Consider the following 71,529-nt stretch of genomic DNA (forward strand, 5'->3'; position numbering starts at 1 on the left):
TATAGATCCTAAATAGATAGTATATAAAGAAGAAAGAATGAAGCCTTCTTCATTCTTGTCAACTCTTTTCTTGCTTCTAGTCTAGATTCAAGAGTCTCTAGTTTCTTTGTTTTTTGGCAATAGCCATTCTAATTTCTTTTTAATATACATATTTTTTTATTTTTTTATTACTTTTCTTTTGACACAGATTTCACATGTTTATGCATCTTCTTTTAATTCATATCCTTGACAAAAAATTGCTTCATCACATTTGAAATTACAATGAGATAAGTATACAAGCAGGTAATTTAATACCTCACTTTGTTTTACTTATCTTTCATAATTATTTTTATTTATTTTTGATCTCTTTGTATTTTATATAAAAATGGGATATTTAAGAAAAAGAGATAGAAGAATGGTCATTGCAAAATCTAGCACATGTCGCATACAATTTGTGATGCTCAAACAATAAGAGTAGTTGTTATATCTTCTTACAATAAATGCCTTTAATAAGGCCATATCTTTGTTTTATATTTTTTATAGAAAGTGATTTAGTACAAATTATATAAAAGAGTAAAAATTAAAAGCAATCATGTCTATGCAATGTTAAGCTTGAATGACCTAATATTTGTTTTTAGCCTAAATTATTCATTTTATGAAGCACATCTACCAAAAATATATTTCTATAAGAAAATACTACTTATTGTTACTTGATGGATATTATAGTCATATTATGTTGTTGTATAATAATACAATTATGTGGTGAAAAATAAAAATATTACAGTCAATGAATATTTTTAAGATTTTTAACAATTTATTGAAATAAAATATTTTGTATAAAAACTATACTTGATTTTCCACAATTTAAGTGTATTTTGGAGAAAATTCAATGGTTCAAAAAAGAAATATTGGCACTAGAAGTTCAACATTTAGATTGGAGTAGGAGGCTACCCAACACCTTAGTAGAATTTAAGATTGATCTTCTATTTAGTAAATTTGATCTTTATCAAATTTTGTGTGCTTGTTGTCAACTTAGCTATTGAAAGGTGTATAAAATCTTAAGCAAGATCAATGGTATAATTGATAGATATTGAGGTTCTAAACTATCTTAAGCTTAGGTTAATTTGATTATTATTGGTTTAGGATTTAAGAATTGGTTAAAATTTAGGATATTTTTAGGATTTAATTAGAATTTGACTTAGGATGTAAGTAAGAACTACTAAGATTTTAACTAGGATTAAATAAAGATTTGGTTGGATTTTATTTAAGATATATTTTGGACTTTATTTTAATATTTTCTTTCAATTTCCTTAGGATTTCTTCATACTTTTTTTATAATTTTTTTGAGGTTTCTTTGGATTTGATTAAAGCTTAGTTATCATTGTTAAGATTTAATTGGAGATATTTAGGATTCTATTAGAATTAAAATCTTATTGTTGCAAAAAACTTTTTATCTTCTACAGATAGGTGCTTAGTGCATTTTCAAGTAAGGCTTCACATATTACAACAATGCTCTAATTTATATAATTTATTTTTAATTTTGACTTCAATATTATGAGATTGCTATTCTACACCTTCTATCACTTATAGCCTATAGATGTATTGGTTTCAAAACTATCCAAGCAATTCTTTTGTCAATACCATAGACTCATCAATTGCTTTGGATAAGGAGTAGCTAGAATGAGACTTTGTACAATAGCCAAATACCACCAATATCATTTTTTCATATAAAATTTTCAACCAAAAGATCTAAAACTAGACGAAAGGAGAAATTAAGCATAGAATAAAAGAGATAGATCTAAAGAGGAGAATTAAGAGTCTATAATGTAATTCTTGAGATTATCTTATATTTCTTGGATTAATCAACAATAATATGATTTATTAGTGGATTTTACAAAATCTATCATACTCACTTCACGTAAATATGAAGTAACAAATTTAATAGGACTTTGATGTAAGGTCTTGCAAGTAGAGAAAGATCATTAAAGATAAGAGAAAAAAGTAAGGATAGCAAGAAGAAATAATTATATGACATGTGATAGAGCAAATAGAACAAATCTCAAAATGGGAGTTACAAGCCATAAAGAAGGCTGCTATAATAGGATATAGACAAAATAATTATTGTGATAGTTAAAACCATGGAATTTTTTAGAATTGAGGTTAGATTAGTAGATCAGGTAGGATCCATGATAGAACATTTTAAAAAGAATTTAGGGCAATTATCTAAATAGAGCTTACCATGGAACCTTCTAAAAAAAAAATTTAAGGTAGTTATTAGATAAGGTCTACCATCTAAGAACATTCTAAAAAATCAAAGGTGATAGGATAAGATAAAATAGGACTTGCTGAGGCCTTTTGAGGTATTTGATCAAATATGGCTTCGAATCCTTCTTCTTAATAAAATTTTGTTTTACATCTTTCTATTCATGAATGTTCTATTTTATTTTTGTTTGCTTAATTTGTCTTTTATGTCCTATTCTATTTAATTACGTTCAATTTTTTCTAGTTTATTTTGTCTTATTTTATAATAAAGCTTTATATTGCTATGGATTAGAAGGATCTTAGATTTTTGAGATAGTCTAGTCTTGTTTCATTGAATCAAAGTGAATGTTAGATTATTTACTTTTGATAGCATGTCAATAGTCATTATCTAGTCCAAAGTCAATTGTTGTGGTTATACTAAGTATTGTCTTGAGGCTACCATGAGATACTCTTAAAAAGTCAACCAAGAGGTAAAAAAGACATTACAATAATTGAATCCAATAGAGAAATGATAATCTAGGAGATATGGCAAAGTAATCACAGATAGGAGCTAAAATATAACACTTCTTGGACCAGATAGCTATATTGTAAGGGCAAATAGAAGCCTCAAGGAAAAGAGATTGACATCTGCTAGGTTGAAACTGAATAAGCCTAGTACATACTTTAGAACTTCAAGAAAAAAGGATATATGTCAAAAGTTCTTCAATATGCAAAAATACTTGTAACTATCTAGGGCAAATACTATTGAAGGAATTATATATATATAGCCAACTATTTGAGGGATACGGCAGCTATTTGGTGGCGACATCAAATTCAAAACTATAGAGTTCAAGGTGGATTTTGTGATTGGGAGGAATTTGAGATCAAGTTTAGGAATTAATTTTGGCCCATCAATACAAAAAAAATAGTATACAATGAATTGGCAAATCTTACACAAGCTAGATTGGTGCAAGATTATGTCTCCCAATTTAAATCCCTATGTGTTAAGGACATGAATTTTGAAGAAAAAAAAATCTTCAATACACTCTTATGTCACTTAAGAAAACTAGAAAGACACTCAAAAGGTGATGTAATATTAAAATAAAATAGCTATTACTAAAAATAAAAAAATAAAAAAATCTTGAAATAAGACTAAAGACTAGAAAAGCATTGACAAGAGTGAAGAAGGCTTCACTCTTTTCAAAATATATACTCTCTAATCAAGAGCTATATGGCAATATTCTATAGGACCTCCAATATGTGTTGACTTTGCTAGTCATATGTCTTAATTTACAAGGCAAGTTATCTATATATATACCACATAGTTAGCTTGTTCTATAAGCTATTACATGGAGTTAACTTATTCTACAAGCTATTACATGGAGTTAACTTGTTCCACAAGCTACCAATACATGATTAATTTTTTGGCCAAGTTTCTATCCTACAAATACATTTAAAGTCAAAATTACATCTATGAAGCTTGTAAAAAGCTTTTTTAAAAGACTTTATAAAATTAATCTATATTTACCTATTTCTACCTAATCAAATAAGTAACTATTGGAGTAAATATATATATATATATATATATATATATATAACCATGACATTACCTCCTCTTTTAGGGACGAGTTCCGTAAAGAGTCAGCTTCATATATTGAAGAAGTTCAAGATACAACAAATTATATTTGCCACATACTCCGATCTTTGTTGTCTTCAAAGATAGTTGATAGGCCCTATTAGCCATCCATAGTATTTCATACTATGGCAAGAAGACCACCCTATTATTTGGTCATTGTTGAGGTCTTTGAAACTTCCTTCAAATAAAATATTTGGAACATTATCAAGAGTTGCTCCTACCTCTATTAAAATCACCAAACATTGAGAGTCTCTCCTAAAGTCGTGATATCAAACATGTTGCATCTTGCCATCTATTCTAGAAAGGACATGTCATTCTTGAGGATCTTCATCTCAATTTTGTTATCTTAAAGGTTGTGACAATCGCAATGTCTCATTTGATAAGTCTGCAAATGAAAGCTCTTGAGTTGAATCTCCTAGTTGTTGGTTCTCCATCTCTTTAGTATTACAAATATGCAAAAGCTACAAAGAAAGATAGAAAGTCAAATGTTATCTTCTTCTGATCTTATTTCTTTTAAAGTAAAGATTTGCTATTCTTTATCTTGATTTTGATGGATGTCATTGATGAAAGGCTTTAACTTTCTTTTTTTTATTTGTAAGATTCTTTAATGGCTCCTATGTGCATTCACTAATATCAAATTTGTACCAATAAATAAAATATTTCAACCTATTTTGGCGTCACCTTGAGTCTAAGACTTCTTCTATCTCAAACTCTTGATTATTATCCACTTCTATAGAAGAGGTGGCATTTGACTTCTTTTTGGGATATTCACTATCTTTTATGGCTTAAAAAGGCATATGTGAAATATAGGGTGGATCTTCATAGACTTTGATAGATGTAATCAATAAGCAAAAAGATTGATTTATTCACAAATAGAAAAAGGTCCTCGTCTATGATAGTCCAACTTATCACAAGGACAAGTAGTCTTGATATTATGACAAAGTAACCATACCTTGTCACCTATGTTGAATTGTGGTTATTTTTGGTAATATACATCCACGTTCATTTTTTGTTATTCTTAAGCTTCTTTTAATTGTATCTTCATTTTTGCATGTAGCTTTGATAAATGATTTGCTAAATCTTTTGCCACATGATTATCAACATTTGAAAAGTCAAAAGTATCAAGACATGAATGATAACCATAATTAGTAAAATAAGGTGTTTGTTGAGTAGAAGAATGTACCAAATTATTATATGCAAAATTTATTAATGGCAAAAGAATTGCCCAATCATATAAATGATAGTTGATGGTATACCTCAAATATTGCTCGAAAACTTTATTCAATTGATTTATTTGTCCATAAATTTGAGAATAAAAAGCTAAAAAAAAATTTGTATGCACTTTTAAAATCTTAAATAAGATTTTTTAAAATCTTGATACAAATTGAATCTCTCTATCTAATATAATATCCTTTAAAAATCCATGATAGTAATAGATATTTTTAATAAAAAGCTTAGCTATTTTTTACTTAAAATAGATTTTGTACATAATATAAAATATATCATTTTGGTGAAGTGATCTATGATTATATATATAGAGTCATATGAACATGAGACTAGAAGATCTATGATTAAATCTATAGAAACAAAAGACCATAATTTTTTTAAAATTAGTAACACTTAAAAAGTCTATAAGATCAATGGCAAGGAGTTTTGGATCGTGAATAAGTATCACATGATTGTACAAAGTCCTTGATTGCCTTTCACATTTGAGGCCACCAAAAATCTCTTGATATTAGCTCCACAGTCTTATTGAATCCAAAATGTTCAATTATTGAAAAATCATAACAATCTTGAAGGACACATAATCATGCCTTGTTTTTTGGAATATATAAGCAATCTTCAAAATATCATAGATTATTCTTGTATTCAAACTTTGAAGTGTCATAGGACTTAGACGAAGTATTCTTGATATCATGAAAAAGAGGATCAAAGGACTTACTTGATTGAATTTGCTTAACATAGAATGAATCAACAATCAATGTTGATTTTATTGCTTCAAGATGAAAATGCTCAAGCTTCAAGACAATCATTCTTTATTGATCAAAAGATGCATGTCCTTCTTTTGATGCAAGATAAGAATTTCTAGAAAGGGCGTCTAATAGACCTTATTATTTTTGGCATTGATAAGTAATCTTGAAATTGTATTTGGATAAAAACATGCTTCAATGAGCTTTACGATGATTCAAACTACGTACTGATATAAAGTACTTGAGGTTCTTATGATCTATATATATGGTGACTAGACTTAAAGTACCTTCTAGATAATGATGCCATGCTTGAAATAAATCCACGATTGCAAGGAGCTCTTTGTCATGGATCTTATAATTAATCTCGGCTATTGATAATTTTTTAGAACACAAAGCTACTAAATGGAGTTTGTCATATGTTCCCATTTGTAATAACATGGCATCTATAACAAAGTCTAATGTGTCTATTTTCAAAAACAAATCTTAGAGAAGTCGATGCAATACAAGATTGATGCAGAAGTAAACTTCTTCTTTAAAGCATCAAATAATGCTTCTCTTTCTTTATTCCACTCAAGTTTATCTTTATAAGTCAAACTTATAAGTGGAGTTGCAACTTGAGAAAAGTTCTTCATGAAGATTCAATAGTAATTAACAAAGTCCAAAAAACATTGCACATATCATATTATTCTTAAAATCTTCTAATTTATGATAGTTTGGACCTTCTTGGGATCCATCATAAGCCCTTCTTTGGAAATGATGTACCCTAAAAATTCAACTTGAGTAGTATGGAATACATACTTTTTTAACTTAGTATATAATCTTACATTTCTAAGTTTGTGTAACATGTGATGAATATAAAATTCATGTTCTTCTATGTCCTTAGAGTAGATTAGAATATCATCTAAATAGAAAATAATAAAATCATCTATTACTCATAGCTAGTATTTCTAAAAGACAATGAGCAACCATTTATGACTTCTACATGTACAGATTTAGTTTTCTTGAATAAAGATATTTTTTGATTTTTGACAAAACATTTGTCTATAAAATAGGTTGAAGCTCTTGAATCTAATAAGGCAAAGATTTTGTGATTTTTAGGTATTAAACATATATCTATTATAAAATAAGATAAGGGATTTGAAGAGAAAATATGACCTTTACTAGATGTTGCACATGATTCTAGCCATACAATGTCATATAGCGTGATTTGCTATCTGGGAATATACTAGATATCTAGCTATAGAGAGTTTAGCTTAAAAAATTTTATATGAATCTTGTCTTAACTTCCAAATCTCTTTTAATTTACATAAAACTCAAAATATAACAAAATTCCTTCAAAACATATTTTTTCCGCAAAGCGTTTTCTCTTCTTGAACTTTAGAAATTTATAACTCTTGATCTAGCTATTTAATTTGTTTCAAATTTATAGGATAGGTATAATTCATCCTTAACTTTTACCACAAAAAAACCAACCACAAATTCATTTCCGATCTTCTGGAATCTAAGAAATCCTAGTAGATGATTTAAATCCTAATTTATAAGCACTCAAGCACTATTTTCTTAATATCTCAAGAATCCAATATTCAAATTTCATCAAACTTATGTACAAAGTTTACTAACATGAATTTACACATTTCCTAAAATTTTGAGCCAAAACCTTGTCAAATTGCTCAAAATATAGCTCAAGACACAACCACTAGTAAATCGGGTCACTTACTACCCTTAGATTGCAAGTGCTAACTTCAAAATCCAATATCTCCTTTATTATAACTTGGAATCAAGTAAGCAATATAAAAAAAGTATAGCTAAAAAAGTGCTCTCTTCAATCTCAGTCGCCGATCCTCAATTGCCCTCCGTACGCATGCGTTATGCCAAAAAGAGTGACAGTAGCTTCCAAATTAACACCTTAACTTTGAGCACCTATATCTCCTTCATATAAACTCCAAATCATATAAGATTTATACCAAAACCATAGCCAAAAACCTAAAATCTCTGACCCTAGCCTTCAAAGCTAAAATGGTCCCGAAAAACTAACCCTAATCTCTAATATGGCCTCGGGCAGCCTCCTCAAAGCCCATTGGTCATGATTTTTGATCAACAGGAATGGAGATTTTCATCATCCATCTCCATTCATCTATATGGATGCCTTAAATTCTCTTTTTACTACCAAAATCTCTCTCTAACTCTTTTCTTTACAAGATTTACTCAATATATGCCCTAAACACCAAATTAAAGAATCAAAATAAGACTTCAAGGATCACCAATGTCTAATAAAGGTGATTCTAAATATTTAAAATTACTACCAACAAAATCAATCTCAAAAGCTACTATCAAAAGAAAATAAAGTTATAAAAATTCTAATAGTAATCCTTTTAAATAATCTTCTTTTAAAGTAGTAATTTAACCACATTCTACAATCAACTAAAATCTAATAACATGGCTTTCATCATGTTGTTAAGTAAATTGTACATTAAATACATAATCACATTATTTTCACATGGTAGCCAAACCACAACACATCAACGGTCCTTATTATAGCTAGAAAAACTCATTTTTTGATATATTATTTTCTTTGGTAATTTTGTACCTCGATTTGTAATTGTATTGCTTCTTTGCATAATATTGAGTAGTGTGCTTGGTTTCTCCACAATATAAACACAAACCGTCTCGACGACGTTGAGACTTTTCTTGCTTTATGAGAGGTTTAAAACGTATCACATCAATTTATATTAGTTTTGGCCTTAATGAATATGTTTTAGAAAACTTAAGAGCTATTGTCATTACTTGACTTGTTCCTCTCTACTCAAATCTTTATTCTTAATGTCTTTCAAATAATCAATTATTGCATGCAATGGCTTGAGTAATAAATTATTTTAAAGATTTTACTTTCAACATTATTAATAATAAATCTTTGACATTATCTTTTAATCCATTTCAAAATTGATTGATAAGTATTATGTCATTCAAGTCCACATCACAAGCAAGGTTTTGGAATTCAGCAACGTATGTAGTAGTTCATTGTGATCCTTCTTATAAAGATAAGAGTTTGATCTCTACTACTTATTCTCGATCACTTTTTCCAAATATAGCCAAAAATACTTCTATAAATAAATTTAAATCAAAAAGAAGTCATGAATCATTTTCCATCAAAGATGCAAATAAAAAAAGAGCACTTTCAAATAGAAGTGTGCTTATGAAGTTGACTTAAGTAAATCCATCCGTGTATTGGAAAGAGTGTAACCTTAAGTAGAGCTTAATTTTTTGTATAAAACCCTCAAAATTTTGATCTTATTCCATCAAACTTCTCAAGCACACTAATTCTTACCTCTCTTGAGCTTGTAGAAGAAAAATCTCATGAATTTGGTTATGAGGCTGATCGACTTGTTTCTCTCAACTACACAATTTTTTGATATAGGTTCTGGATTTCTTCCATAGATATAGAAGTAGTGCTTCCATGATTGACATTGATGATACATAAAATTTCTGTCCTAAAAATATCGACAAGCTTGTAAAAATCCTCAATACTTGTAAATCTATTCTTACTTCTTCTAGGAGTAGCATCTTTAATCTTTCATTCCATAGACAACTCAAACAAATCCAAAAAGTTAAATTAAAAGAGGATAATCTGTAACCTCTAATAAAAAAATTTACAAAGAGAGGTAATCCACTTTTTTTAAGGAAAAGATCATTATTAAAAAAGAAGATTTTTTGTTTAAAGATGGATGGTCTATAACCTTCAAAATATAATAATAGGAGTAGAATAATCCACTCACTTCTAAAATAAGACAAAAAAACTATGTTAGTACTCTTATCTAAATATCAAAGTCATAAATCTCGAAGAAAGAAAATCTTCAATATACTCTTGTGTCACTTAAAAAAATTAGAAAGTCACTCAAAAGGTGATGTAATATTAAACTAGAATAGCTATTGCCAAAAATAAAAAAACCAAAAAGTCTTGAAATAAGACTAAAGACTAAAAAGGCATTGATAAGAGTGAAGAAGGCTTCACTCTTGCTTCCATATATACTCTCTAACTAAGAGTTATGTGGCAATATTCTATAGGACCTCCAACATGTGTTGACTTTGCTAACCACATGTCTTAACTTGCAAGGCAAGTTATCTATGTATACACTACATAGTTAAGTTGTTCTATAAGCTACTATATGGAATTAACTTGTTCCACAAGCTACCAATACGTGGTTAATTTATTGGCCAAGTTTCTATCCTACTAATACATCTAAAGTCAAAACCACATCTATGAAGCTTCTAAAAAGCTTCTCTAAAAGACTTTATAAAATTAACCTATACTTATCTACTTCTACCTAATCGTATAAGTAACTATTGGAATAAATGTATATGTCTATGATACTATGTCTCCAAAATGGCAATGTTTTGGATGCGGAGATGATGGATTTGTTCATACAAGGTTTGAAACCTAGGATCCAATGAGAGGTGGAGTTAAGGGATCTGTAAACATTCAAAGAGGTGATTTGGATTGTAAAAAAGATCGATGCTATAGATTTTTGAAATTATGGAGTATGACTTATAGTACAAAGTCTTGTATCACTATGTAATACTATGATATGACAATCAATGCCAATGGAGATTGATGCCCTACAAGAATCATTGATAGTATAAAAACGACAAATATTAGTGCAAAAAGGATTGTATTTTTATTGCTGGAAGCTAGGCTATTGGATTGGAGGTTGTCTAAAACATGAAAATTCAAGCACCAACAAGACTTCGCCGGTTTATAGTTTCAAAATTCATCAAGTCAATAATGAATTAGAGCAAAAAAATGGAGCTCCCTAATAAAGGTGTTGAGGGCCAACACTAAGAATAGCTACTATCTTTTAGAGACAAATAGTATGGTCTTGAATAACTATAAAAAGAGTTGACTAGTATATCTAATCAAACTACTAAGAAGACAACCATGTCTAGTGCTTATAGATTGTGGCTCTACAAAAAATTGCATCTCAACTGAAATTGTTGATTGACTTAGAATTAAAACTAAAGAAATCAAAGAAAGAAGTATATACCTTACAAATGACCCAAAGAATGTATTAAGTGAGATGTGTAAAGAAGAAACCTTAAGATTGATAAATGCCTATATCTTAAGAGAGAGATTCAAGGTGACAAAGCTAAAGTATGATATTATCTTTAGTATGCCATGGCTAAAAATAAAAAATAAATAAGTCGATTGGATAGTAAAGACAATTTCTTTTAAAGATAGTAAATATGAGGTAATTCTTTACACCTCTGCATCAAGTAAAGAAGAAAAACAATCTGCAACCAAAGACTTAGTTATAAGAATGACTCTTATAAAGAAAAAAATACAACATGAGCAACCAATATATATGGTGGTTCTAAATCTTACATCAATGGTGGAAAAAATAGAGAAAGAGGTAGAACGGTGTCATATTGTAATTATTTATAGTATACAAAAATCAATTAAAACCTATAACATGTTTATAAGTCTTGATGTATATTAGAGTAATTATTAGATTAATATAAAAAGAATTGATGTAAGAAAATTTATTTTGAGGTTTATTTATTTTTATTATAGTGTTTAAATTATATGGAATTTAGATATTTAGAATAAAATTATAAGAGAATATTGGAGCTTAAAGTTAAAGATTCAAACTATTAAGAAGCTTGTTTGGAAGGATGAAGATAAGATATGGATGAATGAAGGCAAAAGGTGAGGATTTTCATCCCTATTGGTCGAAAGCCATATAAAATAGGCTTTTAGGAAGTAGTCTATGATCATAAGATGTATTTTTGGTGACCTTAGATAAGCATTTGAGAATCAAAAGCTAAAGTTGTAAGGTTTAGAATTTGGGCTATAATTTGGATATAAAAATTAGTAAATTCGGAATTAGGATAAAAAAAGTTATAACTATTTGAAGTTAAGGTATTATTTTAAGATATGCTATTATTCTTTTGAACATACAAGGAGTTTTATGGCAAGTTTTGGAGATTAGAAGGTACAACTAGAACGAAAATTTTATGACTTATATCTCTTATAAAAGCATTTATAGTTGAAATTTGTTGTCATAGTTTTTAGAAGTATATCAATATTTCATGTATAATTTGAATATGTTTGAATGATCCGATTGGAAGATATGAATTGTTGAAATTTGAGAATAATACTTGATAAGGATATATAAGGATTTAGAGTTTTTTTTATCATATTTTGGATATTTTTGGAAACTTAAGATTTATATGTTTAATGTAATTGATCCTAAAAGTGACATATATATATATATATATATATATATATATATATATATATATATATATATGAACTTCGTCTTTCTTATCTCAAGACTTGATTGAGTAATTAGTGTCAACCAAGAGCTCAGTACTTTCTTAAAGCAAATTCTCTCTACCCTGACAACATGCAGAATAATTCATATTAGAATATCAAGATGTCTTTCCAATCAACTTATGTAGTGGTGTACCTTCTAATCAAGGCGCCTTTTTTCAAATAAAACTATTTTTTAGAGCCAAACCAGCAAATTGACTAATTTATTACCTTGCACCAAAAGAACTTAAAGAATTACAAAAGACATTGGACAAACTTTCAAAAAAAGGCCTCATTTGAAAAAGCACATTATTTTAGAGAGCATCTCTATTCTTTATATCCAAGAAAGATGGTGGACTTTGCCTTTGCATCAACTATCAAGCTTTCAATAAGCAAACTGTTAAAAATGCATATCTACTTTCATACATGGGTGATCTTCTTGACCAACTTCAAGGTGTGACTATCTTTAGTAAATTAGATCTTTGAAGCAACTATTGGCAAATACCTTTTTTAAGAGTTGATGTAGAAAAGACGACATTTTCTACATGCTATGGACATTTCAAATGGTTGATTTTATCCTTTGGCCTCACCAATGTTCCTATCTCTTTCATGGATCACATAAACAAATTGTTTCAAGTCATTTTTGACAAGTTTATAGTTGTCTTCATTGATGATATTCTCATATTAAATAAAACCCTTGAAGAGCATAAATAATACCTATAAAAAGTATTGTATCATCTATAAGATAGTCACTTCTATTGTAAGCAATCAAAATATAAACTTTATTAGTCGGAAGTCACCTTTTTAGGATATGTGGTGTCGTCCAAAAGCATACATATGGAGCAAGATAAAATGAAAGTAGTGGAAGATTGGCCAACTTCCAAAGATGCTTTTGAAGCTCGCTCATTTTTAGGCCTTAGTGGATACTATCACCATTTTGTTTGGTGATTTGCTTACATTGTTGCTTCATTGACACATCTATTGGAGAAAGGTGCTCCATTTGAATGGAAATTGGAGCAGCAAAATGTCTTTGATAAGTTGAAGGAGGCACTCATTACTGTTCCAATATTATAACTATATAATCTTAAACTTCTTTGTATGCTTAACATTCATGCTTTTGACTTTGTTATTAGAGTTGTCCTTCAATAAGGCTTTGGTAGGGACCTTCAACTTGCAATATATGAATCACACAAGCTTATAAGGGCAGAGCACAATTATTCTACTTATAATCGAGAGCAATTAGCAATTGTACATGCTACAAAGGTATGGCGATACTATCTATTGGAGAAGCTAGTGGTTGTTTGGACTAACCATCAACCTTTGCTATGTGATTTGCATCTAGAAAATATAAAATTGCAACATCATCATTGAGAAGAATAGTTGTAGCTTTTTAATATCCAGCTTGAGTACAAGCAAGGGTGACAACATGTTGTGCCAAACAACTTATTGAAAAGATCAGACTTGAAAGATGAATTGGAAGATTAGGCAAAAGATGCTATCAATAGTATTGTTATTTCAGATCTAATAAAAGTAGAAAAATAGAAAGAAGCTCATATTGGGATGTTTATTTCAAGATGGTTAGCAATTGGTTGAAGGTGGGCAATATATAATATCAGGATTACACTCTTAGTGATGGCTTGTTCTATTTCAAAAAGTAAATTTATGTATCTAATAATACTAAACTTTAGATGCATATACTTCAAGAAGGACATGACATTCCAATATGTGGATATTTGTGACAAGAAAAGATCCTAGAATAGATCTCAAGGACATAGATTTGGATAGGTTTGGATTGTGATATTCGAGCCTTTATATGCTCTTGCAAGTTATTTCAATGTAATAAAGCATAGATCGTTATGTCTCTTAGACTATTGCAGCCAATTTTGTTATCTATAATATGCTGGAAGCACGTGACTGAAGAGTTCATTACATGTTTGTTGTAGACGTCTCACAATCATACCGTAATTGTTGTCTTTGTAGATCCGCTCTCAAAGCAACTTCATTTTGTTGTGGTACACTTTGATATTGATGTCTCAATACTTGCATGAGTCTTCTTTGATACCATTTTTTTTCACTATAGATTATCTCGTGTGATCATTTTAAATCAGAATCCATGCTTTACAGGAAGTTTATAGCAAATCTTGTTCAAGCTACTAGGTACAAGACTTATTATGTCTATAACCTTCCATCCTCAAATAGATGGGCAAATAGAATATGCAAATTAGATTTTGGAAGATATGCTCCAGACATTTGTGGTGGTTCATCATAATGATTAGGATGAATACTTAAAGTTCTTAGAATTTACTTACAATGATAGTATTGAAATAAGTATCAATCATTCACCATTTTTCCTTAATATTGATCAACATCCAATTATGATAGCAATTGTCCATTGTTCCATCGATACCAATAACTCGATAATCCAACAATAAAGGAATTTATACAATGGCTTACAATGGCCTTAAAAGAGGTACAGCATTGCGTCTTTATTGCACAAAATTGACAAAAGTAGTATGTGGATAACCATTGATAACACAAGACCTTCTGAAATAATGATCAAGTGTTACTCTTCAATGCCAACTTCCTACTTGCTACATCAATCCAAATCCGTAAACTAGTACCTTAGTGGCTTGAACCTTTCTATGTTTTTGCAGTGATTTTTGATATTATATACCATCTTAAGTTTCTACCGCATATTCATGTCCAATTAATCTTCTATGTTTTACAACTAAAGGAATTTCATACCAAGCCAAAGTACTTTTCAAATCGACACCAACTACTACCACCACTAGTTATAGTTGATGACCAAGAAGAATATGAAATAGACAATATTTTGCAGCATAGCTATCTTCACCATGGCAGTGGACATTCACAACTTTAATACAAAGTTCTTTGGAAAGGTTATCTCATTCATGATGCAATGTGAGAACCTACACAAAACCTTACCCATTGCCATGAGACAATTTGGAGATACCATTGGAAGTAAAATGAGGATATTCCACATTAGTGGAAGGAGATTAATTGTAACAAAATATAAATAAGATAATTGTATAAATAGTAAAAATCATAGAAGTTTCTAGAATTGAAATTAGATTAGTGGACTAGATAGGACTCACTATAGAACATTTTAAAAAGAATTTAGGACGGTTATCTAAATGAGGCCTACCACCTAAGAACATTCTAAAAATTTTAAGGTGGTAGGATAAGATATTAATAGAATTGGCCAAGGCCTTTTGAGGCATTTGGTTAGGTATGGCTTCGGATCCTACTTCTTAGTAAAATTTGGTTTTATATCTTTCTGTTGAGTTCTATTCTATTTTTTTTCGACTTGCTCAATTTTATCTTTCACATCCTATTCTATTTAATTTCGTTCAGTTTTTTTTTAGTTTGTTTTGTCCTATTTTGTGATGAGGCTTTATATTGCTGTAGATTAGAAGGATCTTGGATATTTGAGATAGTCTAGTCTCATTTCAGCTACCTTCTAAGTATGCTATGTTGTTGAAAAAGAAACCACCTAGTACACAAAGGCTTTGCTTGCACAAAAAGCCAATATATCTCAAATTATAAAAATAGCAGAATGAGCTAAAGTTACACTAGAGAGATAAAAAAAAAACTGTATAAAGAAGGTGATAGAGAGTACACATAGATGCCAAACAATGCCATCAAGAGATACAATTTGTAACTAAGTACGTATTTGAAAACCAAGCTGCAACCAAGTCTAAGTTTTACTCCAAGACCACCATTTAGATCCTGCTTTTTGCCAAATATTTGCCAATTTGTCTTCCTTTTTTCATTCTAATCTCTTTGAATTCCCATCATTTGACATCCATTTGCATTCTATGATCCCATGTACAAAATTCATTATACCATTCATAAATATGCCAAAGATACTTTCTATAAGCAATATGAGCCAAAGTGGCATTTTAAGGAGCTTTGATTTAGAAAAAAATGACAAAGATAGAAAGGACTTGGATCTTTTTTATATAAAAGCTTCTCTATCTATGGAGTGATTTAAGGTTTAGGACATATATATTGACATGCAAAGTACCTTATTACTTTTAATCTTATTAATTTTAATTTAATCTTATCATGACTATTTTTGAATTTTTTTAGATGTATAATATTTAATTAAAATAATATTACAAATACTTGCAATAGAAGTCATGCTAAAAAATGTAAGATCATATTTGTATTAAGCATTGGAAATTTTTCAATGCTTATTTCGTACCATTGTAAGATATTTTTGTACCATTAAAATTGATAAAATTAAATATATATATATATATATATATAGTTTTAAAAATATATTATTTAAATAACCTCAAAAGAAATAAATAAAATAATATAATTGAAGTAATTATAAGATTTTATGTTTGTATATATACATAATATAAATCAAAGAAGTTTCTAGGTTGTATTTAATGGGATTTGTTTTCAATTAATATATATAAGATTACAAGATATTTTTTTAATAATATTACTTGTATATTTTTAAAATAAATTCAAAATAATATTTATTTATTTATTGTGTAATTTTAATATTTTACAAAATTCATATTTTTATGTTATTGAGTATCTATATCAATGATCTACATTGACATGCGGATCAGTGCTGGCCAAATGAAGAATGGTTTCCAAGTGGCAGAGGATCTAAGTTCTACAAGGGGCAGAGTGTGGCCAATGGCACACACAGTTTTGGAGCCCTAGCTCTTGCCATTCCAAGCAGGCAGAAAAGCGGAGTGTGGTCAATTGCACACACAGTTTTTGCCTCTCCTTTCCATGGTTTTTGGTCACACTTAAGCACTGGCTTTTGTCCAACGTGCATGTGGATCAGTCCTCTGATTGCGCACAAAATTCCATCCATGTGGTTGTAGAAATGGTGGCCTCATGAACCCAAGTTCAGGTTTTTGGCCACATGGTTTTGCTCAAGTCTACAACTTGGGTCAAAGATCAGATGCAAAAACTCCTTTGTTAATTTTATATCAATTAAACCACTGACAATTCAATTTTTTTCTTTTGGAGCACATCAAAACCTTATTTCTCCACTCAAAAACAAAATTATAATAAAAAATAAAAAAAATAAAAAAAAAATCCCCCCCCCCCCAGGAGAGCTGAAAAATGACTGTTTAAGGTATTCCGACGTGAGAGGCTATAGTACGAGTGAGCGTTGGCCGGGGGTTAAGCAAAAGGCGCCCGGTGTGGGCACAATAGAAATGAAGCAGCCCGTGTTTGAGCCACTTCCAACGGCCTGGGTCGAAAACCAAACAAAGCTAAGGGCCTACGAACAAATGAAAGACTTCAAGGGTCTGATCCTTGCCTTTAGTAAGCGTCACAAACCGGGTGCAACGCATCCAGCCTTGCCAGACCACAGGCTCTTGTGTTGGGGGCCGCTCAATGAGAAGATAGAAATGAGGACCAATCCACTGTGAAGGGCGCCCAGCAGGAAGGCAGAATGAAGTGAAGCCTTCCTTGAGAGGCGGACAGAATTCTTCGTCAGTGGAAAAGAGGCCAGTTGGTCGGTCCACATCCTTTGTTGCATAATTTTCAATGAATTCGCCTTCACGAGTGCGGAGTTTGTCCGTCGTTAACATGGACGACCAGTCTGCTGGGATAGCAGTTAATGACCAAGTTTTAATTTGAGTACGTTCTTGGCTGTATTTAATACACCTAAAACCTGCTTTTGCAGAATTACACAAATGACTTAAACGAAATTAAATGGTGATGAATAATACGTTGTTTTATTTGAATTTGTCAGAAATGCCTAGGCAGGGCGGTCGGGTTCGGGCGGCACCTGGGTGAAGGACATAGCTCATCAACTCCTGGCCAATCACATACTAGAAAAGCCATTTCTTGTTGCATTTGACTGTGTTAAGAAATTCGTCCTTTTCTAACTAATTTTTGGGATCCAGGTACGATTCTGAAATCGAAGCTCTGAATTCAATGAAAAGAAACACCGTCACAACTAGTTCCATAGTTTGCTGGATGCGAGTACCTGCGTTGTTCCTACACAAAGATTTTACTATAGAAAACCCCATGTACTTGCTGAGAGGAATTCAATTTGACGTGTAATTTCTGACTCTACGATAAGGATCATGAACTTGGTGCAGAGGGAGTTTTAAAGAATCGTAGGCGAACAAACGTATCCACAACAAGAAAACTAATCAGAATTGCAACTTGAATGGCACACATCGAGCAGATTCATCAGGAAGGCCCCAAAGGAGACACTGCACCAAAGCATAATCAAATCCAAACACATCATCATATAAATTTGATTGACAGGAAAGAATGGTGGCCCCACGTTCCACTTAAAAAGGTTACTAAACTTCCCTCCAAGAATAAACCTGAAGTGCCATGGTGCCCGGCCGACAGAAGACCCTGCAAAATCTAAGCTGCTCTCTGGGCAGCTTCCTTGGCGAGAATTCTTTCTCTGATCTTCGACTTGGCCTGTGATTTCACACCCATGATACCTCCACCCCAGTGCCTCCTATGCTCGTCGTACTTTTCGTTGAAATTAGCCTGTATACCACGAAAACCAAGCGTTAAAAACAGAACCTCTCTCAATAGCAATCACAGCGACGTGTCCACGCCAAGACTAGCAATAACTCTTCACATAGCTTCAATTAAAGTAAAATCGCTACATTTTGTTTGACAGGAGCATTTCAACACAATTAAAGCGCCCGGAAGGCTACACTCTCCCCAAGTGCAACTCTAACCAGAATCCGGTCGGAGAACGTTGGTCATTCAACATCAACAGCTGCATTCACAAGAAGTGCAACACCAACATAGCTACATACTACGATCTATGAAGGCGAACAAGATAAAGCAAACTCAAAAAAAAAAAAAAAAAAAAAAAAAAAAAACCTTAACAGCCTCGATGATCTTGGAGAACTCATGCTTGTCTTCGTTTTTCACTGACGTCAAACAAAGAGCCGTGGCGGTCTTGGCATGCACAATCTGCGCAACACAATTACCGTTACTACTATATCCACGCGGCAACAACCCAGGCTGAAGGTATTACGAAATCAAAAACACCACTTCCCAGCACCATTGCTATCCTTACTACTATACGAAATGTTTACTGCGAACATAATTGACACACTTTACCTGTCCTAAGCGTGATTTTCCTTTGACGATGGCATATGGCACATTCATCTTGCGACAAAGCGCGGGCAACCACACTACCAATTCGATTGGGTCGACATCATGGGCGATGACCACGAGCTGAGCCTTACCCTGATACATTGTAGCCCATAAAATTCAAAGTTAGCACCATCTACCTCGACAACGTGTTGAAACGACACAAATTCGCTCTATAAATTCTTTGACCCCGGACAACGTCAGAGGTACGCAACCGAACCTGCTCAATGAGGTATGTAATGTGGTTGATGCCGTACTTGACCACCACGGGCTTCTTTGACTCTAAAGTCTTACCCTCAGCTTCAGCCTTCGCCTTGTTCAGAAGACGTTCCTTCTTCGCAGCCTTGTCCTCAGGTCTGTACTTCAACAACAACTTGAACATGCTCGTAGCTGGACATCGTATTCCACAACCGTCACATTTAGAACCTCAAACATGGCAATCACCAAATCCATTTACCGACCTACTACTGTCAAATTCGCACTCACGCTCACTCCTCTAATTCTTACCCAGGTTCTTGTCGAGAGTCTTTGTGAACTGGTTCAACGCAGGTGGCACTTTCAAACGCTGGTTCAAAACACGTCGCTGTCGCTGGATGCGCACGTACTTGGGCCATTTCACGAACCTGTGAAGGTCTCTCTTGGGCGGAAGGGCTCCTCCAATACCGAATTGCTTCGGCCTCTTCTCAAACAGAGGGTTTACGGTCTTAACCGGAGTCTACTCAAATCCACACAATGCAGGTTAGAATCATCCCAGGCTAGAACACTGAGGGGATAATTCGACGATGGATGAATTAATTAGAGAAGACGGCTTCACACTAACCGCTTAAGTTGTCCAAAATAAAACCCTAAACTGTAGAACCACCATTTAACTCACCTGCTTCTTCTGTACCGCAGCTGGAGCCGGAGTCTTCAAAGTACCCCTCTTGGGAGCCTGAAACATCAACCAGAAAATAAGAGTCCATGAAAAGCACAAGCAAACATCTGAACATCGAGTAACCTAATCGATGCTCCTAACCCCAAAACCCTAAATTCGTGGAAGACTGGCCGCGGTACTCCAAAAATTTCCATCGGAAACCCCCTAATATCTCACGACCCGAAGTAATACAAATGAGCATGCGAGATGCACTTCATAGAGCGTTACGAACTCGAAACACAGTAGAAAGCAATAGTACCATGGCGAAAGTTGGGAGATGAGCAAAGCTGGGACAGAGTGACGGCAACAAGCCTGCGCAGCGAAAGAGAGCAATTCGGAGGAGCGACCAGAGTCATGAAGGAACCTGCCTTCATGCCTCTCCCAGACCTAGACTTACCCCAGCCTCGGAACACCCGAACCTATTGGTCTGAATGTTGGACCCAGCCCTTGATTCCTTCTTTCCCCCCTGGTTGGGACTGGGAGGAATTTTGCTTATTTCGTAGCTTCTGCTGAGCATATGTGTGTATATATATATATATATATATATATACACACATGTCAATCGATAGATAATAAGCAATGTAAGGGTGATGTTTCTGGATGGTTTATTACATGTGAAGGATGCAGCAAGGTTTTTGCAATACTTGTTGAAATGAAACGCCCAGAATGATCGCCCCATCCTGAAAGAGGTGTGATAATATTGATTAACTATGAAATGCGATTGTTGTTGTGATCGGTTTAGAAAATTGAATGGGATCAGAATGAGCAATCACTGGAGTGCTATCGTCGTGTAGCATTTTTCACATATATGGTAAAAAGTACGGTTGTCAGTCTAATCTCTATAATGTTTGTTTACGATCCGCAGGGAAACGAGTCATAAAACCCTCAGGTGATGGACGGCTTAACCTCTTCTCTAAAACCTCAAATACTTGATGGGACTAGATGAAAACAAAGCACAGCCTAATAATGTACATCTATAGCCTAAAAGATCGAAACTAAGAAACAACGTAAAGTACGATGCTTGTGGAGACGGTCATCTGTAATAAGGGTGCATGGCTTGGCTTGAAAGCTCCCAATTGTCCTCGAGGTCGATGAACAGGATCCCGTATTCCTTGCCTTGTCGCAAGGCTTTCGTGAGTTCGTCGCTGGTGACCTGTGGAGGCAATTGCAACGGATCTTGCACTGCTTGTCCTACACTAAGATACCATTGCTCAAAGCCCCCGGGAGCAAACATTTGCACCATCCGTGCCGGTTTCTCTCCTTTGTTCATGAAAGAGTGCGGAATAAACCGAGGCAGATGAACAAAAGATCCCGCACGTCCGAGCGACTCGCGACCTCCGACATTCCAAATGAGCTCCCCTTCTAGCATGAGCCACATTTCATCCTCCATGGTGTGAAGATGCCGCGGGACTTCTCGGCCAGGATACACAACCTTCTCGCACAAGGAGTATGATCCACCCGTTTCATTTCCCAAGGCCTTTATGGTGATGAGTAGCCCTAGAACCCACACACTTATTCCCTCCCCTGAATCGAAATTAACAATAGTGTTACAGGCAAGTGGCTCAAATGTAAATTATCACAAAACATCATCCTGTTTCATCAGGGTGTACAATGATCACCTGGTGCAAGCATGCCAATCTTTGGAGAAGTGAGGCCGGCAAATTGACTAGCACAGATGGAGACCTGATCCATCTTGCTTCACCCTTCCTCCTTTACCCTGCACATTCAAACATCTTAGTCGATTCATGCCATCATTGAATCAACTACAATCTCAAGAAAATTCAATCTTCTCGGTGTTTGCAACGTCAAGATGCTTCAGATAATCCCCCTAGTTAAGATGCCGTGTAACTTACATGCACATCGAAATTCAATACTCTTACATGAAACCCAAACTGGAGGGATCGTACATGTCAAATCAGATGTGTTCTTCGCTAAAATCCCGGCAGGGTAAAATCTCGGCAGGGAAGATATACTGCACGATAAGCAAGCGTACTATAACAAGCAGGGCGTTTTGCAAAACTCCTGTTGCCTTCATTTGCGAGAACCTCCTATGCAGTGCAGACGACGCCAGCCTAAGAAATTCTCAAATTCGGACACAACAGTGAATCTGACGGGTTTTATGACTCGCTCAAATTCATGACGGTCGTCAACTTGGAAAAATCCTCATCACAAGCCCACCCCATGAATTACGGTAAAAAAATTCAGAAAACATTCGTGCAGACTCAGCCCTACTAGGAAACTTGACGTGAACGACGTCAACTAGGTACGAGTACAGAATCAATCCACGTTATACAAAGAAAGAATATGAATTAGAACCTGAAACGACCCAAGTGCACTCAGCACAAAAAGAATTTCTAAAATCCAGAACGCCGTTCCTGTAGTGAACAAGCTGAGCGTTGACTTAGTTACCAGTTCTAGTGTAGAGTGTGCAGTGAGGTGGCCTGGGACTTCAAAAACGGGAGTGGCAGCAAGAAATTGGGTTGGAGAAAGTGGGCAGCGAAGACGATGTGCAAGGCCAGGTGCGGCATTGCATTGAATTAATCAACATGCAAGTAGTAGCGAAAGTGAGAAAAAGGCTGGAAGCAGCATGATAATGGCGAGCAGCATGGGGACGGAAGAGGAAAGTACGTGTGGCGAGGTAGAGAGCAGAGCAGAGCAGAGCAGGGGGAAGTTGAGGGAGGGCGGTGGGGGATGGGGTGAGGGGTGCTGATCTGGCAAGGCTGACCCCCCCCCCCCGAACTTGGCTTGGCTTGTCCGCTTCCCCGGGGCTCTCTCCGCCGAGAACGCGTCGCGTCAGGCCGGGCAGTTGTCCCAGCAGCACACCCCATCCATCCATCCCCCATATCACTCCCTCTCTAACATCCATCCATTCGCCATTTCATCCACCCTATATTAATCCATCCATATCCCTCCCATCATCACCGCTTTCTCCCCCCCCCCTGCTGCCCCCTTCTCCTCTGCTGGGATGGGGGGGGGACAGGTTTACAACCCCAAAGTGCAAAGAACAGAACAGGAGCCCAAAGAACAGGAGCACCAGATTCCAATTCCTGCCCCTTTCCTTCGTCAATGCCCTCCCTGGTCTCATTTTAGCATCCACACTTAAGTACATACATACATACATACATTTGTTGGAAAAAAGAAAAAAAAAGGGTTAGAAATTTTTTCATATTAAAACAGATGAATCATGATTAAAAAATATATTGAATCCTCATGAGCTTTAGAAGTATTCTGTATTCTATAGTTATAACTTTGAATTTCAAATTATAATCATGTAAGCTAAAAAAATAGATATTATAATTCTTAATCCTCTTCAAATGCACTGACATAGAAATGGTCCAAAGTTACCAAATTTCAAGCTTATTTGAATACATACATATATAAATATATATATATATATATATATATACACTCACACATAGGATTTCTGCCTCTTTAGAACATTTAAAATAATTTTTTTATTACTGCTATTATTTTTTGTAATTGTGTATCTTTAAAAGATCAAATGAATTAAAAAAAACTTAATAACAAATTTTCTGCAGTTGCTAATTCTGCTTTAGATTTTTTTTAAATAAAAAATTCATAAAAAATTAATCACAATACCTGACTATTTATTTTTTCATGGCTGCTTATTGGTAAAAGTTAATACTGTCTTTGATTGTAAACAATAAGTTAATTGCACATCTAAATAATCTATTGAAGCTATAGTTTTTATCTATATGCATATATATGGTTAATTATTCTGATTTAGTTCTAAGTTCTGTTTTGTCCTTTTCTTAATTTAAACTAACTGATGATTATTAAAAATCTCAAGTTAAGATATTTTAGTATAGAAAAAAGCAATTTGACTATTTTGTTTTATTAAGAAAGTGCTATTGGTGTATTATATAAATATTTTTATTTTCATTTTTATTATTTTTATATTCTAAAGAATTCCATCTAGTATATCTTCCTATCTTCTTTTTTTAGTAAAAACATGGCATATAATTTTTTTAAAAAATAATTTAAAATTATAAATTTTTATTAATTTTTTATTATTATTTTATATTCAAAAATTAAAATTATAAATCTTTACTAATTTTAAAATAGAAACAGATACTATATTATTAAAGATTAGACCAATTCAATGAATAAACTTACTATTATATTTAATTTAACTATATAATATTAAGTATAAACTTGTATTCAACCATTTTTTATTCTTTTATACAATCAAATTTTAACAATAATAATAATAATAATACAAATTTTATTTATAAATTTATTTTTTTATTGGACATAATTCATAAGATCTAAAATATATTTAAAAATTAATCAAACTTGATGTGTTGTTTATATATATATATATATATATATATATATATCAAAAAAAAATTATTAGCAATATAAGAGAATTTTGAGTTTTTTGTAATATCTTATAAAAGTCTATTGCTATATTAATCCAAATTATTTAACAAAACTAAAAGTAATAATATTAAGTGGAATTATCCCACTTCTATTATTGTATTCTGAAAGTTGTGGTGTAAACTTTTATTTATGCTCCAAAATTTTATTTTTAAAATTTTTCTTATTTTATGATAATTGAGCATGTTAGATTAAGAATTATATAAGTAGAATCTGGTTTTATTAAATTTTTAGGATTTTAACCTTTGATGGTAAAAATCCTTGCTTGATCCCTTGAATTATATTAATTAAGACCAAAATGATAAGGATTAGAAATTAGAATAGTAATTTGATTAGTTTTAATAATTTAGAGGTTGTTAATCATTGCTATAAGGGTTGATTGTGAGCTTATGAATTCATCCACAATCATTTCATATCATTTAGAGTAAATTAGAATTAAAACTTTCTAAAAGATTTAGTGAAGTTTAGCAATGACCGTTTTGAAGCCTTTTCTTCAACTTCAACAAAATAAGTAGCAAAGTAGTTTTTTTCAATTAATAGAGGCTTTCAAATGTGATGGCGCCATTGGATTCACCTCATGGGATAAAGAAAACAAGATCGGCACCTTTTCCTCCAACATACAAGTGGAGCATTGGAATTTTCATTTTGAAGGATTTTACAATAATTGCTAAAATCTATAGGGATAAAAAATTTCATAAAAATTAAAAATAAACATAGATGGAGGCATGTGAATAGTCAATCTTAGCATAAAAAGGTGTTTTAAACACAATGGTGAAGCTAGATTTACTAAAAATTTCTTTTTTTACCACTTACAATAGCCATCAGCCTTAGTAATGAAATTAACTTTTGGATGAATGAAGGCTATAGAACTAGATTAGGGATCTCAAAAATCAAGGGTGGAGATGCAGACACCCTTTCACAAGCCTCCACTCAAGTATATAAGAGAGGCTTGGTTTTCTAAGCCCTCTCTCTCTTCTTTTTTGGTGAAGGACAAAGCCAAGCCAGAATTTGGCCAAAAATCCTAATTTTAATTTTATTTAGATTGTTAAATCTCATTGTGAACTTGTAGGTAGATGTGTATAGATTTTTAGTTGTGAATGATAATCATGGGGTTTTAAAACATGCTTCATTGTGGTAGATAGCTCCGTTGGCCTCTCAAGTTTTCCAAGGGTTTTAAAAGCCTCGAATTTCCTCCAATCATTTGGTTAATTTTTTTTCTTTCAATTTAAAATTTCTTGTCGTTGTATCTTTTGTTGTTAGCTTTCCAACAAGGTAAGGCTTTTTGGTGAAACTTTAACTGCAAGGGAGTCAACTGCCTTCATAATTTAAATTAATCAAATTTGAGAAAGTATTTTTTAGTACTTTATAATTGGATTCAACTAAAATTTTAAAAACATTGAGCTTTATAAGCCAAGCTTTGAAAAGGCTTAAGTTTCATTGGATTTGAAGACAATTTGGATTTTTAGCAAATTTCTAAGTGAAGGGGGTTGGTCGCCGGAACAGTTTAGATCACTCAACTTCAAAGAAACAATTCTCACGATTAATTTATTAGATTGCAACGAAATTTATTGAAGAAAGAGCATCTTTAAATTAAACTTGCAACAAACTAAGAACCATCTAATTTGGAACTAGTTATAATTTTTGGCAAAATTTTGGAATAGAAGGAGGTCGCTACCTTCAATCTTTAGATGTTGTTAAGGTACCTTTGCTTTTACTTCTCTTATTTTATTTTTACTTTCATCTTCATAATAACTTGTAATCTCTAAATTTTGACTTTTGGATAATAAATTTTAAGTTTTAACTTTTAACCTTTAATATTTTTACTTTAATTTTAAATTTTAACTTTTAATTTTAACTTTTAATTTTAACTTTTAATTTTTAACTTAAACTTTTAAATTTAATTTTCAATTTTAACTTTTAAATTTTAACTTTTAACTTTAAATTTTAACTTTAACTTTTAAATTTAACTTTTAACTTTTAATTTTAACTTAAACTTAAGTTTTTATTCTTATTGCGAGTTAATAGTAATAACTTAATTAATTATTTTTTTATCATTTTTGCATAGTAAATTTTATTTAATATTTTAATTTAATATTAATAACTATTGCTTAAAAGGCATTAATTTTAATTGAACTAGAAACATCCATATTTAAATTAATTTAATAATTTCAAAATTAAAAGTTCTTCCATTCTACCTCTCGAGCTTATTGTATAATACTAATTCTATAGAGTTGTGGATTTTAGGTTCACATATAGACTATCTACCTTTAAATAAAAAATCTTCTTTCTTAACATTCATCTTTTTCTTACAGAGAGTAGATTACTCCTTTTGTAGAAATTTTTATTAGAGATTGCGGATTACCATCCTCTAATTTAAGTTTTTGAATAAGTTGGATTGTCTATAGAAAGAAAGATTATGGATTCTACTCTTAAAAAAAGTGAAAATAGATTTTCAACTATTGCAGAACTTCATAAGCTTGTCAACATTCTAAGAGTGAAAATCTCACGTATTTCCAACATGAATCATAGAAATACTATGCCTACACCTATAGAAGAAGTTCAAAGTCTACGGCAAAAAATTATGCACTTAAAAGAAGCAAGTAGGTCGACCTCACAACCAAATCTACAAAGATTTGCTTCTAGAAGTATGACGAGGACAAAGATTAATATACCTAAGAAGTTTGATGGCATAAGATCAAAATTTTAAGGATTTTTTTAACAAGTCAAGCTCTATTTAAGCTTGTATCTTTTCCAATAGTACAATGAATTCATTCAAGTCAGATTCATATGTACACTTCTATGAGGAAATGCTTTCTCTTACTTTGTATCTTTAATAAAAAAAAGATTTGTAACTCTTTTATGATTTGAATTCATTCTTAGAAGTATTTATGGCCACATTAAGAGAAAGTGATCAAAAAAGAGTAGCACAAATCAAGCTCTTATCTTTACGCAAGGATCACAATCAACCACCATACATGCTACTAAATTCCAAAACCTTACTTGTAACATGGATTAGAATGGCAAAGCCCTTATCAATTAATTTTGATATGGATTGAAGGATAATATCAAAGACTTATTATTAACAATTCCAAAGACAAAATCTTTGAAATAATTTATTACTCAAGCCATTGCATGTGAACATACATAGAAGCTACAAAAGAATCTTGTAAATATAGTAAAGAAAGTTGAAGCCTTTCATCAACGACATCCATTAAATCAAGATGAAAAATAGTAAATCTTTGCATATTAAAGAAACAAGATCAAAAGAAGATAACATTCTATATTCTATCTTTTTTTGTAGCTTTTGTGTATTTATGATGCTAAGGAGATGGAAAACCAACAACCAACAGATTCAGCTCAAGAGCTTTCATTTTCGAACTTACTAGACTACACATTGCGATTGTCACAATCTTCAAGATGATGAAATCAAGATGAAGGTCCTCAAGAACGACATGTCCTTCCTTAAATAGATGGCAAGATACGTATTTGCTATCACAACCTTAGAAAAGAGTCTCGATGTTTGGTGATTTTATCGAGGTAGAAACAACTCCTCATGATGTTCTAAATATTTTATTTGAAGGAAGTTATGAAGGCCTCAACAAAGACCAAATAATAGGGTGATCTTCTTGCACTAGTATAGGATACTATCGATGGTTGATAGGACCTATCAATCATCTTCAAAAAGAAAAAAGATCGGAGTATGTCAAAAATACAATTTGCCACATCTTACACTTCATCAACAAATGAGGACCACTCCTCATGGAACTCGTTCCTAGAAGGGGAAATAATGTTATGGACATACATAGGTATTTTAATAAATACCTATTTGATTAGATAGGAATAGATAAAAGTAGATTAATTTTATAAGACCTTTTCGAAAAGATTCATAGAAGCTTAATAGACACTGCTTGATTTTACCTGTGTTTGTAGTTGATTGGTAGATTAAAAACTCAGTCAAAAAATTAATCACATATTGATAGCTTGTAGAATAAGTTAACTATGTAGTACATATATAAAAAACTTACCTTGTAAGTTAAGATATGTATCTTGTAAAATCAACACATTTTAGAGGTTGCATAGGACATTGCTACATAGCTCCTAGTTAAGAGTATATATGGAGGAAAGAATGAAACCTTCTTCATTCTTATCAATGCCTTTCTAGTTCTTAGTCTTGTTCCAAGAATTTTTAGTCTTCTTATTTTTGGTAATAGCCATTTTAGTTCAATATTATATCAACTTTGAATGACTTTTTAGCTCCTTTCAATGATACATGAGTGTATTAAGGATTTTATTTCCTCAAGATTCATATCCTTAATATATTATTAGGAGCTAAATCCACTTTTGAAATTTAGAAGGTTGATATTATAGGATATTTATGTAGATGGTTTAGTCATAAGACAGACCCTAGTAAAATAGATGTTATACAAAAAATGAAAGAAATTTGTAGTATACAAATAGAGGTGTAGAGATTTTTAGAAGCATGTATATTTTATTATGTTTGGACTCTTCATTATAAACATATAGTAGATTTTTTTTATAATTTGTTATAAAATAGAAAGAGATTTAAATGAGAAGAGAAGCACACAAAAATAATTGAAAAATTAAAATATTTATTATCTTTTCTACCTATGCTAAAAAGAATAAATTATGAAGGTAGCAAATCAATAATACTTATAATTGATATAAGTCTAATAGCTATTGGTTGGACTTCAGGACAAGATAATAAGGAAGAAAATAGATTTACTATAAAATTTGGAGCCAAAATATTAAATGAACAACATAGGAACCATCTACAAGTGAAACGGGAGTTGTAGAAGATACATACAACTATAAAGACTAAAAGAGATTATTTAATTGAAGTACTAGTGATAGTAGAAATATATTGTTTGTTTCTATTGGAAATGATCACCAATTGTAACATCTCTGATATTATCATGCTAAGATGGATTACATACATCAAATTCTTGAATTTTGAATTCAAGCATATAAAAAGCAAAAATAATCTAATAGTAGATATGCTAACCTAGACTAGGTATAAACAAGAAAAAAATTTGATTAATGGTATCAAAGTTATAGGTACTACCTTCTATTCTAGAGCACATCAAGGAGAGAATGAATATCCAAAATCATTTATGGAAGAGTTATCCAAAGAAGAATGGATAGATAGTGGGTACTACTTGAGTACATTATCAAAGAAACTATGATAGAATGATGTTCATTTTAAGTAGATTAGAAGGAAAGCCTATAACTACCTTTTACAAGATGGTTACTTATAATAACAGTACAAAAGAGATAGTGGTATACTACAAAGAGTGATTTGCAAGAAAAAAATATAGAAACAATTGATTTAAAAATTCCATGATAGTTTGTAGGCAGATCAAAAAGGTATTTATGCTACTTTTAATAAGCTCAAAGAAAGATATTGGTGGCATAATATGTATAGAGATATAATAAGATTTATAGAATCATATCAAATTTATCAAATATATTTGAAGATTTGACACAAAGTTGAGTTGCATCTTATATATCTTCTTGGAATACATTATAAGTAGATTATAAATCTAGTTACTATGCCTATGGAATTATGGCAAATATGATACTTGATTTTGGTATGAAAAGATTTATCTAATCAAGTGGAAGGAAGACCTCTACAAAAAAAATTCACTAAAAAAGTTTGTAGATTTCTATTAGAAGATAAGGTTTGTAGATATAGATGTATTGAAAAGATTATTATTGATCATGGAGAATTGGATGCACATGAGACAGGAAAATTTTTAAAAGATGTAGAATTAAGCTTATACTTATAATAGTATATTATGTTGAGAATATTGCCAAAAGTGAGTAAGGTCATCCTCCAGTAGTTAAAACTATTATTAAAGCATGCAAAGAAAGAACAAAAGAATGGCCAAGGTTATTACCATTTGCTTTATAGGTTGATTGTATTACTTATGGTTCAATAACTAGATATATGCCAACAGAATTGATATAAGTACAAAAGCCTATTATACCAATTAAAGTACAAATATCTACTTGGAGTATTTTACCATAACAAGACAACATGAGTAGAAAAGAACTTTTTACAATTTGAATTTGTCAACTAGAGAGGAGACCTGAGGATATAAAAAAAGTAATTGTAAAGTTGAAAGAAGCATATTTGAAAAATAAAGATAGATTTAAAAAGTAGCACTAGTTAAGGCCATAAGAAATTCATAAAGGTGATTGGATACTTGTTTATGATAGAATTTGGATAATCAACATAGTACCTTACAAAAAAAATCAAAACATTAGTTTGGATCTTATGTGGTTGTAAATATTTTAGATAATGCTACATATATATAAAAGGAGTTAGATGGAATATACTTTAATATTTTAATTGTAAGAAAATATATAAAATATTTTAAGCAATGGAATTAAGATATAACAATTAAAGGTACTAGAAAAGATATTGATTTCCTTACAAATGAAGAAGAGGAAATGAATCATAAAAAAGACAATATTGAGGAGATAGTATGACATTGACAACAACTTTGATTCTTCTTGGTGCATAGTAGAAGATGCACAAATTTGGAGGAAGTGGATGTCATATTGTGATTTGGCTACTATATAAAAATAATGCACATAAATATTAAATATATAATTTATTATACAATGTAGTAAGGATTATATTATTAGATTTTAGTTAATCATAAAATATAGTTAGATTACTACTTTGAAGTGGTTAGTTTAAAAGGACTATTATTGAAGTTTTTTTTATGTTGATAATAGTTTATATATTTAGAACCACCTTTATTAGACATTGGTAATTCTTAAAATCTTATTTTATATTTTTTATTTAGTATTTAGGACATATGTTATATAAATCTTATAAAAAAAAGATTGGAGAAGAATTTTGGTAGCAAAAAGAATAATTAGAACATCCATATGGATGAATGGAGATAGATGATGAAAATATCTATTGCTATTGACCAAAATTCATGCACAATGGACTTCAAGGAGGTTGCCTAAGGCCTTATTAGAAATTAGGATTATTCTTTTAAGTTCATTCAAACTTAAGAGGCTAAAATCAAAGAGTTTAGATTTTTAGCTATGGTTTTGGTGAAAATTTTGGATGATTTGGAGTTTTTATGAAAGAGATATAGGTGCTCAAAGTTAAGGTGTTGATTTTATATTTATATTCTTTCTTTTGGACATATTATGCATGTATAAAATGTAATGAAGAATTGACGACTGGGATTGGAGAGAATACTTTTTCAGCCATACTTTTTACATATTGCTTGATGAATTCTAAGCTAGGATGAAGGAATATATAGGAAGTTGAAGTCAACACTTGTAATCTAAGGGCAGTAAGAGACTTGATTTACTAGTGGTTATGTTTTGAGCTATATCTTAAGCAATTTGATAAGATTTTGGCTAAAAATTTCTAAAAATATAAGTTATCATATTAATAAACTTTATATAAAAATTTTGTGGCATTAAAGTCTTGAATTTTTTATATATAGAGAAAATTGTATTCAGGTACTTATAAATTAGGATTTAAAGGACTTGCTAGGATTTGTAAGATGCCAGACGATTTATAGTAGATTTATGGTTTATTTTTTTTGTAGTGAAGTTTAAGGATAAATTCTATATTATCTAAAAATTTAAGAAAATTTTAATAGTTATATCAAGAAATATGAATTTCTAAACTTCAAAGAAAAAAAAAAAAAAAAAAAAAAAATCCTTTATAAAAGAAAATTATTTTGAAATTATTTTGCTACAATTTGGACATTTTATGAAAAATAATGGGTTTTTTGGAAGCCAAGACTTCATATATATATATATATATATATATATATTTAAGATGGAGATATAGAGCTATGGTAAAATTATAATATAAAGATGGATATTTGTAAGACGATTATGGATTTTCTTTGAGCTTATGGAAAATCAAACCTATAGGCAAATAGTTAGTTATGATTTGGTATAGTAAAGGATGTTAGGACATTTTTAAATACTTTAGAAAGCCTTATGTATAAAACTTCTTAAATATAAAAGAATTTTATCAATAAAATATCTTTTGATACTATTATATTTTTTTGGCTTCTATAAAAAGAATACATTACTTATTGGAACTTGTCCAATAGGTTAAAGCTAAATTCTCTATAATTAGGTACTTGGTGTATTCCCAAACAGAAAATCACACCATACAACAATGGGTATGAATTAAGCTCTATATAATAACATAATAATATATGGTATACAACAAAGACACAAATAAAACTATCTTTTATGGTCTTTAGGAATATTTGTTAGCATATAGTATTTAGAGAGTGCTTCCAACTAACTATAATTCTTCATATTGTCCAAAGGAAAAACTTGTCTTAACATCCCACAATTTATTTAGAAACAAAATATTCTTGGACATTCGATGGCTTCTAGATACCAAAGTGTTAGCAAACTATAATTTTTGAACCAAAGGACTATCATTTTGAACTTATTGGACACAAGTAAATAAATATTGGAATGTAGTAGATGTGAAGAATGCCAAAATTCCCACGACATGTGGTACTAAAATAACAAATTTGTGAATAGGCCTGTGCTAACTCTTGTAGATGCTAACATATCCCATCTCATTAGCCACAATGTAATATGCCATAAAACATCAACTCTATATATTTAATTGTACCTCTTCTAATTTCCATAAGGGGTTGGAGATTACGTAGCTTTCTCTTTTTCCTCGTAATAGAGTAAACATAAGTGCTCAAAAAAGAATAAATCATGAAGAAGAAAGAAGAAGAAGAAGAAAGGATTGTAAAGATTCTCTAAGAGGCATTTGTCGGCAAGATAACCTGGGGCACGACAGTTGGGATGAATGATAACATTCGTCATGAACGAGGAACAGAGACGGTGTGTAAGTTCTGTATTGATGCCTTCAACTTCACTGTTCTAGTTCGGATTCCTGTAATCGCGGCTCTGTTCCAGGATATTAACGGAATTCGCCTTAATGGTATTCTCTTGGACAGACTTATGAGCAGCGTTGCGAAGGGAAGCTGGCTATGGCGATTAGGGTTTGAGGTTGAGGAAGGGCTAGATATGATGCTGCGATAGCGGGCATAACATTTGTGACTGGTCTCCTTCAGGAGGAGTTCCTTTGAAAGGATTGGTGGTGTTGTGAAATTTAGAAGCGCCGAGGGACGTGGTGAGCGATGGCTGGACCAGCAGGGGCAGGGGGTGGAAGCGGGCAGAAGCGGGGACGACCTGCTACAGTGAACGCTGGAAATAACGCCAATGTCTCTGGGCATTTGGAAAATGCGAGTGGCGGAACGGCACATCAGCCCTCGCCTGGTCTTAACCTCGGTCCGTCCCTTCAAGTGGTCTACAATTTCGCCGACCAGCACACGAAGAGGATCGTGATGGCGCTGCAAAGCGGGTTGAAGGGGGAGCTTGCGTGGGCGATCAACGCGCTGACGCTGTTGAGTTTTAAGGAGAAGGATGACTCTCGCAAGGACGCGACTCCACTGGCCAAAGTGCCGGGGTTGCTGGATTCGCTGTTGCAGGTGATTAGCGAGTGGCGGGATATCGCGCACGAGCGGGTGTTTGCGAAGCTGTCGAGGCCGAGGCTATTGGGAGCCGATCAGCCATACACGGGATTTGGTCTTGAGTATGAGATATACAGCCCCGATGATGCAATGCTCCACATTAGGGCGGCAGCAGAGAAGAATGTGCAAGGGGGCGATGGGTGTGACGCAGTGGAGACGAAGGAGGGATGGTGCTGGGATGAGGAAGGCATTTTCAATCTCGACGAAATTGGTCGTCATGAGAAACAAATCTGTGCTGTGGCGGTTTCCAATGTTTTGCGCAACTTTTCGTTTATGCCTGAGAATGAAGCGTCCATGGCTCAGCACCGAGGATGCTTAGAAACTTTGATTACAGTGTTGGAAGCTCATGAAACTGAGGACGAGGAGCTGGTTACAAACTCGATAGAGACTCTTTTGAACTTAGCGACATTTTTATGTTTCAAGATTTTTACTAACAATGGGAATAACAAAGCGAGTAACACAGGAAGCTCGATGTCGGAAAAGAGAATGATTGATGCTATTATGATGATGCTGTCTTGTCCTGTAATTTCCTGGCACTGTTGTGCAGCAGAGCTTCTAGGACGGCTTGTTGTAAATCCTGACAATGAGCCCTTTCTTATGCCTTTTGTTTCCCAGATCTTTCCACGATTGGTGGAGCTCTTAAGTACTGAAGCATCCGGCGATGCACTCGCTGCTGCTGTGGCAGCACTGCACAATTTTTCGGAGATCAACACTGAATGTCGGCTGGGCCTTGCTAGCGAGCGCTGGGCCGTTGCAAGGTTGCTGAGAGTGGTAGGTTCAGGAAACCATTACCCGCAGGAAGTTTGTCGAAAGGCAGCTCTTACGCTTGAGAACTTGGCCTCGGAGCCTCAGAATAGAGCTGTAATGCTCTCCTACGAGAGTTCCATAGCTGAGTTGGCTGTTGTGGACCAGCGAATGTCGGATGTTTTCGCCCGCATTCTTTGGGAGCTCAGTTCAGGCATCAGCTCCAAGATGGGATCCCTTCGAGGTGTGTGGGGCTCATCGTGATTTGAATAATGTTTATACTTGCTGCGTTCAAACGCTGAGGATATTGTACAGAGACGCTCTTTGAAGGATCCCACAGCTTCCCGGAGGAGCACATGTTGATTGCATATTCGAAAAGTACATCGAGTTGTGTGAAAACCATTCGGTGCGGCAATTTAAATTCTTCATTACCATCAGCTTGTCCGCTACAAGGCATCACTGACTTCGGACGTTGTGGCATTAAAGTCTTACAAGAAGCCAGGTCTCGTTTGTCAAGTGAATCAAATTCTGAATCGGCTGGGACGGACTACTCCGTGTTACATTATTATCGTAGGTTCATACCTTAGACTGGTCTCAAGTTTGGAGACCTGTCAGTTGGGGGATATGTTGTCCAGCTGCTACACCATCGACGTGTGGATCATACTCAGTGTTCGACACATCTTTCTTGATGCTGAGAGTGTAGTTATTGCTGCATTGCGAAGATAGCAAACCAGAAATCCGAGCTCTTTCGGCCAATAGATTTTGAGGACACCAGCGAAATCTATTTTTATGATTTTCCACGGAGAGTTTCAGGAGAAGTTTCAGTGGACGATTTGTGTCATTTGCAATATTTTGGGATATTATGTCACGGATGAGGTTGAGCTGGCGACTCTGGCTCCGCAAGATGCATGCCTCTGATTGATTTGTACCTGATAAGTCAAGTTCTAATGCTTTAAAATTGTAGACCCATCCGACAAGTGAGATTTTGCAGCAGAATCGTTTCAGCATGCTCGACAGACAAATGTAATTCTGACCTATATCCGGAGTTTGTTATTCCTCTGCACCTGTTTAAGTCATGATAAAATGAAAGTTGTCTTTTGCCCAGATATTATGGCATGTTTTGTAATGCAGTATGTGTCGTCTATTAGACAGTAAAATAATTAAATGTACATACAGTGTGAAACACTTCCAAAATATTTTAGTAATATTTTAACCCTGTATATTTAGATAAATCAGAGTTGTTGAAAGCACATTCAATCACATTTGATGTCTATTTGAATAGTCTCTCTCTCTCTCTCTCTCTCTGGAAAACTCAGAGTCATTAGTACTAAGAGTCTTGGCTGCTCTCGAGCTCTCTCGATCCTTAAGCCTGCGCTCCCTCTCCCTACTCGAACTCCTATGCCTCTTCCTTTTATTCGAGTTTCTGAGATAATTATCAATTCTTCGATGGTCCCTGTCTGCAGTTGCACTCCTGCTACCGTCCCAATTTCTGTCTGGACTCCTATGCCTACTTCGTCCATCATCTCCATTTCGCCTTCCATCTCTTCTTTGTCGGTCACTGCGACTGCGATCATCTTTATCATTGCAAAAATAGCCTTTTGAATGTTGATCACCACCATCAGCGAGGTTGGTGTCTCTATGATGGTTACCTCTGCTGGGGCTCCTACGCTGTTTCTTTCTTTCATCCGAGATCACTCTGTACCCATCGGAACCAGCATTTTCGACTATACTTTGACTTCCCAACGAGTCTGGTTTTTTTCTAATGTTACTTGGTACATTACTGTCCATCTCAACAGACAGCTCAAGAGCACCATCCACCATTGAACCTTCTGGTGTGGACCTCTGTCCTGTTTTGGCAGATTGGATTGACAAAGCTACCTGAGCCACCCGATCAATTGCACCACCAGCTGAATCATGCAACCGCCTATCTTCATCAGAGCTTCCGGTGATGCGAGAATTGTGAGGAATTTGGTCAATAGACAACTTTGATTGCCCATTAGTTTTATCTCCTGCCCTGGTCAAGACAGCCCTGACGTTAGCAGGCCCACGTGCGCCACCGAGCTTGAAACGCAGATTCCTGCGAGTCGAACACTTCGTGAATCAGATAGAATATATGTATGAGAACAGATCAGCGGTACACACAGTACACGTAAGAGGACGATGATAATTCTAGCAATTAAAAAGGTCTGTCTTAGGGCGGTATACGGTATTGGCACAGGACATCAAGTTAAGGGCCTTAACAGCATGATGAAACCCAACGTCGGGAGGCTAAAGGCCACCTACTTACTCTTCCCGTAGCTCTTTCATTTGTTTGTCTTTCCTGGCCAACTCCATTTGTGCTGTCTGCGTTTTCCTCCAGTCAAGCCTTACCATGTTCAGACGAGCAAATGATGGCAGCAAGGAAATAAAAGAAATGACTGATGCATGAGTACAATTATATTATTCTGTATTATGGAATACAAAGATACAAGACCCTGGGTTAAACGTCCAGAGAAATGAAGTGCTAATTGTTGAGCAGAATATCATAATACCAGAGCAGGTAGACAACCTTGAACAAACATGAAATGTTGCGAATCAGAACAGCCTTGTCCTGCTGCAACGCCTCAACCTGCAGATCTAGCTAGGAAAATGTTAAACAAGGTTGATGAGAGAGTTGAAGAACACTCCTTATTCTTCAAATCTATTAGAATTTCAACGAAGACTAAAGCCACATTTTTCCTAGCTTTCATTAGTTTGCTATATTACTCCCGCATAATCAGGTCTGAGCATCTTAGGCACAATGTACAATCGCTGCATTTTGGCATCAAGCTGGTAGCAAAAGTTTGGTAGAGGGAGTTATTCCTTGGAATAGTATTGCTGGAGAAATAAGTGACACATCAGTTAATTACCTCATTTTTCAACGACTCCACCTTGCTGGTAAGCTCTATTTCTTTCTTTCTGAACACCTCTTCACGAGTATCATACTGCAGCTGAGTATTGCATAATCAATCAACTATTGCATCTCAAGCATTTGTAAGAGAACTGTCAAGAGGAACTATGTTATTACCAAATCTCAATTTATTACAAAAGAGAAATTCTACTCTTCCCCAATCATGTTTCCAAACTTCAAAAGCTGAGGATATCAATACATTCCACAAATTTTGACGCTCTGATTCACAAAGGAGCACCAACACCATCATGAAGAACTATCTGAACGACTTCTAAATCCATATATATATATATATATATATATATATATATATATATATATATATATGAGAATCTTACCGCTTGGAGGGGTTGGAAGGGTGCCTTAAGTGATGGCATGACGCCGACACCCTCGTCGAGATCGCCATACAGATCGTCCCCCTCGTCTACCATCAATATCATACAGTAATAAAATTCCTTCAATACAACTTCAGACTGACCTCCTGACTTAAGTTGTCTTAAAATAATTTCCAATAAAACGCGTGAAAATGATCAACCTAGAGACTTCAACGATTGAACAATAAAAATGAATTAAAATAATAAAAAAAATGCTGAATTGGCACATACCCATACTGAAGGATGACGATCGTTAGGTTGCAATCACACAGTCCTCAAAACCACGTTCACGATTTCGGCATGCTGACTGCGTAACATTATGCACACTGGAACTCCAACGCAGGCAGAGACATCATGTTAACTCAGTAGACTTTCAAAAACCCTAACCTCATTAAAGAAGCGCTTCCCCGATCTCGAGACAAGCAACCCTAAATATGTACACACAGATAAACGAATCTCTTCATGGACACTTCCGCACTCTTCACCTGATGCAATGCGGTGCAGTCTAAAACCCAATCATCCAGGAATTCCAATTACAGTACTCCATTCCAGGGTTCAAGCATCGAAATATCACTATGAAAAAAAAAAAAAAAAACAAACAAACAAACAAACAAACAAACAAACAAAAATGCTCCCTCTTCAATGCACATCCGATGAATTCGAACCAAAAAGAGAGCACAAAATTACCCGCACCTTATGAAAAATTCCAAATTAAGCTAGCGAGGCCTTCGCATTGGAGCGAAACTAATCGCTTCTTAGTCTCAGGAAAAACCCGAGTTCCTCATACGGCCTCCACAGACAAAAACGGAACCAAAAAACACAAATAATTTCCCAACAGTAAGAAAACACCACTACGAAGAGATGCAGGATGAGCACATTACAAAAGAGGAGGAGGAGGAGGAGGTGCACAAATGTGCGGGAAGGCCGAGGCCGAGAAGGGGGTCTCTCATTCCACCAGCCCCGTCGCCTGGGCCCCCACCCTCGTAGAATCGTGTCGCGAAAACCTCCTTTGTTCAATCGACCGGCTCCGCCATCGTAGGCCGTCGGATCGCACTGCCGCTCAGATGCAATCTCAACCGCCGATCGAACTAATTGGAACGGAGGGAGGGAACGTAGGGGAACCAGGGGGCGGGCAGGTTGGAGGGCGGTAAGTTGGGAACTCAGAACCCATTCTTCATTGGGCCAGCACTCATCCACATTGACATGGGTGCTGAATTTTGTATAATATAAAAATTAAACAATTGATATTTTAAAATATTTATTTTTTATTTTATTATTTTTATTTTTATTTTTAAAAAATATGATTTTTAATTAGTAATTTTTGTAAATTTTCTTAATGAACACAGTATTTTTACAAATGTATAAAGATGCTTCTAGCATTATTATAGTTCTATAAATAAAAAATCCTTATTATTTTATTTAAATAATAATTAAATTATTATTTAAAAATATAAAATAATATTTTAAATTTTAAAAATAAAAATACTTAAAAAGACTAATTTTTAAATATATATATATATATATATATCTCAAAACTAAAGTGTTTTTTGCATTACTATAGTTTTAAGACTATTATTTTAAAGTAGTACTATTTTTTTTGTCATACAACTAAAACCCATTTAATTTAATTTTATATTTTATTTAAATAACGTCTATCATACATTTTTAAAAAGTATCAAATTAATTATGATTAAATATTTAAATTTAGTTTTATGAAATACATATATTTTATAACATATTTAATAAAATTTTCAAATACTACTTAAAAAACTTATGAGTTGCAAGAATTCTTCCTGGATACAAAGGTATCATGTACACTGGGTGCTGTTAAGTATTACAACAAAAAAGAACTGTTTGAAGCAAGAGTGATGGTTAAAAAGTGGGATTGAGAGGCAGCCCCATGTATGTGAATGTGGATCAGTGCAGGCCCAATGAGGAATGGTTTGTGAGCTCCCAACCTACCCGCCCTCCAACCTGCCCACCACCCTGGTTCCTTACGTTCCCTCCCTCCGTTCCCAGGAATCCGATCGACGGTTGAGATTTCATTTGAGCCGCAGCTGTGATCCGACAGCCCACGATGGCGACGACAGTCGTTTGAATAAGGAGGTTTTTGCGACACTTAGTGGCGAGTTCTATACTCTACAATTTTTTTTCGAATGTATGTTGCATGTCCATAGTTTTGTTCAAAAAAATTTATATTATAATGATCAATAAGGTTTGAATTGTATTATGTGATTGATGCAAATATATAAAAGATATAAAAAGTTTTTGAACTCAACTCATTAATATTGATTGTTCATATATATCTACACTGATTAAATTTTTATTTAAGATCAAGATCTTATTTTGAAGACAATAAAGATGATAATAACTGATTTAACATTATATATATATATATATATATATATATATCTTTTAATTAAAATTAGAATAATAAATTAATATAATCAATTAAGTGTTTCTGAAATGCTATTGTATTATCTTCAAAAATATCACAAAAAAATTAAGTTTACTTTGAAGACTAAACCTAAATGTAAAATCAAAAGTAATTTTTTATTGAAAAACTATGCTTATAATTTTAAAAATCGCATATTATAATTGTTGCAATTAAACCTTTGTGTGATTTTATAAAGCTTTAAAGATGTAAACTTGTTCATTTTATATTAATTTTATATTTCACGTAATAAAATTTTATATTGTTGAAGTTTAATTTAAAATCATTTATTTATTTATTTTTAATCATCAAAACAATTTCAAATTTCAATTTTTCATAAAGAAGTTACATCATAGATAGATAGATAGATAGATAGATAGAGAGAGAGAGAGAGAGAGAATTGTTAACACTACATCTCTAATTGATATTGCTACATTTCACATGACTTCTTTGTAGACAACAAACTAATAATATGCCTCTTTTTTCGTGTATTTTTTCCTTTCTTTGATTTAAGAAAGGTTAGTAGTTGAGTGGGAGACAAAAAATATTTATATAAAAAAAAATGTTGTGATTTTTTTTAAATAAATCTAATATTAGCATCAAAAATTATATAATTTAAAATTTTGTTTGTTTGTTTGTTTTTTTTCCCTTTTTTTTTTTTTTTTCTTTTTCCTTTTTAAAAGCTAAAAACACAAAAAAAATATTTTTATTTTATTCAATTTTTGAGTCAATACTAGAATTAAATATTGAGTTGCCAAACACACCTTAAACAATTCAAGTTGTATGAAGGTCACATGGGATGTAGCAATATCAATTGGAGATGTGGCATTAGTACTTATTGTTCTCTCTCTCTCTCTCTCTCTCTCTCTCTATATATATATATATATATACATCATTTTACATCAAGAGATTACTTTAAAGATTTTAATAAGTTTTTATTTAAAATTTAAAATTTTAAACCATGAGAAGTATAAAAATTATAAAATTATAAAAATAATTTGTTTGATCTTAAAACGCATAAATTGAACATGTTTAAAATTAATATGAATAAAAAAAATTATATATATAATCATTAGCTACTGATTTTATTTTGCTTGTATTAGCCATCAAATAAGTTGTATAGAAACCTTTTTAAACAGATCATATATTTGCAAAATCAATATTGTTATATGATGTTTCTAAATAGATGTTTAAGCACAATCGTTTTTATTTTGTTTTTTTTGTTAATTTCTAAAGTCACATGGACTTTTATATAATAGTGCCTTTTAAGACCAACTCAATTACAAGTGTTGTTTAAATTTTCTTTTAAAAACCTTATTTTTAGTTTTTAATATGAAACTTTTGTATAATACAAACATATACCTAAGTTCAATTTAACCAATTAGATGCAGAACATATAATTCGATTTGATTTTAAACTCTTAAATTATAGACTTTAGCAAAACAACTACCATATATATATATATCCACATATTTACAAGCAAACAAACTTTATGCTCACTTAAAAACATAATCTCTCTTTGATATAGAACATATGTTGTAGTGAATCTAATCCATCTTAATTTCATAATCTTGAGTGTGAGTGGACATGAGCATTTTGATTCTTGCCCAACATTGAATACTATATTGTCCCAAGTTTATCTTGACACTTTCTTTTCAATTATCAATTTTTGATCTAAATATCATATAAAATGTGGAGGATTCCAAGTGATTTGAGCTTGCTAGAGGTGAATTTAGTACATACACACTTTTTGAGACTAGATTGTATGTTAGCAAATGAAGATTGTAACAAGTTGGTGCACAACTCCAAAGTTGTTGCTTTTCAACATAATCAATTATGTACAAGGTAGCTGACCCATTCTCAACCACACTACCACCACACACCCCCTCCCCCCCCTCCTCCTTCCATTTCTTATCGGGTGGTATATTTCTGATCAATTTTATTGTTAATAATGATCAATTCTAACACCTTATGGTTTCACATTACTTAATTTACATTTTGCCTCAACTCTATGGCACCATTGAGTTAGAAATTAAGAATTATATGCCAACTCAAAAAAATTGGTTGTAATTAGGCATTCTCAATTTTGCAACCAACCACTAGTTGGAATAATGTTGACCTTTATGTTGGATTTGACCTAAAACAGTAATATAACTTGGGTTTTTGGGCAAAATTGTGTAAAAACACTTGGCATCTTCCTGATTTCTATTTCTCTACATGGGGATGTTATTTATTTTTTCAGACTTTTATGGCAGATATGCTAAAATACTTAAGTTATTGAAAATAGGTTGGCTACCTTATACTACTACTGTTGACATTGGGTCAGCAGGGTGCAGTGAGCTTCATGGAGCTGCTCAACTGAGCCCAATTGATTCCAGCAGAGCACATGCTCAATCCCATCACCAACAAAGCCATGGATGGTCCTTGGAGTTGCAGTAGCAGCACATTGGGATTCCTGAACCATGTAGAGTTTGCTGTTGAGGTTGTTGTTTTGATGTAAATGGGGATGTGTTTCTGTGAAGCAAGTGGGTCCATCTCAATAAGTCTCATTCCTCTGAATGCTGACTTATTGGGACTAGTGAAGATCATTCAGAGATGTATCTTCTGCTGTTGCTTGGATTCCTGGACTGCTATGCTTCTCTGCAGCACTGGACAATGATGCATTGCCACATTCTTATTTATCTTTGTTCATGACATCAACATTGTGCCTGTCTGTGTCTGTGTTTCATCTTTTAATGCTTCCCCTTTTTTGGATGATATTTTTTGTTTTGATCAAACTGAAATTGATTTTTTTTAAAATTAGTTTAAATTTAAAAAAAGAAAAAGAAAAAGAAAGTCTTGCTCTGTGTAACATAGATAAAATATGCTTCTGATTATATTAAGTTCAATTCTTTCAAATGGCATCTTAATGCATAGATGCATGTTCAAATTTTAAAGTATCTTAAGAAGAAAAATATATATATATATATATATATATATATTTGCTTATTTTTAGTGATGAAAAAGAAAAAGAAAAAGAAAAGAAAAGCCATGGAATAATAGATTTTAAGAGCTTCATAAAAATATCTTTCTTCAAAAATGTATGTAACAACACTTTTTATTTCTTTTTTTTATGATCATTGTTTTATTTCAAAAGAAATTACATTTATAAATTAGAAATTTATATAAATTAACAAGTTATAAATTTATATAAAATAACTTGTTTATAAAAAACAATTTATATAGGTAAATTGTTATATTATATTCTATTTATTGTATATTCTACAATAAATAGTAATTTTAATTATATGAAATTATAATTGGACATGAAAGCTAGCACCAAATTAATGTGATTAAATAAATGCAAAAATTTCATCAACAATCTACATTCAATTCCAGTACTAACTATTAAAAAAACCTAAATATTCTACTCAGAGACACATAAGAAATGAGTTTACTTTCAATTTCTTATCTAACAAGTATTGTTTGATCTTGAATTCTAAATTTAATTTTAAAATATTAAATGTGCTTGTAACAAAAAAATTGATGTCTAAAAAGATATTTTCAAGAGCTATTATTTACACAACATTTATAAAGAGGCTGTTCCAACCTTGTCAACTTAATATTTGAATTTACAAATCTAAAATTTAAAAATTTTTAAATAACAAGTAAATTAATGGTTATTTTGAATTATAATCTTAAACCCAAATTTAATTGGTACAAGGCGAAAATTAGAGCAATGCGCTACACATTATCACTAGCAACGGAACGAAAATGTATAAACCATAGCACACAACACAGGCTCTTCAGAAAAACAGCTGCACAACTGCTCTTTCATAATTGATTCGTCCCAAGGAAATATTAGACACTTCAGTTGAAAGGCAGATGAAGGTCTTTAAGGAAATATATACCTTAAATATCTTAGTTTGATACAGAATAACACCAAAAGCACACCAATGGGACAAATCCATGGTGAGCCGATCATCACACAGCACACGTCCTCTATCACCACCAGTGGCTGATTAGGTTCACAGAGTTACATTGAACTATTTATATCTTGGATGCAAAGCCTAGGCCACCAGACACTAACTCATCAGTTGAATTCACAGTAGGCTGCTCTCGTGCAACTTTGGCAATCAACTTGTTCTCATCAGGTGATCCGCCCTCCAAAAATGCCCCCATCACCTTGTTGTCCTTGACCCAGTAAGCACCAAACTTGGACTCAGAGGCTGCAGCCCCGTTACGGCCCCAAAGCACAGTCTCGCCCACATTGTCGCCGTAGAACTGCCACGACAGATTGAAGGAGCGGGAGTAGAAGAATGGGAGGTAATCGTACTCGTCCACGACTTCGCCCTTCTCAGCGGCTTTGATCGCCTGCCCAAATTGTTGATTCACAAGCTATCAGATAAAAAATTATCCTCATAGAGAAGTCACAAACCACTGAACCTCTTCATTCAAAAGATCGTCGAAGTACAAGCAAACGGGATAACATACCTGAACAGCCTGCATGGCAGATTTCCTTGCATGGTCCACATGCTCCACTCGCCGGCTATCACCATACATCTTCATTGGGAATGTTGCAATGTCACCTACGGCGTACACATTGGGGTTGCTTGTTTTGAATGAAGCATCAACCTGCCAACAAGCAATTGAATATAAGCGAATATACCATGTAGATCATTAAATATTTAGATATATTGCTAAGTCTCATACACTGGACTGTACACTTATGGCTAAGCTTTGACAAAAAATAAGAACTAGTTCCCTCAGTCCTTTCTATGACAGCAACGCTGTTAAGGCCCTCATTTTCTTGAAATACCACCTGCTTAAAAGTCAGGATTTCAAGTTAACGAACACACGAGGAGGTGAGTTTGCAGGTATATATCGTCCGGGTTCATGGACCTCATAGTTTATGGAGGAGAATGAAACGAACCTTGAAACCACCCTTCTCTTCTTCTATCAAACCCTTCAGAGGAGCCAGAAGTGGCCTTGCGCCAACTCCCACCACCACAAAAGTGCTGTTCACAGAGCTTCCGTTTTTCAATAAGACTTTAGATACCTGCACCAGACCCCCTAGGATGTGCAACTCAGAAAGTGCGAAGTGATTCGTATTAATTATAGAAACTTCTCGCAAATGTTGGCCACGTCTCCCAGCAGAGTTTATGATGTGCAAATATAGAACAGTAAAGCTTCTAGGGTCAAGATTTTACGTGGCCATTGTCATCTTTCTCAAATGCAGTTACAGTTGTTCCCTTGATGATGTTTACGCCTTTACCCTCATAGTATCTCTCGTAAAATGAGGCAAGTTCGGGTGTAAACAAACGAGGCACTGTCAACAAGAAACAACCCCCTCATACTTTTATAGGGCTTGCATATGAAACTTGTTGTGATTCTGAAGATCATTCTCCACACAATTCAGTTTGTAGAATCACTATTCTGTTCAGAACAGGTACTTGAAGCTTATGTCAAAAAACATATTGACTCAATTTGGTAAGAGTCTTACTCAAGCATGGTTCTGGGAACACCATGTTGACTTTAATCTTGTTCATCGTCAGACATGCAGCTAATTCCAGCCCAATGTAACCTCCACCTACAACCACTGCTTCATCTCCCTTGCTAGCTTTGATGGCTTCAACAATTTTATCAGCATCACCAATATCTCTTAGGTAATAAATACCTTTGGCGTCAGCTCCAGGAGTTTTGAAGTCGGCAAGGTTAAGGAACTGTACCCAACCATATCTCTCAGTAAGTCAATTGTTTCTTCTTCGAACTCTTTGGACCACTACAGCATTTTGTGGAACAACATTTCAAAAATTACAAGTAATACCAAAGCTTTAGCACAAAATTAACTAAAGCTACAAAACTTGCGAAAATGAATATGGAAAAATACCCACCGTGGAGCCTGTTGCAAGAATCAGAGTCCCATACTCGTAAATATCGCCCTTATTAGTTGTCAAGGTCTTATTCTCCACGTCCGCTTTCACGATCTCAGTCTCCAATTTAAGTTCAATACCTGAAAGTCAGAATACACATTGTTGATGCTATAACTGCATGTATCCTTCACGTCTTCCTGTCTCCTGGAGAACACCGAAGATACACTGAACAGGCACAGGTACGATTTGGAGCACTTACCTTTTTCAGCATACCAATCCGGTAATTGCTTCTCTCCTCCACTCCCCACGCACACATGAAAGCCTGGAAGCCTAGCAGGAGCTGTCACATAAAATAGCCATAGACTTGTTAAAAGATTCAGATCCTTCCACTGTTTGAAGAAAACCTGTAAGGAAGAATGATACACAGAATCCTTACCATCAGGGAACAAGTAAGCTTTGCTCAGAGCAGGCCGCTCATAAGGTGCCGCCTGTCATACAGAGTTTACTCAAGTCAGCTGCTGGACAAGCTGTAGCATATATGAGCATGGGCACTCTACGTTGCACAGCATGTCGCCTTCCCATTTAAAAATGCAACATCTCAACGACAAAAATCAGGAAGCCTCCTCTGAAATATAGATGACGTATACAATCCAGCGAAAACAATAACTGAAGCAACCATCCTTATGTAGGGCTACTCCGCTTGGGTATCCGGGCGTTCAATTGTACCAATGCAACATGCATGTACAGATAAGCCTCTACAATCACCCCAGACACAACTTCAAAAAATTAGCACGCGTAGAACAGCAATATACCGCTTCTTTGGAGAAAATGGTCAGTTCCCCAGGTTGTAATCCCAGTTTTACAAACTCTCGTGCAGCGTAGCCCTGCACAGATCACAAAACCATCTGACTTTGAGCTGCAAAGCTTTTGGTTTAAACGTCCTTCTTTCTGTGAACTCTTAAAGCAATTGCTGAACAAACAGATACTCCTCAACGATGTATCTCTCCTTCATTCAATCAGTGCTTCCTCCATTCAAGAGCTCAGTGTCAACCACGATGTGATCCTCAAACACTAACACTACTAACATCTTTCTAAAACCGCTCTGCCAAGTTTACAAAAAGCTTTCCAAGGCTTACTCCAGCTACACCTCCTCCCACCACAATGTACTTGCGCAATATAGCAGCCATGACAACACTTTCTGGAACGCTGCACAAAAAACCATGACAGTAAGCTCAAAACATGCGATAGAGAGTGAACAAAAGTAAACTAACAGCCGCACGTAGAACTATTTCATATCAATTGGGAAAAACCACATTCCCAAAATGCATGAACGATTGAATATAATCTCAGATGGCGCTACATCTTGGGAAAACGATACGCGATATGATTGCTAAGTACTAACTGCTGTTACTAAAACATGCAAGAATCAGGCGTAAACATTTATAAGCAAATGACCCGCTGCTCAATGATCCTCAAGTTAACCTATTTAAAGTGCAGAAAAGCACCATACACTATACACTAAAAACCCTAACATTCTCCCATACACCATTCTATGACACAGTGGTATCATTTACAGGTCCATCTAATCCAGTACATATTAGAAAAGATGGACTAGTCATTTTAGCTTGAATCACATCATAATTTAATGCATTCTCTAAGAAAGTACAATCATTAGGATCGCTCTCTTCACAAATATGCAAACTTTTCAAACCAAATAGAAATTAGCATCGAGGCTTATCTAACTTACATCGACTGAAAAAAATTCGAAGAATAATATTTGTAGGCATGCAATGATGCTCACCCCAAAATTAGATGTCCAGTAGAAGCTACAGCAGTCAAGAACAAGGTGACGCCTCAAAATTTCCAACATAACCTTCAAATTCAACACTATTATTCTTTCTTAAGAACAGACCATACCCCCAAAACTCCACACAGCCCAAACGCAAGTGCAAAGCTAGCTTTAAGAATGAATACCCCTTCCAACACCTAGACCCATACACCAATTACCCTCGCTCCTACCAACCATAATTGCCATTTCAAAACCAATTACTCCAAACTCAAAAACGGCAAATTCAGAACCCCAGTGTTCAAATATTAGCTCCCACAACACCATGCCACGGCCACAACCCGACTCGTTATATTCATCAAAACCAACAAGAACGCCGCATTCAGAGAATGTAACAAAGAGAAATAAAACCTACTGATCTTTGCACCTATTCTTCAATACTCCACCAAATTGCACATGAAGAGGCTCAATCGGAAACCATCACGTAAGGCTCGCGGACTCACCGTGTAAGAGCTCGATCGCGCAACTAAATCAGGCGGACACGTAAAAATTGCAGCAGAGCAATTGACTCACAGACTGCAGTAACGTTAAGGCTCGAAAGTCTGATGAACGGGAAACGTGGTTGACTGAGATCGATCAACTTGGGCACGCGGGAACTAGAACTTGATCTCGCTGGGAACTGAAAAAGGACACGAAAGTCACCACGTGGCTTCCTACTATTGCACAATTCTTTATAAATACCTCAAAAACAAAACGACGACCTATATTATGGGTTTTCTTTTTTCTTTTTCTTTTTCTTTTTTGTACCGAAACCAATTCTGGGTGTTCTAATCTCAAACCCTGCCCACGGTATGGCACACTGAATCACATAGAGATGCTACCTTGAACTGATTTTAATTCATGTGGATAATATGTGGGTTGAGTGGCAGAGGTTGCTGCTAGGAGTCAGAATTTGATAGTTGGAAAGAGTGACCTTTTTCTGAAGATATCTTCTTTGTGACGTGCACAACTTATCTAAGGTGCTTTACAGAAATACTTCGTCCTTTATTCCCCTGTATGTGTTTGAAGATTTTGAGCCAAGGACTAGACTAGTGTGTGTGAAGTCGCGTCGTTTCACGCAAGTCGGCATGCTCATGGTGTAAAGAGTATCTGGGTTGTTGATCAGATGGAGTTCAGGGAATTGGTGAACGGACTATGTTTCTTGCAACGACTGCAGATTATAGAAGTTCAACGATTTAAGCAATACATGTGCTGCGAGTGGTTAAAAGAGGGTTACACATGTAATGCCAACTAAAGCATGCTTTTACAACAAGAATGTGGCGAGGCTTTTCATAGATTCTTAGATTCTGTTTTCTCCAATTTCAGGCCCGTACTAATCCTTGGCAGCAATGAGGGTCTTCTCGAAAAATAATTAGGTCGTGGAACGAGTCAACGCACCTTTGCAGCTTTCTTTACTCACCCCTCAGTTTACCTACGAGCAGCTACGATTTGACGTTTGATAGAGAAACTAAAGGCTTCCGCACTGTACGGTCTTAAGAAACTATTTACTACATCACAGATTGGAAGGGAAATTACCTTGAAGGGCCTTCAACTCCAAGAAATGGATCTTTCGCCGAACGAGCATATCCACTAGAGTGGGTGAATAATGATCCATATTCTGTATAAAAGAAGCTGGCTCTTTGAGGAACTACACAAAGCTGGATGCTGGCATATCTTTCGTCGAAATTTCATCTACAGTTCTCCCAGCGTAATTCTTGCTTGCGCATCAAAATTCCCAAGCTTCCTCAAGATGCTATGTAAGCTTGGGACCACATAGGTCACAACCCATAGACATAAATCACAAACAGGCATTATACAATTTTCTGGAATTGATCACACAAGGCATCCTGAAATTCTAGACATCCTTCTCGACCTTCGGCCTTTTCATTGCAGGTTCATGCTCCGCAGCGACGGGTGCTGGTCGTGTCCTTCCTTGAGACTGATCCGAAGATTCAGGTGTTGTAGCAACCTAATATCCGTACCAAAAGCCTAGCATTAGGCTACAATTCTTCTGTACGCAAATATTTAACAGAGTATCTACTGAAGCACAATTGTACATGGGTTTCCAAATCATTGCATCAACGTTTCACAGCATGTCAAACATAGCACACGTCCAACTACAAGTAACAAGTACGACATTACGGTTGTAAAGTGCGTTCCACAAAAATTATTGAGACTATTTACCTTGGCAGAAGTGTCAGCAGCCGCCGCTCTAGCATTAACTCCCAGATCAATTTGAACAGATATGTTAGCTTGACTTAGATCAATTCCTGAGCTCTGCAATGCTCGCGTCAATGTGTCCAACAACCTGGCAGATACAAAACGTAAGTTTCAGCACAAATAAGTTAACTTTCTTCGTCCGATCACTGAAAGACTAAACTGCCAAACCAGCGTTGAAATGTACTTAACAAAAACTCTCACGTAAACCCAACCAGATAGTGTAAAAGAAAGTTCATCAGCAGCTTCAACAATATTGCAAGTTGCAATTAGGTCGCGTAAAATGAGCAGACTATTGTTCTGAAGATTTGTTTTATGCTACTTTCAAAAAAGACAAACGACAGAGCTAAGATAATAGATTTCAGCAAGTGTTGTGGAGATCGCTCACCCTTGGGAATACACAGAAGACACGTTGATGACCCCTCCTTGGATACGTGGAGGTTGAACAGGACCAGGAGAAGCAGCAGATCCATCTTCAGGTGTGGTCTGATCACTTCGGTGCTCTGGTGAATGCCTTGAAGGTTTGACCGCTTTGTCTTTACACTGAGCCGACTCCTGTGGTTGTCTAGAAGCACTAGCATTAGATGGTTGCCCTGCTTGGGCTCCATCTATCATACCAACAACTGTCCCAGCTGCGATCTGATGTTCTGCTTTTGATTGCTGGCCAGAGATTTGGTCAGCTTGGCTAGGAGGTGAGATGCGAGGTCTGACTTCGAACTGGTGATCGGGAGTGGTTGCATGAGCGCACTCATTCTCACGCGAACTGACAGGATCCAAGTCACTCATCTTTTCCTTAGCAGGAGAATTTGAGCCTAGTATACTTCGACCACCATCCAGATCACTCTGAAGTCTTGAGGGGATGATGGGTAAGGCATATGGTAAAGGAAGGGCCTGCTGAAGAGGCACACCCACTGCGAACGGCTGTGCAGTGAGTGCAGTGGCATGCTCTTTCTCACCGTCAAATGATGAAATACAGCTGTGTATGCTACAAGCTGGTTGATTAGAAATCTGGTGAATACCAGGGCCACTAGTAGAATAAACTTCACATGTAGGCGCAGCTTGTTCAGATGGATGTTTTGCACGAACACCACCATCGGCTTCTGTCACTGGATTAATGTCCAACGGACCAACACCCGAGCTGAAGCTCTTACCGAAAACAAGCGCATTAATATGTGATGCTTCATCTGCTGATCCTGCCGCCCCTCGCTGTTAAATTGAAAAGGAGACTACGTATTACTCACAAAAAAAGCTCGCAGCATACGGTAAAAAGTATTAAACGAGACAACAAAGAAACCTTTAGCTGTTCTGAATTCGTAACAGTAAAATGCCAACTGAGGTGAGTGAAAAATTGAGCACATTACATGAAACAGAAAGGAAATCCATTTACCTTGCAGAGATCCCAGACCATAGATTTGAGTCTTTCCTGATGCCTTCCTTGCTCAGCAGTTTCATACTTCTGCACCTTCTCTTGAAGAACTTGTACATACTCAATAACCTGTGATTAGAGATAAATTGTTATATATCCTGTAGAATGAACTCATCATCAACAGCAAACGTAGAGAAATTAAAATTTCGGCAGACGTGAGACTCTACAGGTTGGTTTTATAGTCGAGAGAAGTGCACAATTAAGCTGAATAATACATTGTAATGTAGATCAAGGAGGCACAGAAATATCATAATCACCAAATACAAGCATTAAAAGTTAGGAGCGTTCGATATTAATAGCTACAACATGTGTAAGCAAGTCCATTACCTCGAGCAAGAAGGATGCTTTATCTCGCTTCTGATCACTGTGGGGAACTAAGTTTCTCAGCATTTGAAACCTGAAAACAATCGATTCGAAGTAGTTACATACACATCCAGGTGTGCATTTGACATATCCAGCATAAAGGTTTATGAAAAAGAGACGCGATGACGTTTGATTACAACAACACTACCTGTCGTTGATTTTACTACGCCTCCGTTGCTCAGTAGCTGAATGCTTAGACCTTGGGGTGCTACCCCTTATCTCTCCATTCTTCGCTTCCATTCTCTGTACTGGATCCCCTGAGCAAGATAAGGCGCTTCCATGTCAGTCAACAAGTTGATGTGCTTCGACGCACGAAATAAATTGAGATGCAAACCTCATCTTACATCTATGTAACGCAACTTGATTGAAGGTCAGGAAAATAGTCGGTGCTGAATGAGACTACATCTACTAGCAGAATACAAATTTTAGACTAACACGTTTAAGAACTTAAAAGAAGGTTACACAAGAAACGGGAGCTCCTCTCAAGGACTCATCATTCCATTACTCGCTCCTAAGTCCTGTATGAACTGTAAATGTCCAACAAAAGAGAATCCAACCTTTGTATGAAATTGTCTCTTTCCGATTTCCTTTCGGCCACTCCGACAATTCTTCTTCATCATCTTCGTCTTCCTCAGATTGTGATCGGGCGGGCCGTTTGGGTACCTCGATCGTACCCTGTGTCCACTGCCTACAAAGTCCACTTCGAAGACTGCATTTAGGTCCTAGTTGCGGAGAAACATTTCGCCAATACTTCTATTCTCCAACTTCTACTACAGTGTTCGAAGAAAGCTTGAATAAATGCAGTCAGTGTGGACCATGAAACCCTACTTGGTCATAGCTGATATCGATTGATGTCCATTAACAACTGCACTTTTTACTGCTGAGCTACCTGCAGGAAAACCCAAGTCTGATGGCATACGAAATTTTAGCCTGACTCCCGACCAGTATGCGTGGTTCTCTGCACCACAAGAGAGATAAAGCTAAATCAGTACGCAATAAAAACATTAAGAATCGCCTCAGCCCTGTCGAGCAGAAAACTGCATGGAAGAAAATATTTTCTTAACCCCAGAACAAGCTAAGACCTGTTGGTAAGTACAAGAGGAGACATGAAGAACGCGATCTAATCCAAGAAACTTCTTTCTGTTGATGAGTTAACCTCCTCGACTTCTCTCGACTTCGGATCACACATTGGAAAGAGTATATAAACTACACTCACCTCGTGCATTAGCTGTTTCCGGATCCGCCGCCACCTCGACGCCCCTAAAGGACTCGGGGCCGCCACTCTGACCATCGCGAGAGGAGAAGCTCGCTGTGGGGTACCCTCTGGCTTGGCGCATGACCTCCGCCTCATCCACCATGCGAATCGCAGAATTTGGAGCCATAACATATGGAACCTGGATGTTTGGGTAATTAGGTGAGGCTGTGGTAAAGTTTCGTTCAGCAGAGGCGGGAGTAGAATTCCGAGATGTCGTAGTCTCTGCTCTTGCCTGGTGCTCACGCAGAGCCCGAGCGTCACCGGAAGCGGAACGGCCTCCGCTCCTTTCCAATGGTTGTAGAAAATCATGAGTGGTCAATAATGAAGACAATCCTGAGCAAGTACCAAGTAAGGACCTCATCAGATCTTTCGGGAAACCTCAAGCCTTGTGAAATACGCTGTCAAATACATTCTAAGAGAAAATGAAATCTGCGATGGCAAAAGGACGACCATTGCCACGAAATCTAGAACGGAACTTCAGAATATCCACATTTTCCACACTGCGCCTTCCAGGCACTCGTTAAGTGACGTGGAAAATTTAACCGTACCGGAACTTAAATGGTGTTCCGCTAGCTGTGATCCTTTGTCGTAGACAGAAAGAAAGTCGTGCGTAGAAGGTTTGGTATCTGAAAACACGAAGACCACACGGTCAACTCTCCGGAACAACAACTCTCAACATTTTATGCAATGCTTGCATTTCGGTCCTCATCACCAAGTAGAGTAGACTAAAATCCAGAGCAATGTCAACGTTCTTCGTCCCACGCTGAGCAACAACGCAAGAATCCAAAAGCATCGAGCGACAAAATAGCTCAGTTTGATCATTGAGCCTCCTGAGTGAAAACTGAACGCGAGCTGCATTGATTGAAAATCTACAAGGCGTCACTAAGGGCCCAATCATCAAATTGTTCGTCAGTGTTCGTTTGCGAACTATGAATGAATACATACCTTCGTTGAGAGTGAAATGGTGAAGTTGGGACCTTTCGTCCTGCTGATGCGCCATGCTGTGCCTGTTCTGCACTGCGTGAAACTGTCGTTGTTGCTGAGCGGCAAAATCTCCAGGCGCTGTCTCTCTGTACCTGTTGCACCTCAGGGATGAAGGCGACCCTGTACCCCTCTCAGGCCCCAGCTGTTTCTGTCCCGCAGTGGAAACAAACGCCATCTACCTCAGACAACACTACTCTCTTCATCCGGCAGCTGCAAGTAGGTAAACCCCCCCCCCTAAAACCCCAATTTCGTGACAACCTCTTCACAAACACTACCTTTCTTCACACCACCAAACTATCAACAATCGCACCCAATTTTCAACGAAACCATGAATACAAAGTTCTTCACCTACTTTCCACGCTGAGGTTGGTCACACAAATACAACCAATCGAAAATGAAAGCAACTAGCTACAGCTTCGGTGCTGCATAATCTGTCACAAACGTCAGATTTTCTTGAGCATTCTCGAAGCACACCACACCCTTCAGTTGACACGCCCTCGACCTCAAAACTCAACGTTGACCCAGAATCGTTTTTCGTAGACCACCACTCTAGGATCCTATTGAGCCAGCGACCAGTCCTCCTTACACCTCAGTTGCATATCCTCACAAAGAACCCATGCTGGATAGGAAATCAATCCCCCGAGTCCCATTGGGAATTTTGTCAGCATGCGTGTTGGTCCATCACGACGGAGGTAGAACAACTGCACGAAATGCGTTGCAGGGCCCTTCCCTGGTGATGCGTACCTCTGGTGGGGACCCCGGCGATTTCACGTGTCCGTCGTGTCCACAACATGTGCATGCACAGACAACCAGGCGCAATCCCAGGAAAACACACGAAGGGTTGCAACTGCAATACACTTTCTTCCTACTCACTTCCCGCCCTCCTCTCAAGGACGCTCCCGGACACTCTTACTACTACTCCTCCTCCTCCTCCGCCCCACACACCGTCCAGCTCCTCCTCAAACGAATCGTACAATCCAAGCAAGGAGGCAACGAGGCGACAATGTAGGGAGGGAGGGTCGTCTTGCACCACCAGCAAAACAAAAGCCAAACACGACAGACAGACAGACAGACAGACAGTGCAGCATTAGGCGGAGAGACACACACGTGAAGGGTGATTCGACAGAGATGGGGCATGAAGGAAGGAAGCACAGGGCCAGGAACTGACTGACAATCACCCCATGAAGAGGGAAGGGAATGAGGCAGGGAGGGAAATTTGCGAGAGCACAGAGAGAGAGTGATGAGGGTGGGGGTGGGGGCCGTGGGCGCCAGGCCATGGCAGGCAACCATGCGGCGCCCTGATTCGCGGCGGTAGGAGAGAGGGGGGGTCCTTGCTTGCTTGCTTATGCTGCGGCGCCAAGTCTACCGGCCACCCAGCCAGCGCGCCAGCCCCAATCCCCGGGAGGGCATATCATTTCCTTTTCTTGACCCTGCCCGTTCCTTCACTGCCCTCGTGACTTCTTTGCATGTTCGGGGGTGCCCGATTGTTGACCGGGCGCACCTCGGTGGGGGGTATGTACCGGCGAGATTACAGGCCTAGCGATAGTGCAGAGCGTCCACACCCATTGCCCTCCACATCGGGTCCCACAAAAGGGGGAGGTCTGGATTCATTGTGAATGGGATCTCCACCGCTACCCTTCTTCTACATCGCGTTGGACTGTAGGAATACGCTTGTGGGGCTTGTGGATGCTCCAGGAAAGTAATTCAAGTGGATCTCACACAGACTGACATATTTTACTTGTCCATTTAATGAGTTATGGAAAAACCCACCTCACTCTTTCATTTGCATATTTGTTTTGTAAAAACTTATAGAGAAAATTTTCAGCTGAACAGTTATAAAAAAACATTGTGACTTTAATGACTAATTCACAACACCTCTTTTAGCATGTAATCTGTTTTCCATTTATAAACATATGATTTTTCAATTGAGATATTTTTCAATTTTCAATTTTTTTCTTTTCGACCTATTTTTGATTGAGTGCCTATAAAAAAAAATATCGACATTTATCATATACTTCTACAAAAACATTTTTTTCCATTTATTCTTTCATTTTGCCATGATTTACTTACATACATTTTCGTGGACAACTTTCTGCTGTCTCCAAAATAAACACCACATATGTGCAAAAAGAAATTACATGAGTTTCAATTCCGAGAAAGAAGTTGTATTTCCACACAAAAAATCATTGTTATTAACATCTTAAGGACAATTTTATGCATAATTTATGATATGAATTCTGACACACACTTTCTAGTTGGGTTGCACAATCACATCCCCACAAGTGACAACATAGAAAAAAACCACATCAAAACTACATCAATAAGGTTAAAATTGATAACTCTATTTAAAAAATCCATAAAACAAATTCAATACCTTGGTGCTTTTAAATAAACCCATAAAAAAAACACAAAGTTGATATAATGAAAAATATAAGTAAAGGTGCTATTGTAGTTTGTTAAATTGACTTTGGTGTACTATTGGCAATCCCAACTTCGAAAACTTTGACAATGTAATATTTTGTCAACACTGTTTTGAGTAAAAAAGAGTTGATGATTAACAAAGATATAGTACACTATTACAATTTATCATGCATCAGAAATTTATACATATTACCTCTCTCTCTCTCTCTCTCTCTCTCTCCATACATGTATATACCATTGACAGAACGAACTAATTTTCTTTGTTGAAAGGGTTTTCAGTACACTTTGAACTGTTTGGATTGAATGCCAAGGTTCTAAATAATAAGTGGCGTATTTATTTATTTATTTATTTTTTGTTATAAATCATCTATAAATGTTATTTTTTGTTTGCAAGCTTTTGTTTCCAGTTCTCTCTTTTTTTTTTCTTTTTTTTTTCCTTTCTAGAGTGAAAAGTAAAATTACAATTTTATCATGTTCCCCTGTGCATAGATACTATTATTGAAATTCAATTTTGTAAAAATTATTTTTTTACCAATAAACTTCATTGAATTTCACAATTGCATTGTATTCATAAATTTATTTATTTATTTATTTATTTACTTAAGATCAAGCTTGACTTAAAATATAATTACAAAGACCTTGAGACAAAGCTTTTTGAGTAAGTTCCAAAACTTCAAACCAGAGACTCCACTCATCATTTTGACACATCACTTTGAATGTGATGGGGAGTCCAAAGTGTCATAACAAGCTTCATGGGCAAAATGACAAGGGAGTGGCAAAGCATGTGCATGCTTTGACAGATAAGTGCCCTTTCAACATAGTAATTTGAAATGTGATGGCTTTGGGATAGACTTTATTGTGTAGTTGTGGAAATTAAGCCACTTGTGAGAGAAATGCATAGTATGAGATAATGGTGAGCTGTAAGATTAGCATGACATGTTCACCTACCAGTGAATTTATATTTTTTACATTTTTGAGCTTAATTCCTTGTTCACTCATGATGGATCAAATCTTCCTACATGCTGACACCAAAAACATCAAAGAGAAACAAAACCATGATGTGATAAGAAGCACAAAATTATAAGGTATAATCACACTCTAGTAATCAAAATTGGACAGGCTATTAAATGGCTTGGATGTCTACTATGTACAAGAAGCATGTCATAGTTGGCTTTGATGATGGATCCCAAGGATGAAGAAAGAAGGAAATTAGTTGAGGTTGGAGGGTGAATAATTCACACTCAATGAGTTGAATTTGTACATGGCATGACCCATCTTCTTCACAGGCTTCTTCTTCTATGGTTGTTAGGTAGCATGAGCAGTGCCAGCCAATCTGTGAGGTGCATGGCACACCTAGGAGGTGTTTGTTTTTGTTTTTGTATTGTTTTATTCTTAGTTATTAGTTGCTTGTTCATGAGCAAACTCGTGAAGGAATTGCAGCTTTGACAGAATCTTCGTTGTCTAGGTGACCCGCAATACCAACCAACGCTGACTCTCTTCCACAGCTGCAGAGTGCGAGTGCATTTTAATTTTTAATTTTTACAACTTTTTTTGGTATTTTATTGTTTTATTTCTCACGAGAGGCTGCAAAAGGGTCCTGGAGGGCAGGAGGTATGGCGGGCAGTGAGCCAGAGTCCTGAGGCATGCAAGCGGTGAGGGCCAGACAGCGAGTCAATATTAGAAAGCACGCGGCAGTGAGAGTTCGTCAAAGTGCAAGAGTGGGCGCTTGCACGCCACACGGGCAGCGGGAACAGCGGGGAGCAGCAGGAGTTGTGATGGTGATGAATTTGATGATGCTATTGCTGCTGCAAAGGACGTCGCGACGTGGGCGCTGAGGAGGCACGTGGGTAAGAGGACCAGGTCATGCAGCACCCAACCAAATCCACCGCAACTTGACCCTCCTCCGGAATCTGCCCTCGGCACGAACTCCCCTCACAAGCACTCACGCACGCGCACACACCCACACACACGGGATCCGGCTTATCCCATTCAGCGAATCACGTTGGGCAGCATCCCGTCACGAACGCATCCACCTGTAGTAGAGCTCATGCTGCGACTAAGGAAGAGTGCTCTGCTGTTCGCAGGCTGGTCGACGCGTGGCATCCCAGTTCGATCCGCTTGGTTCCGCTTAGTACGAGGTGAGAAGTATTAATGGAACGCGTGGGGGTGTGGTGTGGGCCACGCATTCGCCCAGAAGCTAGCGGAGGAAGCTGTGGGTTGTGATAGGCGAAATGTGGTTCATGCGTGCTTTTGGGTCCACCGTGGGTCATGTGGGGCACTCTGGTCAGCATGGGGTCAGCACGAGAGCCTGGACTGCACAGCGCATTAATCTTACTCACCCCCATTTTTCCTGTAATGGCCGTAGACTCCGGGTGCGTGAGAGGTAAAGAGCTGGACTTGGCTGCTCGAAGATGCCAGCTGCAGGCTCACCCCCCCCCCCCCCAGGTCGAAACATATAGATATACATACACATTTACGAACACACACTTCCTATTCTGTCAGAAGCTTCCTCCGCAGCAATGTCGCGCAATCTTCCTTCCTTCCATGTAAACACATATAGATTGCGAGAGTAAGTACGAGGAGGCATGAGCCAATGAACTGGGGCTCTTCCCTTCCATCTACAATCGGAAACAGGAAATGCCGAAGGATCAGACACACACACACGTTTACACACACATACAAATACTCTTTCCTTCAATCAAATCTGGATTCGATAACGAGGCCCAAGACCTCCCCAACCCCCATTCCCTTCCCTACAGCCGACGAGCCGGATTTCTTTCTGCAGGATCCGAAACTTCTCTCTCCTTTTTATCTTCTTTATCTGTATCTTGTTTGTGTGTCTGTTTTTTTCTTCTATTATTACGCTAAAAGAAAATTCCCATCACGTGTGTCCTGTCCCGTGAGAGGGGGTGCGTCAAGGAAGCTTCGTAGCTGCCTCTCTCCCCTCAGTGTCGCCTTCTGGAGTGATGCCACTCCATAGTCGATGAATACTTTCATTCGTCATCCACGAGTTGTCGCAATGAGAAAACTCGTCGGGAAATCATCCATCCATTCCTTTGGTATTGAGTATATGTGAGTAGAATGAAGGGAATCTGATCACAGAGTTACTGTTCGTAAAATCTATTCAGAATTATTTGGAAATGCGAATTTGACATTTATTTTCACATTCTCGTTAGTTTATTATTTTTCGTAAATTTTGTGAGGGACACGAGGCAGAGAACACGTGGAGTGTGAAATTTGGCAAAATTTCATTTAATTTTCTTTGTATGCTTAAAGTTTTTATCCAAAAGAAGAGTAAATGCTTGCGATGGTTTGTAAACATCTTGGTGCTTTTAATGATGTACATATATAATATATTTGTAGCAATTTTTCAATCTGAGTTCAAATTCTTATATTTAGAGTTTACAATTTATACTTCTATCACTACTGATTTTCTTCTTTATAAAAAGTAACAAAAATGGTAGAAATTATTGTTCCAGCTCCATCAACATGTATCGTGTCCTCCATGAAAATAACCTATAAAATTATATTTCTTTAATAAAAAAATCGTGTTTTATTTACGTGTTTATATATATTTTTTTTAATATAAAAGACATAAATATGTTCCATTATGTTTACGTATTTGACTGACTTTCAATCATCCTAATTAAAGTTGATTAGAACTTTTATTCCTGAAAAACTATTACATACATATCTGTTATATTATATATGATATACATCAGATAGTTTAATAAATGAAAGAAAAGAAAGAAACACTTGGAGATATTTAGTGATGCATGTAATTTGAATCATCACAACAAATGAAGATGTAAAAAGTCATGGTGTATGTAAACCCTAGTCTATATGTCTGTAAAGTTTGAAGACAAAGGTGATAAATTACAGAATACCAGAGATGGTGGTGCCATAATTAATATTGAAGGACACATACATGGTGAAAAGTAATAGCATTTAATAAAAACATTGAAACGGAAAAAAAAAATTGTACAATTTGCAGCAATATTAACAATAATCTACATATGGGAGGCTTCTTCCTTTGCTTTCTTCATCTGTAATATTGTATTTCAACTCCCATTTTGATTTACCAAGAGAACAACAAAAAACTTCTCTACAAGAATTTACACCATAATTCAGTGTAAGGTTTTAATATTTTTTACTACATTTTTTTATGCCTCAAAATTTTATTGATCTATTATAATTTTTTATCTTCATTTCTATTTTCTATTCTCTATTTTTTTATTTTACTTATTTTTTCATCTTGTTATATTATTGTATATTTATTCATTGATTTACTTTAAGAGATGTTATTATAAGATAAGCAATGCATTGTTGTATACTTTGGTGATGAGCTAAGAAAAGAATTTGCGAAAAGGAAGTTAAAGAACATAACAACCAACATAGGAGGCAAAACACACATTTGACAACAAAATAAATTCAATTGTACAAAAAACACATATAAAAGATGTATGAACTCTAAATTTATATATATAAGACTTCTTTTTGGATGTTGTCTCTTATTGAACGATTAAGTTTTGAATGATATAATAGAAGATTTTTTTCTCATCTTTGAATCAATAAAGTTTCACCTCATATCTTTTATTATTTTACTATTTTTGGTACTAATAATCTAAATAAAGTATTAAACTTGATAAATTTATAATATTTATTTATTAATATTTTAATTTTTTTATTACAAAAATAAAAAAATATTAGTACATATGCTATAAGAATATATATATATATGAATGAAAGCTAAATGGTTTATCTTTAAAGCAATTTTTCTTTTTAATCAAAAAGAATATGAAGAGATCAAAAGAGGGAAAATACTTCTTTTTTAGCCAATCTATTAATTTTTAATTTTTAATTATTTTAAAATATGAAATCATTATATTATAAAACAAAATAATATACATGATTTTTTGAAATATATTTATAATAATATTTAGAATTGCTAACATACATCCAACAATCAAAACTAACAAAAAAAAAGTTTTAAAAAGATTGAAAATAAAACATTATCTTGTAATTTAAAAAAAAAAACTTAAAAAGATATTATAATATAATAAATAAATAGATGATAGATTATCTAGTTCTATTAGGAGGTTATCATTGATAGTATGTAATAGTTAAAAATATCTAATAGATTTTTTTTAATTCTTAAAAATATTTTTTTTATGAAATATTATCATATACTAATAAGGGCATGAATTTTGAAGAATTAAAAGATCAAGACACTTTTGTCTTACTCAAAAAGACTGGATAATTACTTAAGATGATATAATATTAAATTAGAATAGCTATTACCAATGATAAGAAGATTAGAAAGTCTTGAAAATAAACTAAGGACTAAACAAGCGTTGACAAGTATGAAGAAGACTTAACTCTTGTTTCTATATATATTCTCTAAGTAAGAACTATGTAGTAATATGCAATAGACTTCTAACATGTATTGACTATGCAAGCCACATATCTTAACTTGCAAGACAAGTTATTTATACATATGCCACATAGTTAGCTTGTTCCACAAGCTACTAATATGTGTAATACATGATTAATTTGTTGACCAAGTTTTTAGCCTATCTATTAACTATAAATATGTATAAAGTCAAAAAAGTATCTAAGTAGTTTTTTTAAAGGATATTATGAAATTAATCTATTTTTACTTATATCTACTTAATTATGTAGGTAATTATTGGAATGAATATGTATACTTATGACACTACTCTCTATTTTAGAAATAAATTCTATGGAGAGCAATCATCAACTTTCATGGATCTTGTTATTTTTTATCTTACTTTTGATGGATGTCGTTAATGAAAAGCTTCAACTCTCTTTCTTGTTGTCACGAACACAGAAATACAGACTTGATATCTAACAAGAAGTTCAAGAAGAACTGACAAGAACTAAATTAATCAGATGAATACAAGAACAATACCAAAGAGATGAGCTAGAGCTCGAAGAGATGTATTGTCGAGACTGAAAAATTCTTTAGCCTCGATTTCAATATATATTCCTATTTAGGAAGCTTCTCAAGCAACTTCTACCAACTAGGAAGCTTCTAGAAGAATTCAGATACTTGCTTCTAGAAGATTGTAGAAACTTGTTTCTAGAAGGTTCTAAGGACTATGTCACTAACATCTTATACCAATTAAGAAGCTTCTAGAAGGTTCTAGAAACTTGTTTCTAGAAGATTCTAAGGACTATGTCCATAACATCACCCCTTCCTTTAGCTTCGAGGTCTTTGAGAAGCAATATTGTTGTTAATCAGTATGAATGCAAGAAAATGAAGATCTGTCGCATAACGTTTGCTATGAACTCCAACTGTTGTTCACGAGGCAAGTGGTTCATCGGCCCTTGAAGCCAACGGTAGTGGCCCACTCCTTCGACTTCTGACCAAGCATGAACTTCCGTGTCCTCATTGTGAAATTTTCCTACAAACACGCCTTCTGGTTGACCATCGTAAGTAGGCTCGAATTCAAATACAATCTGCAGACGCCATGTAGGATTCTTGAGGGGATTGTAATTGAAGCTTCAACGTATTTTGAAGCTCTGATAGTTGTTTCGCAAATCTTTTAGCTGTTGGATTGTTATTTGTTGACGGACTCAATAAATCAAGCTTCGGATGATACCCATAGTTGAGAGAGAATGGTGTGTATTGAGTCGACGCATGGAGGGTGTTGTTATATGCAAACTCGGCTAGCGGCAGATATGTGGTCCAATCGTCTTATTGATAGTTGATGCTGCATCATAAGTATTGTTTCAAGACTTGGTTCACCCGTTCCGTTTGGCCTTCAGTTTAAGGATGAAAAGCCGAAGAAAGCTTGATATCCACCTTCAATATCTCAAAGAGAGATCTCCAAAACTTTGACACGAATTGGGTTCTTCGATCTGATACGATACCATCTGGTAGTCCATGATATCGATACACATTATCGAGAAAGAGCCTTGCTGTGACTTCATTGGATGATGTCTTCTTGCAAGAGACAAAGTGCGCCATCTTTATAAGCCGATTTACCACAACAAAGATGCTGTCAAATGAGTTTGATGATGGCAAGTCCGTGGTGAAGTCCATGGAAATTGAAGACCATGGTCGACGTGGAATCGGCAATGGTTGTAGGAGTCCATAAGGGCGATGCCGAGGATTCTTGGATCTTGAACAGATGTCACAGGAGAAGACAAAATCTTTCACATCCTTCCACATTTGGGGCCACCAAAAATCTCGAGAAATAAGCTCCAAGGTCTTGTTGAATCGAAAATATCCCGCAGCTAGAAAATCGAGGCGAGATTGAAAAACTTGGAGTCGTGCTGGTCCTTTTGGAATATATTATCGCTCTTCAAAGTATAAAAGATCTCCCTCCTCCTTGAACTTGTCATCATTGGTATGCTCCTTGATATAAATGGCTACTAAATCTTCAATGGTCACGGTACATACCTGATTCAGGAAGTCATCATCAATTGGCACAATAGTAGCGTAAAACCAAAATTGCTCTAGCTTCAACAACGTCGTACATTGTTGATCAAACGCTGCTTCTCCAACCTTTGGTTTAAGATATGGTCTCTTCGATAAGGCATCAGATAGTCCTTGCTGCTTTCCAGGTCGATAAGTGATAACAAAATCGAACCTAGATAGCGACATACTCCAACGAGCTTGACGTCAATTTAGAACTCGAGCCGACATGAAATATTCTAAATTCTTATAATCTGTGTATACCGTCACTGGATGAGCAGCTCCTTCAAAAAAGTGACGCCATTCTTGAAAAGAATCCACTATAGCAAGAAGTTCCTTATCGTGGATCTCATAATTGATTTGAGCAACAGAGAACTTTCGAGAATAGAATGCAATCGGATGGAGCTTCTTGTCTTCTCCCATTTGTGAATGTACAGCTCCCAAAGCAAAATCCGAAGTATCACTTTCTAAATAAAAGGCCTTTACAAAGTCTGGATGTACCAAGATTGGAGCCATAGTAATTGCGATCTTCAGGTCTTGAAACGCCTTCTCCACTAGAGGTCTCCATTCTAGCTTATTTTTGTATGTCAACCGAGTGAGAGGAGCAGCAACTTGAGAGTAATTCTTGATGAAGATCCGATAGAAGTTGGCAAAGTCAAGAAAGCACTCTACGTCTCTAACCGTCTTTGGAACCTCCCAAGACACGATTGCTTCTACCTTCTTGGGGTCCATCTTCAAGCCTTCAGTAGTCGCAATGAACCCTAAAAAGTCCATCTCTATTTGGTGAAATAAACACTTCTCCAACTTGGCATATAGTCCTCGCTCGCGTAGTTACTTCAAGACCAAACGAACGTGCTTTTCATGCTCTTCTTTGTTTTTGGAGAATATCAGAATGTAATCCAAATAGATGACAATAAAATCGTCAAGGTGCTCTCGAAAAATATCACTCATCATATGTCGAAAGACCGCTGGAGCATTGGTAAGACCTAAGGGCATGACATTATACTCAAAATGGCCATACCTTGTACGGAACGCTGTCTTCCACTCATCTCCTTCCTTGATTCGTACGAGGTTGTAAGCTCCCCTTAGATCAATTTTTGTAAAGATCCTTGCACGTCCAAGTTGTTCTAAGAGACCAAAAATTAAGAGTAATGGATAATGATTCTTCTTTGTTACCTTGTTGAGGCCTCGATAGTCCATGCACATCTGCAACGAGCCATCTTTTTTCTTCACAAATAAGATGGGTGCTCCAACTGACGATTTTGAATGACGGATGAAGTTCTTGGCTATATTCTCATCGATGTACTTTCGCAACTCCACCAACTCCGTCTGTAATAGATTGTAGATTGGGCCAAAAGGCGGTTGTGCTCCTTCCTGCAAGTCTATGGCGCAATCATATGGTCGGTGTTCTTGTAGCATGTCGGCATTCTTCTTTTGAAACACGACTTTAAATTCCTTATATTGCTTAGGTATACTTGCTGTCGAGATCTTCTCTTCGATAGTTAGAGCCACATAAATGACAAACGATGTGCCTTCCTTTGATGATCTTATAAATGCTCCTACTCCAATGAATAAGGATTTCTCTATTCGGGGTTTTCTACTAGGCTTGCCCTTGGGTGGTTTTGTGGGAAATGTCATCTTCTGCAACTTCCAATCTATGGATGGATTATGCTTTTCCAACCAGGAAAGACCAAGAATAACAGAATTTGATGGAGTTCTAATAATATTGAAAATAATATGATTACTATGGACCTTAAATGTCACTTCTATAGGTTCTGTTTCATGGGTGATACTACCAGACAATAAAGGTCACCCATCTATGACTTCAATGTGAACAGGTTTGGATTTTTGTACTAAAGAGAACTTATGATGCTTCACAAATTCTTCGTCTAAGAAACAAGCAGATGCTCTTGAATCTAATAATGCTAAGGTTCTCAGTTTTTGAGGGCCAATAAGCAAAGGGATTGTAAAGCAAAGGGTAGGTTGAGCGGAAACAAAAGAAGGTGGTTGTTGTTGCGATATTTCACTGTCCAGCCGCAGGGTTCCTATTGTGGCTGGGCATCCTCGTTTTCCTGAACAAACGTGCCCCTAGTCCTGGCAATACGTCGATTTTGCTTCTTGGCGTAATTTGCAACTTTGTGGCCTTCTTCACCTCAATACAAGCATAGACCTTCCTCCATACGCTGCTTTTTTTCTTCTAGAGTAAGGGATTTGAAATGTACCGCATCAATTCGCATGTCTTCTATCTCTGAATGTGAATTCATGCTGCTTGCCGACATAGTTGGGGCATGGCGAACCGTATGTTGTCTTGAACATTGATCTTGGCGGCATTGGAATAGGCGGTTATTGCACTTCACAACTTGGCTAATAGCTTCGTTGAGCGTTTGTGGATCAGGAGGAGTTAACAGCAAATCCTTCACATCGTCCCTTAAATCCCAATACAATTGACTCATCAACGCTTCTTCGTCCCAATTGATGTCGCATGCTATTTGCTTGAAGTTCGATGCAGAGACTGATGTAGAGTGCATCCCTTGTCGTAGTGACCGGATCTTTGTTGTAGCCCATTGAACCTTGTCGTATTCACCAAATGCTTCCGCAAACGCCTCCAAAAAGGTTTGAAAGTTGTTTAGTATGGACGATCGTTTCTCAAACAAAGGAGCAAACCATGATAGAGCTTACCCTGTAAGTAAGGTTCCAAGAAACTCAACACGTGACTCCTCTGTTGGATAGTATTTGGGCTGTAAAACTGTTATCAACTTGATTTGGTTGACCAATCCTCGAAACTTAGAACACGTATCATCGAACTTGTCTGGAAGGCTAACTCGGGGCTCCTTATATTATAGAACCAGCGGTGCTTGTCGAACTTGAGGCAAAGTTGCTTTTCCAAGTGCAGAAGTTTGAGGCTGGTACAACCTAGATTGTGCCATTGAGATGCTTCATCATTATGAAGCCTTGCCATGACTCCTTCAATTTCTGCAGTTTTGTGCGATAACATAGCGAGGGCATTCATGATAGCATCCAACTTGGACTCCAAACTTTTTGTCATACAAATGTCTTGGCCTCCGGCCATTCTAAGAGAAGGACAGAAATGACTGTACAAGAAGACAATATTGGTTTAGAGGAGGGTACTCCGCATCCTCTAAAATACCTCAAGAGTTTCAAGAAAAGGGGTAATCCATTCTCTCCAAGAAGAATAAGACTCGAATATTGTAACAAAAGAAGTATCAGTTTAGAGGAGAGTAATCCGCAACCTCTAAAATGCTAGTACACTTCTAAGCAGAGGGATAATCCACACTCTAACGAGGAAGAAACTAGCTCTGATATTTGAGGTGAGTGAAGTCTCGACAAACTGTCACGGACACAGAAATACAAACTCGAGATCTAACAAGAAGTTCAAGAAGAACTGGCAAGAACTAGATTAATCAGATGAATACAAGAATAACACCAAAGAGGTGAGCTAAAGCTTGAAGAGATGTGTTGTCGAGGCTGAAGAACTCTTCAGCCTCGATTCCAATATATACTTCTATTTAGGAAGCTTCTCAAGTAACTTCTACCAACTAGGAAGCTTCTAGAAGGTTCCAGAGACTTGCTTCTAGAAGATTCTAGAAACTTGTCTCTAGAAGGTTCTAAGGACTATGTTCCTAATATCTTCTACTAACTAAGAAGCTTCTAGAAAGTTCCAGAGACTTGCTTCTAAAAGGTTCTAGAAACTTGTTTCTACAATGTTCTAAGTACTATGTTCCTAACACTTGTATTTATATGATGCTTTGTTGGCTCCCATATGTATTTATTAATATCATATTACTATTAATGAATAAGATATTTTAATCTATTTAGGCATTACCTTGAAATTAAGTCTTCTTCAACTTCAAATTCTTAATCATTATCTACTTCTATTAGAAGAGGTCGCATTTGCCTTGTCCCTAAGATATTTATTATCTTATATGGCTCAAGAAGAAATATGGAGATTATGAAATGGATCTTTATAGACTCTAGTAGATGTAATCAATAAGCAACATGATTGACTTATTTACAAATAAGAAAAATTCTAAGCCTACAATAGTCCAATTTGTTATAAAGATGAGAAAACTTGATATTGCGATGAAATAATTATATCTTATCATCTATATTGAATTGTAGTTTTTCTTTATAATAATTATTAATATTGATTTTTTGTTTTTTTTAATTTCTTTTAATTAATTCTTTATTGTTGCATATATTTTTGACAAACTAGTTGCCAAATCTTATGCCATAAGATTATCAACTTTTGAAAAGTCTAAAGCATCAAGTTATATTTTATAACCATAATGAGCAAAAATAGATGTTTTTTGAATAGAAGAATATATTAAATTATTATATGCAAACTTTACAAATGACAAATGAATTATTTAATTATCTTGATGATAATTTTTAGTGCATCTCAAATACTATGCCAAAACTTGATTCATCTATTTCATTTGTCTATGAATTTGAGGATGAAAAGACAAAGAGAGTTTTTTATCCATCTTTAAAATCTTAGAAAGGATTTTTCAAAATCTTGATACAAATTGAGTCTCCATATTCAATATTACATCTTTGGATAATCCTTGATAGCGATCAATGTTGTCAAAAAAAAGCTTAGTCATTTTTTTACTTGTAATAGATTTTGTACATTGTACAAAATGTGCCATCTTGATAAAATAATCTACTATTATGAATATAAAATCATAAAAATTGGTGATTAAAAGATTCATAATAAAATCCATAGAAACAATAGACTATGGTTGTTTCAAAATAAGTAATGGGTGAAGAAGTGTATAAGGTCAATGATAAGGAATTTTTGATCTTGAACAAATATGACATGATTGTACAAAGTCTTTAATTGCCTTTTATATTTAAAGCTATCAAAAATCTCTTGATATTAGTTCCAAAGTCTTATTATATCTAAAATATTCAATTATTGGAAAGTCATGACAAGCTTAAAGAACACGTAATTATACTTTACTTTTTAGAATATATAATTGTCCTTGAAAATAGAATAGATATTTTTAAATTTAAACTTAGAAGTATCATGAAACTTAGAAGAATTATTCTTAATATCATAAATAAGAGGATTAGAGGACATATTTGATTAATTTTTCTTGAGAAAAATTGAATAAAAAATTAATGTTGATTTTATTGCTTGAAGGTGAAAATGCTTTGGTTTTAAGAAAATTGTTCTTTGTTGATTAAAAGCTATGTCTTCTTCTTTTGATTTAAAATAAGAACATCTAAAAAGAGCATCTAACAAACATTGTTGATTTTTAAACTAATAAGTGATCTTGAAATCAAATCTTCATAAAGACATACTCTAATGGACTTAGAAACAATTCAAAATACATTGTAGTATGAAGTACTTGAGGTTCTTGTGATTTGTATATGTAGTGACTAAATTCAAGATGCCTTCTAGATAATGACTCCATTGTTGAAATCAATCTATAATTATAAGAAGCTCTTTGTTATAGATCTCATAGTTAATTTTGGTTACTGAAAATTTCTTGAAATGAAATGCTATTAGGTGGAGCTTGACATATGCCACAATTTATGACAAAAAATAATCCATAGCAAAATTTGATGCATTTTTTTCTATAAAGAATGTCTTGAAAAAATAAATGTGATACAAACATTGTACAAAAATAAATGTTGTCTTTAAAGCTTCAAAAAATGTTTCTACTTCTTTACCTCAATCAAGTTTGTTTTTATATATTAGGTATATAAAAAGAGTCAAAACTAGAGAAAAGTTCTTGATGAAGATTTTATAATAATAGAAAAAATTCAAAAAATATTGTTTATCTTTAATTATTTTTGAGATCTTCTAATTCATAATAGTTTGGACCTTTTTTGAATCTATTATTAATTCTTTGTTGAAAATGATGTATCCTAAAAAGTCAACTTGAATAATATAGGATACACATTTTTTCATCTTGGCATGTAATCATGTATCTTTAAGTTTTTGTAATATACAATAAACATAAAGTTTATGTTCTTGTATGTCTTTAGAGTAGATTATAATGTCATCAAAATAATAGAGAACAAAATCATCAAAAAACTCATGAAAGATATCATTTATGAGATGTTAAAAAGTAGTTGGTGCTTTCATAAGTCCAAAAGACATGATATTATATTTGAAATATTCATATATAGTTTAGAAATCTTTCATTTATTTCATTTTTTGATGTGAATTAGGTTATATGGTCCTTATAGATCTATTTTTGTGTAGATCTTTGCTTAATTGAATTGGTCAAGAAGTCCTAAAATCAAAATTAGGAGATACCTATTTCTGATGGTGATCTTATTAAGTCTTCAATAGTCTATGCACATGTGTGGAGATCTATTTTTTTTTCTTGACAAATGAAATAGGAGCTCTTGCTAGAGATTTTGAATGGTATATAAAGTTCTTATCAATGTATTTATTTAGTGTAGCTAGCTCATTTTACAATAAGCTATATATTGGTGAGAATAGTAGTTGAGCTCATTTTTACAAATCTATTGAATAATCATAAGATCAATGGTTTTGAAGAATATATATATATATATATATATATATATATATATATATATATATATATATATTTCAAATATATCTTAGAAGTCTTGATATTGGTTAGAAATAATACTTAATGTTCTTCTACCATTATAAATGGATGTAACATTTAAATTAACCTTTAGCTAAGTTTGCAATAAGATTTATGGTGTAACAAAGAACATACAAAGTATTGAAAAATATAACAAAGAATTTCAAATACAAATTCTATAGTAGTTTCTATTTCATGTTAATTCTTATCTATTATCTTATTAAATCAAATATATTATAAAATATAATTATTAAATTTTGTAAGGATAGTTAAAAAAAATTTGAAGATAAATGAGACCTAATCTTAAATTTAGTCATTAAGTAAGCATTAATTCTAGAAATTTTACAATTACAAGACAACAAGTAATACTATCAAAAATATACTTTATCTATAGAATACATAGGTAATAGAAAATGTCTATTAAATTAAGATTATCATATTTAATTATTAAATACTTAATAGAAATATATCAACATGATAGAATATATTACACAAAGTCTTATTTC

The 71,529-nt window shown here is 34.9% G+C and overlaps 6 protein-coding genes across 24 annotated transcripts; 1 reads left to right on the plus strand and 5 right to left on the minus strand.

The window, feature by feature from the left end:
* Positions 1-18,370: 18,370 nt before the first annotated feature.
* LOC112286883 (large ribosomal subunit protein eL8y) lies at positions 18,371-20,499 on the minus strand. The gene is made up of 7 exons (XM_024529239.3): positions 20,443-20,499; positions 20,145-20,201; positions 19,778-19,985; positions 19,491-19,660; positions 19,238-19,366; positions 18,995-19,087; positions 18,371-18,649 (listed from the first exon to the last, which is right to left on the minus strand). The coding sequence occupies exons 1-7, from the start codon at positions 20,443-20,445 to the stop codon at positions 18,518-18,520; spliced, it is 792 nt and encodes a 263-aa protein (XP_024385007.1). The 5' UTR covers positions 20,446-20,499; the 3' UTR covers positions 18,371-18,517.
* A 435-nt stretch (positions 20,500-20,934) lies between these two features.
* On the minus strand, positions 20,935-22,838 carry LOC112286884 (uncharacterized). Of its 6 annotated transcripts, none has more exons than XM_073536257.2 (4): positions 22,500-22,816; positions 22,091-22,255; positions 21,803-21,900; positions 20,935-21,707 (listed from the first exon to the last, which is right to left on the minus strand). In XM_073536257.2, the coding sequence occupies exons 3-4, from the start codon at positions 21,873-21,875 to the stop codon at positions 21,217-21,219; spliced, it is 564 nt and encodes a 187-aa protein (XP_073392358.1). In that variant the 5' UTR covers positions 21,876-21,900; positions 22,091-22,255; positions 22,500-22,816; the 3' UTR covers positions 20,935-21,216. The 6 variants fall into 6 exon arrangements, with proteins under 6 accessions (XP_073392358.1, XP_024385008.1, XP_073392359.1 ...); XM_024529240.3 differs by having other exon boundaries at positions 22,593-22,814; XM_073536258.2 differs by having other exon boundaries at positions 22,091-22,231; positions 22,593-22,813.
* A 10,683-nt stretch (positions 22,839-33,521) lies between these two features.
* Positions 33,522-36,012, plus strand: LOC112286681 (armadillo repeat-containing protein LFR). Its single transcript, XM_024528812.3, has one exon. The coding sequence runs from the start codon at positions 33,770-33,772 to the stop codon at positions 35,168-35,170; it is 1,401 nt and encodes a 466-aa protein (XP_024384580.1). The 5' UTR covers positions 33,522-33,769; the 3' UTR covers positions 35,171-36,012.
* Positions 36,013-36,100: 88 nt separating this feature from the next.
* Positions 36,101-39,179, minus strand: LOC112286682 (uncharacterized). Of its 5 annotated transcripts, none has more exons than XM_024528816.3 (7): positions 38,903-39,179; positions 38,441-38,535; positions 38,174-38,259; positions 37,795-37,869; positions 37,455-37,514; positions 37,194-37,249; positions 36,101-36,983 (listed from the first exon to the last, which is right to left on the minus strand). In XM_024528816.3, exons 2-7 carry the CDS (start codon positions 38,442-38,444, stop codon positions 36,164-36,166), a joined length of 1,101 nt encoding a protein of 366 aa, XP_024384584.1. In that variant the 5' UTR covers positions 38,445-38,535; positions 38,903-39,179; the 3' UTR covers positions 36,101-36,163. The 5 variants fall into 5 exon arrangements, with proteins under 5 accessions (XP_024384584.1, XP_024384583.1, XP_024384586.1 ...); XM_024528815.3 differs by having other exon boundaries at positions 37,795-37,875; XM_024528818.3 differs by having other exon boundaries at positions 37,438-37,514; positions 38,903-39,143.
* Positions 39,180-44,427: 5,248 nt separating this feature from the next.
* Positions 44,428-48,876, minus strand: LOC112287000 (monodehydroascorbate reductase, seedling isozyme). Of its 10 annotated transcripts, none has more exons than XM_073536461.2 (12): positions 48,785-48,876; positions 48,297-48,321; positions 47,632-47,701; positions 47,308-47,379; positions 46,932-46,983; positions 46,755-46,835; positions 46,517-46,635; positions 46,126-46,345; positions 45,833-45,951; positions 45,556-45,681; positions 45,117-45,257; positions 44,428-44,996 (listed from the first exon to the last, which is right to left on the minus strand). In XM_073536461.2, the coding sequence occupies exons 3-12, from the start codon at positions 47,680-47,682 to the stop codon at positions 44,673-44,675; spliced, it is 1,305 nt and encodes a 434-aa protein (XP_073392562.1). In that variant the 5' UTR covers positions 47,683-47,701; positions 48,297-48,321; positions 48,785-48,876; the 3' UTR covers positions 44,428-44,672. The 10 variants fall into 10 exon arrangements, with proteins under 10 accessions (XP_073392562.1, XP_024385332.1, XP_024385330.1 ...); XM_024529564.3 differs by having other exon boundaries at positions 48,243-48,321; XM_024529562.3 differs by having other exon boundaries at positions 48,297-48,368.
* Positions 48,877-49,539: 663 nt separating this feature from the next.
* Positions 49,540-55,583, minus strand: LOC112286999 (uncharacterized). The gene is made up of 11 exons (XM_024529558.3): positions 54,527-55,583; positions 54,130-54,207; positions 53,543-53,914; positions 53,155-53,284; positions 52,884-53,014; positions 52,475-52,583; positions 52,291-52,360; positions 51,925-52,032; positions 50,926-51,743; positions 50,505-50,628; positions 49,540-50,289 (listed from the first exon to the last, which is right to left on the minus strand). The coding sequence occupies exons 1-11, from the start codon at positions 54,738-54,740 to the stop codon at positions 50,176-50,178; spliced, it is 2,268 nt and encodes a 755-aa protein (XP_024385326.1). The 5' UTR covers positions 54,741-55,583; the 3' UTR covers positions 49,540-50,175.
* Positions 55,584-71,529: the final 15,946 nt, after the last annotated feature.

This window comes from Physcomitrium patens, chromosome 9 (genome assembly GCF_059467195.1).
Source record: "Physcomitrium patens ecotype Gransden chromosome 9, ASM5946719v1, whole genome shotgun sequence".
NCBI classification, from domain to species: domain Eukaryota; kingdom Viridiplantae; phylum Streptophyta; class Bryopsida; order Funariales; family Funariaceae; genus Physcomitrium; species Physcomitrium patens.

What these genes read in the sequence shown, in the direction of transcription:
- LOC112286883 (XM_024529239.3), bottom strand. An exon ending in CTGCGGTACAGAAGAAGCAG is followed by an intron (nt 19,986 to 20,144) that starts GTGAGTTAAATG and finishes GGATTTGAGTAG; the next exon opens with ACTCCGGTTAAGACCGTAAA. An exon ending in TTACATACCTCATTGAGCAG is followed by an intron (nt 19,367 to 19,490) that starts GTTCGGTTGCGT and finishes ACAATGTATCAG; the next exon opens with GGTAAGGCTCAGCTCGTGGT.
- LOC112286884 (XM_024529243.3), bottom strand. Translation starts at nt 21,875, where the DNA reads ATGGATCAGGTCTCCATCTGTGCTAGTCAATTTGCCGGCCTCACTTCT. An exon ending in GATTGGCATGCTTGCACCAG is followed by an intron (nt 21,708 to 21,802) that starts GTGATCATTGTA and finishes ATTTCGATTCAG; the next exon opens with GGGAGGGAATAAGTGTGTGG.
- LOC112286681 (XM_024528812.3), top strand. Translation starts at nt 33,770, where the DNA reads ATGGCTGGACCAGCAGGGGCAGGGGGTGGAAGCGGGCAGAAGCGGGGA.
- LOC112286682 (XM_024528815.3), bottom strand. An exon ending in CCTTCCAACCCCTCCAAGCG is followed by an intron (nt 37,876 to 38,173) that starts GTAAGATTCTCA and finishes TGCAATACTCAG; the next exon opens with CTGCAGTATGATACTCGTGA. An exon ending in ATGAAAGAGCTACGGGAAGA is followed by an intron (nt 36,984 to 37,193) that starts GTAAGTAGGTGG and finishes TTCGACTCGCAG; the next exon opens with GAATCTGCGTTTCAAGCTCG.
- LOC112287000 (XM_024529559.3), bottom strand. Translation starts at nt 47,682, where the DNA reads ATGGCTGCTATATTGCGCAAGTACATTGTGGTGGGAGGAGGTGTAGCT. An exon ending in GTTCCCAGAACCATGCTTGA is followed by an intron (nt 45,952 to 46,125) that starts GTAAGACTCTTA and finishes TCTTGTTGACAG; the next exon opens with TGCCTCGTTTGTTTACACCC. An exon ending in CTGCCATGCAGGCTGTTCAG is followed by an intron (nt 44,997 to 45,116) that starts GTATGTTATCCC and finishes CAATTTGGGCAG; the next exon opens with GCGATCAAAGCCGCTGAGAA.
- LOC112286999 (XM_024529558.3), bottom strand. Translation starts at nt 54,740, where the DNA reads ATGGCGTTTGTTTCCACTGCGGGACAGAAACAGCTGGGGCCTGAGAGG. An exon ending in TGGTCTGGGATCTCTGCAAG is followed by an intron (nt 51,744 to 51,924) that starts GTAAATGGATTT and finishes TCAATTTAACAG; the next exon opens with CGAGGGGCGGCAGGATCAGC. An exon ending in TCTTCTGTGTATTCCCAAGG is followed by an intron (nt 50,629 to 50,925) that starts GTGAGCGATCTC and finishes TGTATCTGCCAG; the next exon opens with GTTGTTGGACACATTGACGC.